At 35.4% G+C, this 72,089-nt stretch overlaps 3 protein-coding genes across 4 annotated transcripts; 1 reads left to right on the top strand and 2 right to left on the bottom strand.

Annotated features, from left to right (window-relative positions):
• The first annotated feature begins 32,290 nt into the window (after positions 1–32,290).
• Positions 32,291–36,831, top strand: LOC145119476 (phosphomevalonate kinase, peroxisomal-like). 2 transcript variants are annotated; one of them, XM_079055137.1, is made up of 11 exons: positions 32,291–32,468; positions 32,832–32,860; positions 32,949–33,099; positions 33,181–33,275; positions 33,388–33,497; positions 33,604–33,656; positions 33,879–34,244; positions 34,968–35,072; positions 35,209–35,436; positions 35,504–35,626; positions 36,408–36,831. In XM_079055137.1, the coding sequence occupies exons 2-11, from the start codon at positions 32,853–32,855 to the stop codon at positions 36,672–36,674; spliced, it is 1,506 nt and encodes a 501-aa protein (XP_078911263.1). In that variant the 5' UTR covers positions 32,291–32,468; positions 32,832–32,852; the 3' UTR covers positions 36,675–36,831. The 2 variants fall into 2 exon arrangements, with proteins under 2 accessions (XP_078911263.1, XP_078911262.1); XM_079055136.1 differs by having other exon boundaries at positions 32,292–32,468; positions 32,827–32,860.
• Positions 36,832–37,083: 252 nt separating this feature from the next.
• Positions 37,084–39,102, bottom strand: LOC145121258 (Tetratricopeptide repeat (TPR)-like superfamily protein). The gene has a single exon (XM_079057039.1). The coding sequence runs from the start codon at positions 39,075–39,077 to the stop codon at positions 37,140–37,142; it is 1,938 nt and encodes a 645-aa protein (XP_078913165.1). The 5' UTR covers positions 39,078–39,102; the 3' UTR covers positions 37,084–37,139.
• Positions 39,103–53,999: 14,897 nt separating this feature from the next.
• Positions 54,000–55,740, bottom strand: LOC145120729 (diphthamide synthesis DPH2 family protein). Its single transcript, XM_079056534.1, has one exon. The coding sequence runs from the start codon at positions 55,587–55,589 to the stop codon at positions 54,228–54,230; it is 1,362 nt and encodes a 453-aa protein (XP_078912660.1). The 5' UTR covers positions 55,590–55,740; the 3' UTR covers positions 54,000–54,227.
• Between the last annotated feature and the right edge of the window lie 16,349 nt (positions 55,741–72,089).

Raw genomic sequence — 72,089 nt, 5'->3', positions numbered from 1 at the left:
TCCGGTCGAAGTGCTGCCCGAGAAAATCCCATTTTCTTCAAATCGCCACACTTTCCGGGTGAGTTCATACCCCTACATTTTCACGTCTTTTTCATGTTTTAGGGGGGGGGGGGGAATACAAGTGAAACACAAGAAAAACTTATGTTAAAATAGGCATCGTTACATATGGTTTCAAATACTTTACCTACATTTTGTTTATAAATGTTAAACAATATTACTACCAACGTACACTATACATGCAAAGTTGGTATTACACCGAGTTTTATCACCAAATGGAACACACTTTCGAAAACTATGATGGGTATAGTTTACAAGTTATTCATGACATTTTTACATAAACACTATAAAAAGGAAATACTTACATTTACAAGAAAGATGGACTTTTCATTCCGTAAATCTATTGATACTAAATTTTGTGAGACATTTGGCATCACCGTACTCTCAAGTACGCATTTCAAGTCCTGTATTATAAACCATAATCTCTTATAGGGAGAGCGTGATACTTGTGTATAGATCTATATGGGATTGACAATCCCACACCTAAACTGTTAGCTACAGTTAGACCGGCAGGTCTGGGGTGACAAACGTCATAACACTTCAACGCCTGAAGAACGTTGTTACAGGCAGTCTGGGTCAATAGCATGGTTATAAAACTCACATGGAGTATCAAAACATTTTGATTTACGAGACTATTAAATGCATCAGTAATTACATTATATGTGTATAAATCCACTTACACCATTTTTAGTATGAAAAATACTTATGCATTCTAGTCTTTGGAACTTTTCAAACTACCACACATACATGGAAAATATTGGATTTTCTAGAAACAAGCTCAGTTATTTTATACAGAAAGACATACAATTCTAGTACAAAAACGCTTATGAACTCACCAACTTAATTGTTGACACTTTTTCAAAACTAGTTGTATTTCTCAGGGATTGAGTAATGCAGGTAAAACATCAGCTTTTGGAGAAGGGACGCTAAGGCGTCAGTTTTCAAACTTATTAAATCATCATATTGTAATTTATTTTTGAGACATGTACCACATGCAACAATGTAACTTTTTAATTATATTTATGATGGTTGTGTTTACTTTCTTTACAAATACAACTGTTATGATACTACGTGAAGTCATCCACCCCCGAATGTTTCCGCCATTCTGGTTTCGGGGTGTGACACTTTTTGTGGTTGTGTATTTTTTGTAGCACTATATTTATAGGCTTGTCAACCTTATCGAATAGATTGGATAACTGAGAGTACAATTGATCCCAAATTGTCCTCCACACGGATATCTGCGACATAAAAAATAGACAATTATTTTTGTAAAAAATATTGGTAATGATATAAATTAGCAACATGATACTTGTTGAATTCATCAAGATTGGATACCAAAGCGAAATACTCGTATTTTACAGGCTGATGAGGCAACCGTCTATTAAAACCCCTCTTTAATAGATATATAAGACATACACGGACTACACCATCGTCCTATATGTCCTTAAGAAGTCCTTCAAACTCATCAATGACATCTTTTAATATCATGATGTCATTCTTATTAACCTTAGGAATTTCACGATATTGGAAGGAAAGACTGGAATCGGAGACACCAAAATATTCTCCGAACTGGAAGTCGATGACAAGACAAAATTATTTCTTCCTGAGAGTCAACTCGTACCCCTCTATCTCAAAAACCATTTCCTCTACTTCAATGGTATGTCACAACTTCTATGTAAAATACATAACGTAGAAGTAAATGATCCCCCTCTACCCCCGCGGGAACATCTAACCATCTACTAGAACAAGTCTTTCAGAACACAGTCTCGCGTGATGGTCTGTCCTTGAGTTTCGAAAGAATATTTGCACCAATTGCGAGTTTGCAAGATAGTTTAATTGATGCATCAAAAATCTTACCATCCTAAAAATAAGACCAAAATAACCAATTTTAAGGTAATCAAGAAGTTTAAATGGTGATCCGAAACCAAATGCGGTGAACATTCCAGAACTTCTGCGTATTCTGGGCATGTTCTCCGCGTTCCGGAATGTTCTTTGCATTCCTAGCATTTCAGACATGTTAGGAATGTCTTTGTGTGTTACGAAATACCAAATTTCGATACATCTAAGCCTAAAATAATAACTAAACTAGTTTTGGGTTGGGTTAGTCCTAACACTAAATTAGCTAAAAAATGAACATATACAACACTGTTTGTAACGTGTTCTTCGTATTCCGGACGTGTTTTTCGTGTTCCGATGTAACTATTTTACACTACTAATCTTATAATTAAACAACTAAAAGTATAGGAATGGAAAATTACCAGTAAAACTACTAAATCATTAGAAATGTGTGTCATATCTTCTTCGATTCTTTACTCTTGAATGTGTAGATATTTCAGAATAAAAATCTGGAATAAATTTTTGTATTTTTTCCTTCGGAACATGTCGGAATGGGCTGAATGGACATTCCAAAACGTATTGAATGGGCCGAGCTGGATCCATATAGTATGAAGTGGACTCTGAAATGGATCCAACCGAAGAAAGGTCATTTTTACAAAAAGAATATGAAACATCCCCAAAAATACAAGCCATCGTTTTTAAAATCATTACTAAAACATAAATAGCATCACCATAGTGTAAAATCATAAACCATGTATCTCAAAATTTCATAAAATCTGTCAACATATTATAATCTCATAGAAAATATCAGAGTAAGCTCCCAGGCTAATAAAACTGTGGTGTGCGCCATGCCATCAACTCGAGCCCTTCCCTTTACTAGCTGAAGTACCTGAAACCAAAACTGAAAACTCTAAGCACGAAGCTTAGTGAGCTCCCCCAAACTACCACATACCATACAAAGCACATATAACAAATAACATAACTCTGTGACTATTCCCAACTTCATTGGGACGAATCCCGGCATCGGACTCCTGTCCGGCATCGGGCTCACCCCGGCATCCGACCGCATCGGGCATCGGGCTCACCCCGGCATCGGGCTTACCCCGGCACATACATAGCATAATCACATAATCTGCATCGGGCTTGCCCCGGCATCGGACCAAAGCCCGGAACAAATAACATATAACACATAACTAGCATACATCGGGCTTGCCCCAAAGTACATAATACATGGCATAATGACTAACATACATCGGGCTTGCCCCGACATCAGGCTTACCCCGGAACACTTAACACATAACATATAACATAATCGCATATACTGCATCAGGCTTGCCCGGCATCGGACCAGAGTCCGGGACACATAACACATAACACATATACATGCATGAATCACAAAGACATCAGGCATAATTAACTACTTCTCGGGACCGCCCCGACATCAGACCGAAGTCCAGAAACATTTAAACTGCATCGGGCTCACCCCGGCATACTCTACTACTTAAAGGGGTCGGCATTGTGGCCGTAGACCCGTTACTACTGGAAGGAAACTCACCTCGTGTGACTGACTGCTGTAACTCTGGGTGAGGAATCTCTGTCTGCTGCTCCGGCGACTCTCCGACTATAAATTTCCATAAAGATACTTAGTCAAAAACTGATAATTACTCTTAGGATAAAATGACCATTTTACCCCTGGCTGAAGTCAACATCCTGCTCAAAGTCAACACCCAGTTGACCTGACTCACCGAGTTGATTCACCAACTCGTCGAGTCCCTATTCTTTCATCTGTTCCCAACCCCGACTCTACTCGTCGAGTCTAGCAAGAACTCGACGAGTTCTCCTTCAAACATAACATCGGGACTATCTTCATCTGGCTCGTCGAGTTCGTCCTTGAACTCGTCGAGTTCATCTTCATCATATGAGTGTGACAAGTCTATGACTCGCCGAGTTGTATGAACAACTCGCCGAGTCCGTCCTCATGGGTTGGGAGATTGCCTTGGACTCTCCGAGTCTATTCATACACTCGCCGAGTCCCAAGATTTCTAGGTCTATAATCACGTGCATCCTTGTTGAGTCCCCTCCTAGACTCAACTAGATCCCTTCGAAGGAAAAGGTTGGTGAACCAATGCTCGACTCGCCGAGTCTCAAGAACGACTCGCCGAGTCCCCTAAAGTCCATTTCCATAAACTCGATTTCTGTTGAGCTCATCTCATCCAAAGGGTAGATCTGTCCTCCTAGAGTCGATATAGAACGTAAAGTTAAGAACTTTACGTCCATGCATGGGTCCCTAAGCTCAAAAGACCTTAAAATGAGGTCTACAAGGTTCATGGGATTACAATGACCCTAAGGTTTGCATCTTTATGCCATGTAACCCTCCCCAAAGCATAGATATGAGATATGAACCACTTGGGACGTCCCAACACCAAGTACCAAGGTTTTTGGGCCAAAACCTTTCTTAATATGGGGACAAATAGATCTAAGAGAAAGAAGATCAAGTTGGAAGCTTGATTACTAGAAAAGATGGCAAATGGGGTGTAGTTCCTGGATCTACTCCTTCCCTCTTGAGTCTTCTGTCTTCCACTTCTTCCACTAGCTTCAAGATACACCAAATAACACTCAAAATAACCAAGAGAGCTCAAGTTCACTTATGGAGGGTTAGGGTTTCGAGGGCAAAGCTTGAAAGTGATGGAGGCTGGGGTGGAAGCCTTATAAGATGTTTAAATAGGGTGCAAACCCTCCATTTTAGGGTTTCACTCAGACAGCTCCTACTCGCTGAGTCAGTCTTCCGACTCTTCGAGTGGGTCACTTAGTCCCCCGACCCGGAGTCGATCCTACTCGACGAGTTGGACCTCCAACTCGCCGAGTCCAAGGGTAAAATATGAAGTTTGGCTCGAATTTAAATGCATACCTGAGACCGGGTATTACAAAATAAAATAAAAATAGATATTTATAAAAAAAATCCACCAAAAAATGGTAATTAATTTCCCTTTTTATAAGACAAAACTACTAGATTGGTCCCTGTGGTATTTTCAAAAAACTGTAGATGAGGTCCAAAAACTTTCCAACTTGCATGGAAGGTCCAAAATCAAGGTTTTTTTCCATGTTTTTTTGTCCATTTTGTCTGTGTCCGTTTACTTGGAGCCGTTAGGTCCATCACGTGCCCTCCAAGTGAGGGCATTTTGGTCTTTTTGCTTCTTATCCTTATTTTTAATAATTTCTTATTTGTTTATATACATACGTATACGCAATATCTTTCTTCTTCTTCACTTTGATTTACAGAGAAGCATCAATAAAGACTCTTTTTTTCATCCCTCTCGTCTCTCATCTCATTCTACTGTAAGAAGCTTTAAAATGGTGCTCTGCTTCTATGGGAATGTTGCTGTTGTGCGAACCTACTGGACCTCACGAAACCCTGGTCGTCATTTCTATGCATGCACTAAAATGGTAATCAAATTCATATTAGGTTATGTTATTTCGCTAATATGCAATAACTCTTCTACTTTATTGTATGCATGTAGGGATCTAGATGTGGATTTTTGGGGTCGGTCGATCCCCCTATGTGTCAAAGACAAAATTGGTATCATACCAGGATTGTTGAGAACAATAAATAGGTATGAGTTTGAAGTGGGTCGACTGAAGATATATGTGCTTGCCTCATGGATATTGTTTCTGTTGTTTGTGGTGTTTTGGAATTAGGAAGTAGAGGTTAAGGATTTTTTGTTGGTAATAACCACCTGAAAATGTTGTCTTTTGGTGTTAGAAGGCATAATCGTGGTTTATCTTTTGGTGTTAGAAGGTGTAATGGTGGTTTACATATGTTGTAATTGTTGTCTTTTTGATAATTGGATATGTAATGGTTTTATGACAAATGGAATTTTAATGGTTTTATCTCGATATAAATATGAAATTGTAATGTTTTTATCTTGACATTAATATGCACAATTGTAATGGTTTTATCTTGACTTGAATATGCAACTGTAATGGTTTTAAGATATGTATATATTAAGTACATTACCATAACAGGTTATAAAAGTATACATATAAAATAAGAGTAGATTAATCAAGAACATACCATAACAGGTTTGTAACACCCGTTTTCTAAAATAGATCAGTGAGGGCTTTGAGGGATCAAAGGAAAGATTTCTGGAAAACATATATTGCCACAACGTGGTGAATGGAGCACCACGACTTGGCATGTTTAATGAAGGAATACGTGTTTGGATGGTCGCTTTGACGTGGCAAGAGGAAGGCCACAACATGGCAACCGATGCAGCCCAAGCCCATGATTGTTAGGGTTTTCTCCATATTTAAGCACCTAATCTCAAGGATTAGGGCATCCTCTTCGGCCTCCAACCCCTCTCCCACAAAACCCTAGGCTCCATGAAGATTACAAGGCTTGTTCTTTAGATTTGAAGCTTACTCCTTGGATTTTGGTGAAGCTTGAGAAGAAGGAAGTTCACAAGGAAGCACGGAAGCCAATAGCAAGATTGGATCCATCATCGTCTTCAGTTTTCTGAACTATTTAGGGTATAAAGTTCTCACCTTGACACTTTTCTTCTAGATTTAAGTTTGATGTAATTTTTGGATAGTTTTGGTTCCCTCCATGAATGCTCTTGGAGTTTGAGGAAACTCCAGAGCTTGTTGTGACTCTCAAATGGACATTAGGTCCTGTTAAGTGAGAAAAGGCCCTAGTTTGGATGTTCTTGGTCCCATGCTCAAGATTTTTCCTTGGAATAGAGTATTTGGACTTAGAGTTGTAGAACTTGCTTTGGGGTGAGGTCCTAATTGATAAAGTTGGAAACTTTATCCATTAAGTTATTGAGATGAAGTAGATACGAAGTTTTGGGCCTTGACGTGTATGGATTAAGTTATAAATGGAATTTTGGGTCAAGTTGCCAGTTCCCACGGCGTGGCCGAGGAGGGCCAACATCGTGGAGAGATCCGAATCCGTGATGGTCCTGGTCATGGCGTGCCCACGACATGGCCAAGGAGGACCCACGTCATTGTGATATCCTGCATGTCGACTATTTTGTTTGTACATGCCCACAACATGGACAAGAGGTCCCCACGTTGTGGTGGTTATTGACTAGGTTAACCGTTGACTTTTATTGACCATTGACCAGTTGTCTATGGGTCAAATTTAAAGGGATTGGGTTATGGATTAGGGATGTATCTGTATTTGATGCCAATCGGCTCGCGAAGGTTATCAGTGTAGGAAGTGAGGGCATTGCTATGTTTGCGGGTCTGCATTTCAGGTGAGTTTCCTCACTATATTATGTATTACAGTGTATATCCTTGTATGTTAGGATATAGGAGTAGGGATATGTTGGTTAGAGTATCAATAGGATGGTGATCCTCTAGTGGAATGCCCTAGGGGCTGTATATAGTCACGTAGGATAGCCTGAGAACGCTTGATCTAGGCTTTCTTACCTGTTCCTTGTTTGATTGTGGCTCTAGAGTGGGATCGCATGTTTAAATGTCTATCTCACCTATGGTTACATATAGTTATGCATTCCTTGGAGATCTTCCAGTAGTGGCGTAGTGTGTTGTATGAGGCCTGGTATGCAATACGGAACTGTTAGACAGGTAGACTAGGGAAGATAGTTGCCTGTGTTTATGTTTTTACTTGATTGCTTGTTTGTTTCATATGAAGACATATTGTGATGGGGTGGGTTGAGGCAGTTATGCTTTGTGCTGTAGGCCAACATATCCGGGCGGGCCAGTGGTGTGTTGTAGGCTAGTGATGGTTCAGCTGTATGCTGAGAGAGAGAGCTGTCCAGGAGAAATGTAGTCCTTACGAAGTGGACCAGCCAGACTATAGGCTCAGGAGCGGTGCATACATGTTGTAGGCCTTGTGAGGCGGGACAGACAGATTGATGGCTCATATGTGCATGCATTATACGTATATTGTGGTGTGTGCTATTTTGGGGGAACACATTAAGCTTTGGCTTGCAGTTGTGGATTAAATGTTTTTCAGGTACTATTGGTGATCGTGGGAAGAAGAAGGCATGACTGTACACACACATCAGCAGCAAAGGAGATTCAATATTATTTATATTACTCTAATTTTTCAAACAATTGTATTTTGGAACAAATGGTTTTTATAACTTAGATCTTGTGAATATGGTATTTTATCTAAATTAAAAATGAAAATTTTTTGTTGTGAATATGGGACGTTGCAAGGTTAATGCCAAAGTGGTGATTAATTGTTCCAAAAAGTACATTAAAGTTAGACATGGCATCAAATACTACCCCTTCAAATCATTAATTCCCACCTTGGCCCTTACAGGTCCTGGAATTTTGTCCCTTGTGCTTAGATTTCCCACATGTCACACTCAAAAACTTTCTACTCAGCTTTTGAATTTCACTTTGATTTTGATTTTGACTGTGAGCTTGGCTCTTACCTTGCTGACTTTGACTCCTTTCATCTTCTGTAATCCTCCTTTTCTTTTTTGGCCTGCCTACTACTTTGTGGTGTGGTGGAGGGAGAAGAGTTGTTGGGCAGACACTTTTTGGCCACATGGCTCTACCTTTGATAGGATCCACCTTGAAATAGTACATCTATTTTCATGTATCTATCCAATACACCTTATGCACATAGGCATATAGTTCTCCTACATTTTCATCATTGTTTGCCATTTCATTGAAGGTTGCAATTGCATGCTTGCATGGAATTCCAGTAAGCTCCCACTTTCTACAACTACAATCCCTTTGCCTTATGTCCATCACGTGTTGATCATCCCATGGGCCTTTAACCTGGTACTTTTGTTTCACATTCCATTTTACTTGATACTGGCTAGCAAGTGTTGTGTTTGATTCCAAAATCTTAGTACCAGTTGGAGTGAGTGGACCTGCACACTTGTTTAACACCTTCATCAAACTAGACACTATCATCATAAGGTATTCTCTGATAAACTCCAAACAACTAATAATGGGTTTGTCTCCCCCATTCACAAGTTTGCTATTAAACACCTCACAAAGGTTATTCAATTACATGTCTGGAATTGCCCTACCTAATAGTAGAGTAAGAAAATAGCAGTTAGTTTTTAACTGTAGTATAATTAAAAGTAACCTATAAATTAAAAACATACCTGAAAAATAACTTCTAACATAATGTTGTGGAAGAACTTTCAATAGCCACTCATATTCCTAGATGTCAAAATTCCCCAGCTCTAGCATTTTAGCTTCAAACTCTGGTATGGTTGTGGTTGTGGTACACTTCCAAAAATACTCCTTGTATTCTCTAGTCTTTCATGTCTTCCTCATGTTCTGGTATTTGTGTCTTATACAAAACCTGTGTTCTACATTAGGAAAGTATTGTTACATGGCTGGTAAAAGACCTTGTGTTCACAAAAACAAATGACTAATTAACATTAGTGTGTAATGGAAACTATGCAAACTTATATGAACATATACTACCTTCTGTCTATTACTGATAAAAGAGAAGTTGGAATTTGAATACAGGTCAAGATCTTATCCAAGACACTCAAAAAATCATTTCCGGCTTGAAGTGGTTTCATTCTCAACAACAACATATGCCAATGGGTAGATTCCGTTGTTGGAATCAATCCCAACTGCAGTTAGTATTTGACCTGGGAAAGGTCCCTTTATAAAGGATCCATTTAATCCTAAAAAATCTTTCAACCTTGCCTTAAATGCTTTCTTTAAAGATCCTAATCCCACATCTATCCTTTTGAATTGCCTGTTTGAGGATGAATACATAGGTTTAAAAACCACATCAATCTTTACAATTGTACCTTCATTGGTCTTTTGCAACTCTAGTACATAGTCTCTCAACACTACATATTGCTTTGTGTAATCTCCTGCAACAATTTTGGTGGTTGCTGCTTTTTCCCTAAATGCTTTGTCTTCTGAAATACTAACCCCATATAGATTTTGCAGTTGGTCTTGTAGAGCACGAACAGACACTCCATGATTTGCTTCAATCTAATACATAATTTGTTTGGAAAGAAATGTTGTTGTACAATATCTGTTTTTTCAAGTTTGGAGGCAGGTGTGTTTGTGATTATATGCCTTTATAAACCAGTTTTCTTCTTCATTTGACCTAGATGCATGAAGTCTCTAAGTGCATTTAAATTTTTCATAGTCTACATCTTTACCCTTTACCTTTTTCCTAGAGGTAGGTCCACCTACCCCACTTTCATTAACAACCACAGTTCCATTGCAAGCAATTGTTAACCTACTCTTCTCGTTTTTTTGTAAATGAGATATTCCTTCTTGTCTCTAAAGCATGCAAATCCACTTTACCTTTCAATTCTTTATTGGCTTTATATTTCCGACCAACATGAAAAAACACCTTGTACGCCTCTGTAACACTCATAAAATTCAGGAAAATTTAAACTTTTTTAACCAAACAAAAACCGTAATTGTTTACATTGTAGTTTTCAAAACCATTTTAAACATCATAGAAATCCCAAAATCATTAAACAAAACATGAGGATGTACACATAATACAAATAAACATACTATTAACCAGTCAGCAAACAGACAGACAGATCTTACAAATCACTAAGCATAGAAACATCCTAAATACCAGGATACCGATCTAACAGATCACCACAACACTATAGCATACATAACAGGATATCAAATCCAAAGGGTCGGCCTTGGTGCCTTCGCCCACAAGTACAATGAGGAAGACTCACCTCACAAGTGGTGCATAACTGATAAGGTCTGACTTCGAATCTCAGCTCCCGACTCAAATGCCTACAACCACCAGGTGACCAATTCCATCAAAAATCCAAAATACCCAAAATGCCCTAAAAAGTCAAACTTGGTCAACCATGGTCAAAGTCAAAGTCAACGGTCAAGGTCAACAGTCCATGTTGACCCAACTCGTCGAGTGCACTAATAAACACGTCGAGTTCCTATAGAAATCAGATGGTCGGGAAAACCCGAACCAACACGCCGAGTTGGTTGGCAAACACGCCGAGTTTTCCCCAGCTTAATACATTCAGTTGTTCCTTCGATTCCAGGAACTCTAAGGCTCAGATCTAAACTCAAATGCTATCTAAAAGGATAAAGTTTCCAACTTTATCCTTTGGGGCTACTCTAAATGTTCAAAAACCCATCCACAAGGCTTGAAGACTCAAGGGCTTAACCATTAAGCACAAAATCCTTGAGATCTGAAAACCAACTTTTCCAGAAGAGATTCTACCCTCAAAATCAAGGGCTTAACCATTAAGCACAAAATCCTAAATACCAAGATACCGATCTAACAGATCATCACAACACTATAGCATACATAAGAGGATATCAAATCCAAAGGGTCGGCCTTGGTGCCTTCGACCCACAAGTACAGTGAGGAAGACTCACCTCATAAGTAGTGCATAACTGATAAGGTCTGACTCCGAATCTCAGCTCCCGACTCAAATGCCTATGATCACCATGTGACCAATTCCATCAAAAACCTGAAATACCCAAAATGCCCTCAAAAGTCAAACTTGGTCAAACATGGTCAAAGTCAAAGTCAACGGTCAAGGTCAACAGTCCATGTTGACCTAACTCATAGAGTGCACCAATAAACACGTCAAGTTCCTATAGAAATCAAATGGTCAAGAAAACCCTAAACAACACGCCGAGTTGGTTGGCAAACACGCCGAGTTTTCCCCAGCTTAATACATTTCCTTCGATTCCAGGGACTCTAAGGCTCAGATTTAAACTCAAATGTTGTCTAAAACGATAAAGATTCCAACTTTATCCTTTGGGTCTAATCCAAATGTTCAAAAACCCATCCACAAGGCTTGAAGACTCAAGGGCTTAACCATTAAGCACAAAATCCTTGAGATTTGAAAACCAACTTTTCCAGAAGAGATTCTAGCCTCAAAATCATCCCAACGTTTGGTGCTTTATAGACATGCATGTCCAATCCATGTATTGAACCTAAAATGGGTCAAAAGGGGGAAAATATGACCTAAACTCCATGAATGGCATCAAAACTTGGCAAAAGACCAGATCCAAACCACTACAAGGTCACCTTGACCTGGAGATTCATAAAGTTGCAAACTTTATGAGATCCATCCATTGCAACATCCAAGAATAAGGAGAAAAAGGGACAAAACTAAAGATCTAGCTACTTGGAGGAATAAAAATCGGATCTTGGACACTTACAAAGGTCCAGAAGAGTGCCAAACTGAAGATGAGAGCTTTGCTTGTTAGATACTTGCCTCCTTCTTCTAACTTCTTCTTCTTTTGCTCCAAAAATACCATATTAGCTCACAAAATGAGATGGAATGATGATTAAGGTTCACAAGGGCTGATATAGGGGTTTGGAGGCTGATAAAAGATCAGCCCTAGGGACTTAAGGAGATTATATAGGGTGTTGTTGGATTAGGTGTCTAAGCTCATAACTATAATTGGTATGTACTTGACCCGAGAGTAGCATGGTCCATTTCGGGTTGCCTTCATCAGGAAAATTTGATAGGATGGATTTTGAGAAAGAGGTTATCTGTGATTTATTAATATATTATAAGTATAATATATTAATTGTGAAATCATATTATTTAATTAGTATTGGTCAAGAATTAATTTGGAATTAATTTAGTGAGCAAAAGAGACTAATTAAATTTGCAGGGACTGGTTATGTAAATCAGTGATATTTATAGTTTGGGCTAATGATCCATGTTGATTAGGATTGGAATAAATCTTTGTGAGAGTCCATGAAGAGTTATTCCATAAGGCTAATGAGTTAATGGATTAAAAGCCCAAGTGAATTAGGGTTTACAAGTTAAAACCCTAGGAATTCCAAACTATAAATTGAACCCTTAAGCTTGAAAAATCGGCCACTAGACTCCAAGGTTAATGCCTAGCCGATTTTGAACTCCTAAACCTCTCTCTCATTATCCTCCACTTGTTCATGGTGTTCGTGACTTGTTTGAGGCATTGCACTTGAGGTGCTAAGCTCTTGAAAGGCGAACAACTACAAGCTACAAATAAAAGGTATTCTTCTAACTAGTTTCATGATTCATGTACCAAATTTGTATGCTAGATAGGTTTCATGCTATGGATAATTTTTGTTGCATGTATAACTAGAGAAAACTTAGATCCAAAGCATTAGGGTTGTATGTGCACCATAGGAGTGTTATAGTACATAAAACCCAACAGTGGTATCAGAGCTATGGGTAGTTTTTTGTTATATAGATGCATTGGTTAATTGTTCAAAGCTGAAAATAGAAAAACTGCCTTCTGCCAGGGTGAACTCGACGAGTCCACTATGGAACTCGAAGAGTTCATTGTTTGACTCAACGAGTTCAGCAGTCTATTTGCAGTTTTTCGGGTTTGTTAGCCTGTTTTGGATTAGGATCATTACCACAAACTATTTTGGTTCATAAAATTTGATTTTGTTGATATGGTAATGATTATCCCCATCCAATAACATGATGATTACCAAATTTTAAGATAATTATTTGATTTTGTGAAAAACTAATTATTTGTAAAATTTGAATCATTTTGCTATAAGAGTTGCTTTAGGTCAAATTTGTAAGAGATAAATCAGAAATTGGGAAACAACAGATGGACAGAGAGAATAGTTATAATAATGTCTCAATCCATATGATATCTTGCAGAATGGAGGAATATATGATCCCTTATCTAATGGAGGCGTCATGGATTTGTTCAGAGTTCGACAACGGCTTTTTGAGAGCTACGATTGCTAGTCGGTTCTTCAAGTCGTATTTGTAGTTATAGTTATTAGACTTATCCAAGTGGAAGATTGTTGTATTAGGTGTCTAAGCCCATAACTATAATTGGTATGTACTTGACCCGAGAGTACCATGGTCCATTTCGGGTTGCCTTCATCAAGACAATTTGATAGGATGGATTTTGAGAAAGAGGTTATCTGTGATTTATTAATATATTATAAGTATAATGTATTAATTGTGAAATCATATTATTTAATTAGTATTGGTCAAGAATTAATTTGGAATTAATTTAGTGATCAAAAGAGACTAATTAAATTTGCAGGGACTGGTTATGTAAATCAGTGATATTTATAGTTTGGGCTAATGATCCATGTTGATTAGGATTGGACTAAATCTTTGTGAGAGTCCATGAAGATTTAGTCCATAAGGCTAATGAGTTAATGGATTAAAAGCCCAAGTGAACTAGGGTTTACAAGTTGAAAGCCTAGGAATTCCAAACTATAAATTGAACCCTTACGCTTGCAAAATCGGCCACTAGACTCCAAGGTTAATGCCTAGCCGATTTTGAGCTCCTAAACCTCTCTCTCATTATCCTCCACGTGTTCATGGTGTTTGTGACTTGTTTGAGGCATTACACCTGAGGTGCTAAGCTCTTGAAAGGCCAACAACCACAAGCTACAAATAAGAGGTATTCTTCTAACTAGTTTCATGATTCATGTACCAAGTTTGTATGCTAGATAGGTTTCATGCTTTGAATAATTTTTGTTGCATGTATAACTAGAGAAAACTTAGATCCAAAGCATTAGGGTTGTATGTGCATCATAGGAGTGTTATAGTACATAAAACCCAAAAGTGGTATCAGAGCCATGGGTAGTTTTCTGTTATATAGATGCATTGGTTAATTGTTCAAAGCTGAAAATGGAAAAACTGCCTTCTGCCAGGGTGAACTCGACGAATCCACTATGGAACTCGACGAGTTCATTGTTTGACTCAACGAGTTCAGCAGTCTGTTTGCAGTTTTTTGGGTTTTTTGGCCTCTTTTGGATTAGGATCATTACCACAAACTGTTTTGGTTCATAAATTTTGATTTTGTTGATATGGTAATGATTATCCCCATCCAATAACATGATGATTACCAAATTTTAAGATAATTACTTGATTTTCTGAAAAACTAATTATTTGTAAAATTTGAATCATTTTGCTATAAGAGTTGCATTAGGTCAAATTTGTAAGAGATAAAAAATATATGATAATTTTATTAGTTTAAAATTTGATCTAAATGTTTTGAAGAGTTACAAAACTTGTCTTTAAGTTTTGGAATTCTAAAAGTTTTTTTTTTTGAAGAGTTACAAACTTGCCATCAAGTTTTGGAACTCAAAAAGTTATTAAGGAGTTACAAAACTTGTCATCAAGTTTGGAATTCAAAGGTTTTAAAAGAGTTACAAAACTTGTCCTCAAGTTTTGGTATTTGAAAAGTCTCAAATTAAGAAACATTTAATTCTAAAACTCTTATAATTGAAAGGTTTCAAAAGATGCAACTCTTAGGTTCATAACTTAAAAAATTAATTAAATAGTTTTTAATTTTGAATTTTATATTTGGCACCTTGATGTTTTGAATAGTTCAAATTACATTTTTATGGATTTCATTAAATTAATTAAATGTTTAATTAAAATAGAAGATTAATAAATCCATAATCACATGGTTTAAGTTTAATTAAATTAAGAGTATAGTTTAATTAATAGATTAAACCACCTAGTATTTTAAATGTATAAAATACACCCTTATACTATATAACATTAAAAGTATAATATATTATATATGTATAAGTTAAAAAAAGTCAGTCGTACCGTTAGTAGGCCTCATTCACGAAGCTGGTCTATAAGGGGTGTTTAAGGAAGCGGTCTGTAAAATGACCGTCATTGGGTATCCATTCTTACCCACCGCACCCTTGACCAGTGGAGGGTCGTTAGCGGAACGGGTTTGATTGGACATTTAAATCCTCATTAAAAGTATAATGAAATATAAAGTACCTAAACCTTTTATAAATTCCCAATCTTAGTTACTTTAGGAAAAATGTGAATTTGATGCTAACCCATGAAATTACACATTGCACCTTATTGGTTAGTTAGTGGAGCGTATGTGGTAAACCGGCACACTAATGAAGGATGGCAATGGGTTTCTCGTAAATTATCATTGATCAATGGAGTGTGTGTGGTTAACCGGCACATTGATTAGGTGGTTAATGATATTGAGAGTACCAAGCTAATTTGCATGGTTATTAACACCTTGCTTGTGATCCTCGGTATCCCAGTCACAAACTTTAAGGGCATAATCGAGATTAAACATGCCATTGAAAAGTTCAATAAATCTCAAAAGAATCTAGTAATTTCAATTCATTTAAAACCTAATATTCAATTTCGTTTTTCATGGTGGAAATTGGTAAATCGTCATTTACCTACCTTCAAATATTTTGCAATTGGATTACGGCATCCCTCTTCCGAATTGTAAAATATTGTGTTGGGTCCTAGCCTTAATATTTCATTTGGGTGTTATATTAAGGACTTAAATCAATTAACTTGAATTTCTCCCTTGTAGATGCCTGGTTCTGACAACTATGGTCTACCTTATCCTTTTGGAAAAGACTTTCCTTATAAAGATGATATTCCACAAGACGATCGAGGTGAAAGATTAATCCATTCTTCGTGTTGTAGTGGAATTTCACTTCCTCCACCTCCTCCAATTATTCTCCCTGACCCACATGTTCGTCGACTTGAAAAGTTTAAGGTCACTCAAGCCCTATTGGCAAGCAAACATGAAGATGGAAAGTTTGTATGTGCTCACGTCTTAGACATGAAGTTGCATATTAACAGGCTGGGAATGTTGGGTGTCATGTTCCCAAGGAAGTTGGTTGTTGACTTGGTTCTTCATTCACTTCCTAAGTCATATAGTGAGTTCGTTAAAGATTACTATATGAAAGACCACAACGTGACCCTTATCGATCTTACCTATGTGCTAATTGCTGCTGAATCAGGTATGATTTGGTGCACTGGTAATGCAAATTTGATTGGAAGATCTACTTCCCAAACTTCCATGGACATTGACAATGGCGACATTGGAAGTCCAGAAAAGCTTTCTCTTCCCAATGGAAAGGGATTGTCCAAGGTCAAACCATTTGACCTAAAGGTAAAGAGAAAGGCTAAGTCTGTGATTGTCCCGTGTACCATTCTAAGATAGTATGTTTGTTTCTATTGCCAAGAGAAGGGGCATTGGTTGCGAAGCTGCCTTATTTACCTGAAGGATCACAAGGATGGTAAAGTCAAAGTGTTTGACTCTGCTTCAGGTAAGTCCATTATCTAACTCTATTAAGTTCCTATTTTAAGATTCTTAATACATGATGTGATAATATTGCATTTTGATGTTTTGTAGGATCGGAAGAAAAGAAAAGAAGCCTAAAGGAAAATCATGTTGAGTCTGATCGCGAAGAGATGGATTTCGATCGCATGATTCGATGATCAGAATTGTTAGCTGCTGCTTAGGAGTTATGATAGATTGCTTAGAAATATGTAGTGACATAGTTTTCATTTGTAATTGCATTGTAAGGACAAGATTTTCCGCAATTTTAATAAATAAAGAAAATTTTGATTTTATTTTATTTTATATTTCCTTGTAATGGCATTTGTGAAAATTGATGTTTGTATCTTTCTATTTTTAGAAATATGGATTTGATTCTTTCGTTTGTGGTAGTGTCTAAATTTACCAAATAAGGAAAGATTCTCATCACCAAGTTTCAATTGGACAGAAACTTGGAATCATTCAACTTGTATTGTATGATGAATGAGAACCTTCGTCTTTGGGAAATTAAGACTAATCCTTATTCACATGAATATGTGAGTCAAGTGAAGGACTAGGGGATCAGGTACATCTTAGTGCATTTGTATGGCTAAGAAGAGGAATCGTGAATTGCTGAAATGGTTAAACCAAGAAGATGAGTCATACTTCGTTCCAAAATCAAGTCTTAGAGTCATACTCCAAGATTGTGCCTTGAGTGACATAATCTTAAGAAGATTTATAACACTCATCAAATGTGGAATAGAAAAGATGTTTTCTTACTCCTGCACATTTGAAATTGGTAAGTTGTGATGTCTTAGATAAGACAAAGATCAACTAAGGCTAATTGTGTGAAGTGTTTGTCTTGATAAGAATCCACACTAACTCTTGAATATTTTTTGTCAAGGAATGGTTCTTGACAAGAGAATCTTATATGTCAAGAAGTCAGTGGGAGCCTTAATGGTCTTGAAAAGATTCAAGAACTAATCAAGAATAAACCTATTGTTTATCACTAGCACACGACTTGAGGTTTGTAACCTATCGTGTTGACATATTCTTGTTTTTGTGCCCATTCCAGTTAAAGGTGACTATGCATGTGAGTTCTATGAGTTCTCAATTGATTGCATAAGGCAAAGCACCTTGATCAGTGAAAGTTCATTGATCAGTAAGGGTGATCTGCTCAACTATTTGGAAGACATTGTAGGCCCTTGTGCTGCCGAGTGGCAAGAAATTAAGATTGAACAAGTTCAGTCCATATGAGTTTGAATCTGTCGTAGACCTTATCTAATTATAATGGTTGGAAATGATAGTTTAACATGGATAGGAATGTTGGATTAGGTGACTAAGCCCATAACTATAATTGGTATGTACTTGACCCGAGAGTAGCATGGTCCATTTGGGTTGCATATCACCAAGACAATTTGATAGGATGGACTTTTGAGAAGAGGTTATTTATGATTTGTTAATATATTATAAGTTCTAATATATTAATATGAAATCATATTATTTAATTAGTATTGATCAAGAATTAGTTTGGAATTAATTTTGTGATCAAAAGAGACGAATTAAATATAAGGGGTTGATTTGGTAAATCATTCATTCTTATGGTGTGGGCCAATGATCCATGATTCCTTAGGATGGGCTAAACCCATGTGACAATCCATGGATGATCCATGGAGGTTTAAACCCATGGATCCTAAGGAATATGGAAAGTCATGCCCATTAGGGTTTACATGGTGTAACCCTAATCATGCCACACTATATAAGAAGTCCCTTTGTATCCAAAATTGCACACTAGTGTTCTTGGAGATCATTGAGCCGATTTGTGTACACCATACTCTCTCAAAAGTCATCCTTTGTCCAAACGTGTGTTGTGATTCCATTTGAGGCATTCACACTATTGGTGCTAAGTTCTTAAAGGCCAAAACTACAAGCTACAACAAAGAGGTAATTCTATAACTCAATTCTATGTTGTTTATATCAATTGTATGCTAGTTTGTAGGCTTAATGCTTTGGAATGAATATTACATGTATAATTAGAGAAAACATAGATCCAAAGCATTTAGGGTTGTATGTGCACCATAGGAGGTTGTAGTATGCTCAAAACCCATCAGTGGTATCAGAGACTAGGGTTGTTTTCCACTATAATTGATGTTTTATTGGTTTTCAAAGCAAAAAAAAATCGATTTTGCTGCATTCTAGACAGTGAACTCGCCGAGTGCACTGGGGGACTCGCTGAGTCCACTCAGAAAAAGTCCAACTCGACGAGTCCAGTTCATGTACTCGCTGAGCTGGTGCTCCAGTGGGCAGTTTTTCGAGTTTTTTGGCCTATTTTGGATTAGAATCATTACCACAAAATGTTTTAGTTCATAAATTTTGATTTTGTTGATATGGTAATGTTTATTCTCATCCAAATAAAAGATAATTGTTAAAGTTTCATGATTTGTATTAGTTTATATGATTAGGCTAATTTCTTGAAATTTGTTTGATATGAATTATCTTAATTTATGAGTTTAATTAGATCATAGACAAATTGTTTGATTTTGTTAGTTACAATTTTTTGATCTAAATGTTTTTGATGAAATCCATAACTTGTCCTCAAGTTATGGAAAGTGAAAAGTCTCATTTTTAAATGTCATCTTAAATGGTTTTAAGTCCTCCCTAACTTGTCCTCAAGTTATGGAATTTCTAGAGTCTTTTCATAAAACCTTTATTAAACTCATAAGTTATGAAAATCCAAGAGTTTTGACAAGTTTCAAAACTTCCTTTAAGCTTCAGGTAAGTCCACTATCTAACTCTATTAAGTTCATAATTGTTTATTCTTAATACATGATGTGACGAGGTTGCATTTTGATGTTTTGTAGGATCATGCAATAGGAAGGAAGCTTAAAGGAAGAGTATGTTGAATCTGGTCGCAAAGATGGATTTCAATCGCATGGTTCGATGATCGGATTTTTGAGTTGCTGCTTAAGAGTTATGATAGATTGCTTAGAAATATATAGTAACATAGTTTTCATTTCTAATTGCATTGTAAGGAAAAGTTTTTCCGCATTTTATAAATAAATAAAATTTTTGTTTTTATTTTATTATATCTCCTTGCAATGGCATTTGTGAAAATTGATGTTTTTATGTTTCTATGTTAGCAACATTGATTTGATTATTTCGTTTGTGGTAATGTCAAATTTTTCCAAATAAGGAACGATTCGCATCACCCAAGTTTCAGTTGGATAGAAACTTGGAATCATGCAACTTGTATTGTATGATGAATGAGAACCTTCATCTTTAGGAAATTAAGACTAATTCCTTGTTCACGTGAACATGTGAGTCAAGTGAAGGACTAGGGGATCGGGTACACTGGGTGTGCGCTGGTCAGGTCCACCACAAAGAACGATAAGACTATTCGTCATGATTTACTAAAGTTTAGTAAATATGGTTATGCTTACAAATTTAAGTATAATTCTGAATCATTAGAAAAGTTCAATGTATGGTAGAACAAATGAGAAGAATCAAATTAGACAGAAAGATAGAAGTTTCTCCAATCTGAAAAGATGGGAGAGTACTTGAGTATCGTGTTTTGTGATCATCTTAATGATTATGAAAACCATGTCACAATTAATCTTCTAATGATATCTTAGTGCATTTGTATGGATAAGAAGAGAAATCGTGAATTGTTGAAATGGTTAAATCTAGAAGATGAGTCATACTTCGTTCCAAAAACAAGTCTTAGAGTCATACTCCAAGCTTTTGCCTTGAGTGACATGGTCTCAAGAAAGGTTTATAACACTCATCAAATGTAGAGTAAGATGTTTTCTACCCTCGTACATTTGAAATTGGTAAGTAGTGATGTTTTGGATAAAACAAAGACCAGCTAAGGCCAATTGTGTGAGGTGTTTGTCTTGATAAGAATCCGCACTAACTCTTGAATATTTGTTTGTCAAGGAATGGTTCTTGACAAGAGAGTCTTATATGTCAAGAGGTCAATGGGAGTCTTAAGGATCTTGACAAGTCTCAAGAACTAATCAAGAGTAAACCTATTGTTAATCACTAGCACACGACTTGAGGTTTGTAACCTATCGTGTTGACATATTCTTGTTTTTGTGCCTATTCTAGTTAAAGTTGACTATGTATGTGAGTTCTATGAGTTCTCAATTGTTTGCATAACAACTTGGAAGCAATGGTAGGCACTTGTGCTGCTAGGTGGCAAGAAATTAAGATTGAACAAGTTCAGTCCATATGGGTTTGGATTTGTCACTAACCATGTCTTGTGATTATGGTTGTGAAAAATTCACATGGATAGGAACACATACACCATAAAATCTAAGTGTCATAAGGTTTCTCTCCAATTCATGAAAATGATTGTGAGGAAACGCTTTCACTAAGTAGATTTTAAGGAGATAGCAATTGTGTTATTTGCATTCTCAAATTCGATTATGATTATGGCATCCCTCTTCATAGTTCGAATTGTGAGAAATGGCAAAAAGGTCTAAACATTTGAGATTTATTGTTGTAAGTTCTAAAATTGTTTAGACACATATGTGAGCTATCTAAGGAAATGTGTATGATTTTGAGAAGCCTAGATAAAGTCTTATCGAAGCATCTCATATCAGAAATCTGAACTTTGGTAATGAAAGTCAATAAGTCCAGCTGATTTCTGAGTACATGTCAAAGCTAGTGGGAGCATAAGTGTTATGTTAGTAAAGATAATAGTTATTATGCTAGTAGGAGCATAATTATTATGGTAAGTGTTGCAAGTTAGCAATGTTAATTATAGAAAACAAAGGTTTCAATTCGCAAGTTGCAGGGTTTGAAAAGTTGTTTTGCTATAATTAAGGGAGAGGAATTTATACTTCATTTCAATTCTAAAAGCTTAGATTGAGTTTTAATCAAATTTAGTCAAGGACATATATGAATGTTGTGTTGAAAAGATTCGACATAAGGAAATTCTATATGGAAATGTTAGTTGCATTCTCAAATTCGATTATGATTACGGCATCCCACTTCATAATTCGAATTGTGAGAACATGGAAAATAGAAATATTATAGCAAAAGATTGATCAAGTATCATGTCATTATGTTAGACATTATGAATCGTGTCCCATATGCTTCGGGTATAGGATCGATTGCATATGCTATAATATTCTCGTGTTCTAATTTTCCAAATGCCTAGGGCATTAAGAGAGAAAAAGGAATAGAACTGGATATGACTAAAGTGGTTAAACAAATCTTAAGGACAATCTAAGTGTTGGGTCAAAAATATGGTTTATACTTTGCTTTTCTAGTTGATTGTAATTTTCTGTAATATTATATGTGTTTACGGTCAGGTTTACGGCCAGGTAGTGTTTACGGCCCAATGGGTGTTTACGACCGTCAACTCCGTTTACGGCCGTAAACCCAGTTTGCGGCCCAGTCGAGTATATATAGGGGTGAGGGGTGTGAGGAATAGATTGATGAACAGAAGAGAGTGTACGGAATAAAAAGAAGAGAGTGTGTGTTAGTGTGTGTGAATCTTGTAAGGGAACTTCATTCTAATCAATACTATACAAGATTCATATTATTCTTCTTCTCCTTCTCTTCTATTTGATCTGACATCATCCGTTTGATTGGGATTCCGCACCATCAAACGGATCTGATTGATACAAAAGCAATTTGGGGACTTACAATTGGTATCAGAGCTTGGATTGTATCACTCATCTTTGTCACATCTGGAGCCGATTTGATCTTATTTTGGAAAGATTCTTGCGTTTTTGGATAGATCTCTGAAAATTAGGGGGGGTTTGTTCTTCGTGTTTTTGATAAAAACGGGTTTTTGATCGAGTTTTGGAGCAAAAAGAGGTGAAAAACGCTGTTTTTCACTTAATCTGCGAAGAGTTTACGGTCTTTGAAGGGTTTACGGTCGGCGGCGGCGGCGTTTACGGCTAGGGTTTCCGGAGTTTACGGTCCGAGGTTTACGGCTCCGGAGCTTGCGGTTCGAGTTTGCGGCCCAATAGTGTTTCCGGCCTCGCAAGCAGCAGCGCCTTAATAAAAATAAGGAACGATTTTGAGGGTGTCGGGGATAGAACCCTCGACCTCTAGTTCAACAAATCCGCGACTTACCAACTCCGCTACCCAATCCTTTGTGTCTTTCCTTCGAAACTTAATTCATAACACGTTATTCTCGGTTCCAATTTCGCCAATTTGACACTTTTAACCCAAAAACTCAATTTCTTTTCTTTTTAAAATCATTTTTCATCCAAAATATTTAAAAAATATATATAAAAAAATAATAATAATAGTTTTTAATTTTTGACTTTCATTTTTTGACTTTTGTTTTCAAAATTTTGACTTTGACTTTCAAGTTTGACCTTTGACTTTCTCGTTTGACTTTTAAATTTTCAAATTTAGCTTTTCGGTTTGACTTTTCATGTTTGACTTTTGAGTTTGACTTTTCAAATTTGACTTTTGAGGTTGACTTTGAGTTTTTAGTCAAAGGGCATATTTAAAAAAAAAACTTTGATCCCAAATCACTCTTAAAGTTAGATATCATTTTTATTTTTGTTAAATTTGTTCATAGTTTTCTTCTAATTTAAATATTAGGGGAGAATAAAAAAAAAATTGAAAACCAATCAAAAATAAATAAAAAAATTTGAAATATTTCTGTTTTATTTCTTTTTCAGAAAATATGAAAAACCCAAAAAAATATTGTGTGCTAAATTTTCTTTTAGTTTTGTTTTGTCTTGAAAAGTGAATTCAGGTGAAGATGAAACTCATGGGAGTTTGTGTTGAAGATTTTTGAGCCAAGGCTTCATCCGTGATCATCGAAGAATTCTCATTCGAAGGAGCAAGAAATGAAGATTATTCTTTCAACATTCAATCTTTCAACCCCAGAAGCAAGGTGAAGCTACACTTGAAGATTATGTGACGGATTGCATTGAAGCCTCCTCAATCAGTCTGCTGCTATCTTGAACCTGCTGAAGTGATCCAGAAGATTTGTTCTCTCTGATATTCTCTCTGAAGATTCTCAAGCTGAAAGCGCTATCTTTCAAGAATCTTATCAAGAAGCCTCCTCACCCAACGTGCGTTCAAAGCCAAATTCTGAAGAAAAGCCCAACTGCTCAAGATGAAGTCATTCATTGAAGATTCATATGTTCATCTTGAAGTCATGAAGATATCGAAGATTAAAGCTGAAGCCAAAGCTCCCAATGAAGATTGATAAGAAAAGCCAGCTACTTTTTAGGGGGAGCTTGTTGGGTCATTTAAGAAAAGAAAAGAAAGCTATAAACCAAGGGGGAGATTGTTGGGTCAAAAATATGGTTTATACTTTGCTTTTCTAGTTGATTGTAATTTTCTGTAATATTATATGTGTTTACGGTCAGGTTTACGGCCAGGTAGTGTTTACGGCCGTAAACAGGTTTACGACCGTAAACCCTGTTTACGGCCCAATGGGTGTTTACGACCGTAAACTCCGTTTACGGCCGTAAACCCAGTTTGCGGCCCAGTCGAGTATATATAGGGGTGAGGGGTGTGAGGAATAGATTGATGAACAGAAGAGAGTGTACGGAATAGAGAGAAGAGAGTGTGTGTTAGTGTGTGTGAATCTTGTAAGGGAACTTCATTCTAATCAATACTATACAAGATTCATATTATTCTTCTTCTCCTTCTCTTCTATTTGATCTGACATCATCCGTTTGATTGGGATTCCGCACCATCAAACGGATCTGATTGATACATTACACTAAGGTTCGCCAAGGATTGGTCGCTTAAGGACAGTTGAAAGTATAGTAATAGATTGACCATATTGACATTATTATAAATAGACAGGAGTCTATTAATAATGAGTTGTCGTATGACAAATATGGAATATTTTCATATTGGGAGTTGAAGAATATATGAGAAAGTTAGAAACTTTTATGCAAGAAGGATGTTCAAAGGAATGTACTTTGAATTTGAGACTTCATTTCCATGAAATTGTCTTGTAACAATCTCCAAAGGAATATTTCTAATATCATTGGTCAAGTCTCTGTGACTTTTGGTACCTAGACATTACAAAAGAATCATTGCATGATAGTTTAGATACTAACACATTCTAATAGTGGCAAGAATTTGGAATTCTTACACTTGCAATAAAGATTTGGAATTGTGAAATGAGCATCATTGAAATGTTTTCAATTGATCTATTTCTCAGAGCAAAGACCATAGAAAACATAGTGTGCATGCTTGGAGCATGGGACAACTATTGTTTTAATTTAAGTATTGAGTTGATAAATCGAAACATTATACAATGAATAATGTGTAATCTATATGGTGATTAAATAAAAGTTGTTTTATTTATATTCATAAGTTATGAGACCATATTGGATTCGATTGTTCTTGTGTTTCACTTTGCATGTGTTGACTTCCCGAATAACTAGGTTATTCAAACCATCCACAGTCGATCTTACTTTGGAAGTAGGTATTGAGGCAAGACTGTCATGAATGGGTCTGTAGTTTGTCTAGGTGTTTTAGACATAGCTGCAGTGTTCATGAGTACTCCTGGAATAAGATTTGAGTATTGGATTCAACCCACGCTCATCTGAATCACTTCATGGATTTTATCACGAGTGATTGTGAGACGATAATATCTTATATTCTTGAAACGGAGACATGTGAGTTGTAGTTGCGATTTGGTTGCACATTGATATATGTAAAAGCACTAGTAACTTGGTGTTATAAAACATATTATTGTGTGTAATTTGATGAGTAAGTACAAGCAAGCATTTGGTTCGAAGTTTATCCGTTCCTTTTACCCCATGTGGATAAAAGTGATATCTATGGGCCCCTCGATGATTTAGTGATGACACCCGAAGTGCTTGGCCAAGCCTGGACAGATTTGATTTGTTCAATTAGTCGGTCGTCATAGATCGGAAATCGGGGAACAACATATGGACAGAGAGAATGATTATAATCCATGTCTTATGTCCATATGATATCTAGAATAGAGGAATATATGATCCCTTATCTAACTGACGCTTCATTGACTAGGTCAGAGTTCGACATCGGCTTTTAAGAGCTACGATTGCTAGTCGGGTTGTGGATTCGTACTTGCAATAATAGTTATTAGATTTATCCAAGTGGGAGACTGTTGGATTAGGTGTCTAAGCCCATAACTATAATTGGTATGTACTTGACCCGAGAGTAGCATGGTCCATTTAGGTTGCATATCACCAGGACAATTTGATAGGATGGACTTTTGAGAAGAGGTTATTTATGATTTGTTAATATATTATAAGTTCTAATATATTAATATGAAATCATATTATTTAATTAGTATTGATCAAGAATTAGTTTGGAATTAATTTTGTGATAAAAAAAGACTAATTAAATATAAGGGGTTGATTTGGTAAATCATTCATTCTTATGGTGTGGGCCAATGATCCATGATTCCTTAGGATGGGCTAAACCCATGTGACAATCCATGAGGTTTAAACCCATGGAGCCTAAGGAATATGGAAAGTCATGCCCATTAGGGTTTACATGGTGTAACCCTAATCATGACACACTATATAAGAAGTCCCTTAGTATCCAAAATTGCACACTAGTGTTCTTAGAGATCATTGAGCCGATTTGTGTACATCATACTCTCTCAAAAGTCATCCTTTGTCCAAAGGTGTTTTGTGATTCAATTTGAGGCATTCACACTATTGGTGCTAATTTCTTAAAGGCCAAAACTACAAGCTACAACAAAGAGGTAATTCTATAACTCAATTCTATGTTGTTTATATCAATTGTATGCTAGTTGTAGGCTTAATGCTTTGGAAAGAATATTGCATGTATAATTAGAGAAAACATAGATCCAACGCATTTAGGGTTGTATGTGCACCATAGGAGGTTGTAGTATACTAAAACCCATCAAGGAACACAAACACCATAAAATCTAAGTGTCATAAGTTTTCTCTCCAACTCATGAAAATGATTGTGAGGAAACACTTTCACTAAGTAGATTTTAAGGAGATAGCAATTGTGATATTTGCATTCTCAAATTCGATTATGATTATGGCATCCCTCTTCATAGTTCGAATTGTGAGAAATGGCAAATAGTTTGGACATTCAGGACTTATTACTGTAAGTTCTAAAATAGTTTAGACACACATGTGAGCTTTCTAATAAAAGGTGTATGAGCTTAAATAAAGGCTTATCGAGTCATCTCGTATCAAAAATCTGAACTTTGGTAAGAAAGTCAATAAAGTATTGATTTCTAGAAGTCCAGCTGATTTAGGATAAATGTCAAAGCTAGTGGGAGCATAAATGTTATGCTAGTAACAAAATAATTGTTATGCTAGTGGGAGCATAATTATTATGGTAAGTGTTGCGAGTTAACAATACTATTTATAGGAAACAAAGTTCTAATTTGCAAAGTTGCAAAGGTTGAAAAGTTGTTTCGCTATAGTAAGGGAGAGGATACTTATGCCTTATTCCGAATCTAAAAGTTTAGATTGAAGTATTAATCAAACTTAGTCATGGATATATATGAATACCATGTTGAAATATTTCAACATTGGAAATTCTATATATGGAAATAGTACAGCAAAAGACTGGTCAAGTATCATGTCTTTATTTAAGACATTATGAATCGTGTCCCATATGCTTCAGATATAGGATCGATTGCATATGCTATAATATTCACATGTTCTGATTTTCCAAATGCCTAGGGCATTAAGAGGGAAAAAGGACTAGAACAGGATATGACTAAAGTGGTTAAACAACTGTCAAGGACAATATAAGGTTCGTTAAGGATTTGTTGCTTAAGAACAGTTAGAAGTATAGTAATGGATGGACCATATTGACATTATTATGAATAGACAAAATTCTTTTAATAATGCATTGTCATATGGCAAATATGGGAATGTTTTCATAATGGGAGTTGGATATTAAGAATCTATGTGTATGTTAGAAACCTTTATGCAAGAAGGATGTTCAAAGAAATGTACTTTGAATGTATCTGTGGAATTGTCTTGTAACAATCTCCAGTGGAATACTTTGTAATTTCAGTGACCAAGTCTCTGTGAATTTGGTGCATTGACATTACAAAAGGATCATTGCATGATAGTTTAGAATCTAACACTTTCTAATAGTGGCAAGAATTTGGTATTCTTACACTAAGTAATAAGGATTTGGAATTGTGAAATGAGCATCATTAAAATGTTTTCATTTGATCTATTTCACAAAGTAAGGACCATATATAAACATAGTGTGCATGCTTGGAGAATGGGATAACTATTGTTTTAATTCAAGTATTAAGTTGATTAATCGAAACATTATACAATGAATAATGTGTAATAAATGCGGTGATTAAATAAAAGGTGTTTTATTTATATTCAAAAGTTTTGAGACCATATTGAATTCGATTATTCTTGTGTTTCACTTTGCATGTTTTGACTTCTCGAATAATAAGATTATTCAAACTATCCACAGTCGATCATACTTTGGAAGTAGGTATTGAGGTAAGACTGTCATGAATCCGACTGTAGATTTTCTAAGGTGTTTAGACATGGCGCAGGTTTACTGCAGTGTTCATGAGTACTCCTGTAATAAGATTTGAGTATTGGATTAAACCCACGCTCACTTAATCACTTCATGGATTTTATCACGAGTGATCATGAGACGATAATATCTTATATTCTTGAAACCTAGACATGTGAGTTGTAGTTTACAAGTCGGATGCATATTGATGATATGAAAACGCACCAGTAACTTGGTGTTATAAAACATATTTTTGTGTGTGATTTGATGAGTAAATAGAGCAAACATATGAGTCAAAGTTTATCCATTCCTTTTACCCTAAAAGGAATAAAAGCGATATCTGTGGGTCCCCTCGATGATTTAGTGATGACAAACCTAAGCGCTTGGCCAAGCCTGGACTGATTTGATTTGTTCAATTAACCAGTCATCATAAATCGGAAATCGGGAAACAACAGATGGACAGAGAGAATGATTATAATTCATGTCTCAATCCATATGATATCTTGTATAATGGAGGAATATATGATCCCTTATCTAATAGATGTGTCATGGATTTGTTCAGAGTTCGACAACGGCTTTTTGAGAGCTACGATTGCTAGTCGGTTCTTTAAGTCGTATTTGTAGTTATAGTTATTAGACTTATCCAAGTGGAAGATTGTTGTATTAGGTCTCTAAGCCCATAACTATAATTGGTATGTACTTGACCCGAGAGTACCATGGTCCATTTCGAGTTGCCTTCATCAGGACAATTTGATAGGATGGATTTTGAGAAAGAGGTTATCTGTGATTTATTAATATATTATAAGTATAATGTATTAATTGTGAAATCATATTATTTAATTAGTATTGGTCAAGAATTAATTTAGTGATCAAAAGAGACTAATTAAATTTGCAAGGACTGGTTATGTAAATCAGTGATATTTATAGTTTGGGCTAATGATCCATGTTGATTAGGATTGGACTAAATCTTTGTGAGAGTCCATGAAGATTTAGTCCATAAGGCTAATGAGTTAATGGATTAAAAGCCCAAGTGAACTAGGGTTTACAAGTTGAAACCCTAGGAATTCCAAACTATAAATTGAACCCTTACGCTTGCAAAATCGGCCACTAGACTCCAAGGTTAATGCCTAGCCGATTTTGAGCTCCTAAACCTCTCTCTCATTATCCTCCACTTGTTCATGGTGTTTGTGACTTGTTTGAGGCATTACACCTGAGGTGCTAAGCTCTTGAAAGGCCAACAACCACAAGCTACAAATAAGAGGTATTCTTCTAACTAGTTTCATGATTCATGTACCAAATTTGTATGCTAGATAGGTTTCATGCTTTGGATAATTTTTGTTGCATGTATAACTAGAGAAAACTTAGATCCAAAGCATTAGGGTTGTATGTGCACCATAGGAGTGTTATAGTACATAAAACCCAACAGGTGCAAAACCCTAAAATTTAGGGTTTCTCATCCAACCGACAACACGCCGAGTTTCCCCTCACCAACTCGCCGTGTTGATCCATAAAAATATACGGCCTAAAAGTCCATCAACACACCATGGTGAGGCCTTCACCATGCCGTGTTCCAATGTAAAATCATGCTTAAAGGAAAAATCTCATACCTGGGAATCAGGATGTTACAACCTCACCAGCATAACGGAATTTTTGTTTCCCCAACTCCTTGATCATTTGCCTTTTTTTCCTTTTATCACCTGATTCATCACTTAGTTAATCCCACTCATCATTATCATATACCTCCACATCCTCTTTTTAATCAAACTCTTCATTTCTTTGACCACCTAAACAATGACATCAAGTAAACTCTACTTCTATGCCAATATTTAGGTTGAAATCCTCCATATCAACTTCAACATCTTCAATTATGTTGTCCTCATCAATCATTAAGTCACTATCTTCATCCTCACTGTTTTGACTCTCAAACTCCATATCATCAGGACCCTCTTGTCTCCACTCATTATTGAAAGCAATACTATCTTAGACTTTAAACCCATGACATGGAATGCTATCTTGGTCTTTAAACACCTCAAGTGGTTGAAAGTTTGTCATTAAGTTATCATCTATGTGGATGTTATTTTGAATTTCATTGGCTACTTGAGGTTCATTATCCATGACAACTCTATACCCTTCATCTGTAAATCCTTCCACACCCTCACCATTGGATTTGTTCATACCAAGTTCTTCATTCAATTCAATCTCTTGGTTTACCTCTTTTTCTGCATCTACTACAACAACTTCAGGATGGATTGACTCAACACCCTTACCTGTATCAACTTCACCACTTGCCAATGTTTGTTCACCATTACCTTCCCAATCCAAGTTAAGTTTTTTACTACAAGATGATCCCCCTTTACTATGTTTCCAACCTTTGGCCTACTAAATTCAAGTGTTGTTGACTTGTATAAGGCTAATGCTAACCCTAAGTCACCCTCATCAACTTCATTCTGGATTGGAGTTACCACTTTATGAGCAACTACATGGGATGGGGTCTAGGAGGTTCCTCATTGTCAATCTCTTATATTATAACCCTTCTAGGACCTTTTGGGGACATAAAATATGTAAGCAAGTTCGTTTTCCCATTCTCTGTGTACACTTTTATGAGTTTGTTATGAGTAACATATTGTAAGAGATTACACACATCATCATCATTACCTAATGCTCGTAGTCCAAAATCAAAACCTTCATTAGGCAAACAAATATGGTAATACATGATTTCAGTACCATCATACCCTAATTCTCTCATCATCAAGTTTAGTTCATGCATAGAAAATTCATCAATGTTGACAACATCAAAGTACCTAACTTGCCCATTAGTGTACCCGATATTTAGAAACTTTGTGAAACTCCCTTCGTGATGAAGTTTAATAGAGAATATGTTGGGGTAACCACCTTCAAAACAGAAAGAGATGATTGTTAGAATTTTTCAAAGTTTGAAACATAAACATCAAATACGGAGCATCTTACCATACACTTCCTGAATGTTAACATTTTCTCCAATATTTATGAGTCCCCACATTTTCAATAGCATGGACGATAATCGAAGCTCGAGCAATGGTTAGGGTTTTGCGTCTCGATTGATGAAGGAGGTGTGAGAGAAGACGAAGGAGTGAAGTACGTCTGGATCATTATTGCTAATCCAGACTTATTAATTCAAATGGCGGCAACGGAGGCTAGGAAGCAAAAAGACCAAAATACCCTCACATGGAGGGCACGTGATGGCCCTAACGGTTCCAAGAAAACGGACACAGACGGAATGGACTAAAAACACGAAAAAAAAAAACTTGATTTTATACCTTCCATACAAGTTGAAAAGTTTTTAGACTCTATCCATAATTTTTTGAATACCATAAAACCAATATTGCATTTTTGTCTTAAAAATGTTTGATATGGTTAGAGAATAGAGATCGAAATGAGGGGCGGATCCAAGGGGATCCCGGGGTAGCCCGGGATACCCCTCAATTTTTTTTCAGTAGTGTATTTTTTGTTTACGTATCCCTCAATTTTTTTTCCCGGTATAGTGTATATATACGTATCCCTTCACTTTTAGAAACAAACAAACAACTGGTCTACTGGTTAAGGCGTTGACTTATTAAAGCAAAGGTCTCAGGTTCGATTCATGCTCCTTACATATCCTTTGTTTATTTTTGTTTTATTTTCCCAACTATTCTATCCCACATCGCCAAACACATGTAAAATCAATCATTTTTGTCTATTATATAAACATGTTATCCTCATGCTTCATTTGATATCTAATTTGAGTCCCACATCGATTCAGGTATCAAAATATACTTCACCTTCCTGTTTATATAACAAGACTTGAGGTTATTTAAGAAATCAATTAAGGTTTCGGTTTAAAACCGAAACCGAACCGGGGATACCCAAGTACCCTGTAAAAAAAAAATTGGGTTACCTTAAAAAAAAATAAAATTGGGGATACCCTTTGATCCTTTCCGCCACTGATCGAAACACGAAGCCCAAACACAGGGTAAACCCATTTGGATCATTCGCCTCCTAAAGACCGCCATAGCAGACTTCTTCCCAAACTTCGAAGCTTCAACAGTGACTACGTACTACTGTCTCATTTCCATACTATCGAACTGCTTTTCTAGGTAAATACTCCATCTCTTCTCTGTGCAATCGCGGATCACTTACTCTCATCAGTAGTAATCACAAAATTTACGAGGTTCGTGATCGCTTTTGAAACTATTTGAAGATCCAGAATAGTTCACACAGCTTCTAAGTTCTAATCACTTCTGGATGGAAAATCGATAAAGATTTTGAACTTATTTAAAAAGAAAAAAAATACCCACTCGCTTGAACTAACTGAAAACAAGTCCTCCATGTCGGTTTTGCATTCGAAAATTACTGGATTCAATAAACACATGAAAATTTCGTATTCCTAATTCTTCCCATTGTAGTGTTCATCTGTGATTTCAATTTATCTGACTAAACTCTCATTTGTAACAGCTCAGATCGAGAACATTCAAGAAGTAATGGCAGTGTAAGTCTTGTATCTCTACTTGAAATTGTTAACTTCAGCAATTGTAATCCGAATCCAGATTGACCAAATTTCCACTTCTTTTTCTCAGAATTGCATCTGCTCCTGGGAAGGTTCTGATCACAGGAGGTTACCTTGTTTTGGAGAGGCCAAATGCTGGGATTGTACTAAGTACAAATGCTCGTTTTTATGCAATTGTAAAGCCACTTTATGATGAACTAACGCCAAACAGTTGCCTTTGGGTGTGTATTTTCCCCTTGAACTCTAAGATCCTACATTCAACTATCACATTACTTCTATAATGATGATTTTTCACCTTTCAGTCATGGACAGATTTGAAGTTAACTTCTCCTCAAATGGGCAGAGAAGCTATCTACAAAATGTCACTAAAGCATTTTACTCTTCAATGCACTTCCAGGCATGTATCTTATCCATCAAATACCTTAATTGGAGTATAATTTAAGCATATATATTAGGAATCTTTGTGGATCAATATGCATCATCAACAAGTTTTGTTATGTATTTCTCAGTGAATCAAGGAACCCTTTTGTGGAATATGCAGTGCAATATGCTGTAGCAGCAGCATATGCAACATTTGATAATGAAAAGAAGGATGCACTTCAAAAACTGCTTCTGAAAGGTAATTTTTGATGCTCTAGTTGTTATTAACTTATTATTTCATATTGAATGGTGTTTTTTTTTTTTTTTTTTGAGTATTTATGTGTAACATGGTATTATCTGTACAGGTTTTGATATTACAATTTTAGGTGGCAATGACTTTTATTCCTATCGCAATGAGGTGCTCTTCCTTTTCTACAATATACAAACCATCCATGATGATGGAATGGAATGCCTCATTCCATTCCATTCCTATTCTTTTGTCATTCCATTACATCCAACCAAAACATAACTACAAATCTGATCAGTTAATATCTTTTAACATTGTATTTGTATTACAAATTGAAGATCTAACATTTTTTTTCTGTAAAAATAAAATGTTGTTTTGTGACTTAATATACAGATTGAAGCACGTGGGCTTCCACTAACCCCGGAATCACTGGCATCTCTACCACCTTTTTCTTCAATTACTTTGAATTCTTCAAGTGGAGAAAATTCTAAGCCTGAAGTTGCAAAAACTGGGTTGGGATCTTCTGCAGCCATGACCACAGCAGTGGTTGCTGCTTTACTTAATTACCTTGGAGTTGTTAATCTTTCATCTTATAGTGGGGCCCAATATCAAGAAAATCTTGATGTGGTGCATATTATAGCCCAAATGGCTCACTGTATTGCTCAAGGAAAAGTTGGGAGTGGATTTGATGTTAGTTCAGCTGTTTATGGAAGTCATCGTTATGTAAGATTTTCACCACAAGTTATCTCTTCTGCTCAGGTTCTCTCTCTCTCTCTCTCTCTCTCTCTCTCTCTCTCTCTCTCTAAGAAAGTGTTTGGGATGATGGAATTGGAGAAGGATTGGAATGTGTTTGGTTTGCATTATGGAATGAAATGGACCATTTTTGGAGGAATGTGATTCCATTCCATGGTAGAATGGAATGGGAATTCTTGGAGGAATGTGATTCCATTCCATTTTGTTAATTTTCATTCGTTAACTAGAAGTAGTGTTTTTTATTCATTCTAGTATGGAATGGGATGAAAAAAGATACAATATAATTATAATCTGTTGTCATTTATGTAATTTATAATGACAAAAAAAATGATGATTTTAGTTGGATTACTATTTTATTTGAAGAAAAACTATGAAATATATTTTTATTTGTGCAATAATGAATGTTATTTACTCATTTATGTAATTTACAATATAACCTGTTCTTGTTTGTGTAATAATGAATGGCACAAAAATTCTCATGACTGTAATTAAGTTACATTTTTTTTTTAAATAACCGAAAATAATATTTATATTTGTGATTTTTTCCATTTAGGTTATATTTATATTTTTCATACCTTCATGGAGTGGAATGAAAATTTGCAGTTTCACCCTTTTTTATTTATGTAAATTTACAATGGCAAAAAATTTTCATGATTATAAATTTATAATTAAATTACAGTTTGTAAATAACAAAATTCATGACAATTTCTTGATCTTTTTGAGTTTCAGAATGTAATCAGAGCCCTACCACTAGAAGAAGTTGTGTCTGATGTCTTAAAGGGAAAATGGGATCATGAAAGGACCAAATTCTCCTTGCCACCATTAATGAATCTGGTAAATAACTTAAGCTATTTCATGATTACATATCTATATATATATATATATATATATATATATATATATATATATATATATTTTTTTTAACTTTTTTAAAAAGTTAAAACAATAAAATTTTAACCATTTTTTACAGTTACTAGGTGAGCCAGGAACTGGAGGATCATCAACTCCATCAATGGTTGGTGCTGTAAAAAAATGGCAGAACTCTGACCCTCAAAACTCATCAAATACATGGAAACAATTGTCAGAAGCAAATACAACACTTGAAGCACAGTTAAATTTGTTAAGCAAATTTGCAGAAGAATATTGGGAAACGTATAAAGGTGTTATTTACAACTGCAGCATGTATCAATCAGAAAAGGTACTTCATATTTCATAAATTTTTGTTTTTTTTTTTTAAATATATTTGAGCTCATAGTGTTTTATAGTGGAGAGAGCAAGCAAGTGAAACGATAAGTCAAGAAATTGTGAAAACATTATTTGGAGCTCGGGATGCCATGCTTAACATCAGGTTTCACATGAGGGAGATGGGGAAGGCTGCAGGAATACCTGTAAATTCTCATTTTTATATTTTAAATATTAAGCAATATTATTTAATAGTATAAAATATAAATATACCATGTTACTTCATGTACTTTTTCATCCGACAACAGAACATAACAGGTTGTACTGCGTTTGACATGCATTGGACCGACGCTGAGATTGATGTCCGTGGGACAAAAATATTGCAATTTTTTTGTCTCATCCTAATAAGTGAAACAAGGAGGGATGTAGACTCGCTCTCGATCTCTCGTTTGTGCAAAAGACGTAAATGCCCTCATTATCCTTATTATCAAAAATAGCCTTGGAAAGCGTGTCCAGTCCAGTCCTGTTTAACAAACGCAGCCTTCGGCTGCATTTCTTAAATGTGAATACGACAGGACAGGGTTGGACAAGCTTTCCAAGGCTATTTTTGATAATGAAGATGATGAGGGCATTTACGTCTTTTGCACGAACGAGAGATCGAGAGCGAGTCTACGTCCCACCTTGTTTCACTTATTAGGATGAGACAAAAAAATTGCAATATATTTGTCCCACTGCCATCAATCTCAGCGTCAGTCCAATGCATGTCAAACGCACTACAACCTGATCTGTCCTAATACGAACACCCTTTTTATTCTTGAATTTTTAATCTCTTGCTTTCCAATTTCGTTAGTACATCTAAGATCGTCAAAGTAGCCTGACTTAGTCGAAGAAAAACTAAGTGGCACACGAGATAGACTAATCGCAAGAGTCATCCCGTCCTGTGCTACACATAACAGATGGGCCTAAAAACTGATTTTGGTTTTCCAGATAGAACCGGAATCACAAACTCAACTTTTGGATGCGACAATGAACATGCCCGGAGTTTTGTTGGCCGGAGTTCCTGGAGCCGGAGGTTTCGATGCGGTATTTGCAGTTATGTTAGGAGATTCCGGTCAAAACCTTTCTAAAGCGTGGAGTTCACACAATGTTTTAGCTTTGCTAGTAAGAGAAGACCCTCGTGGTGTTTCTTTAGAGAATGCTGATCCTCGAACCAATCAAATCACATCCGGTATTTCTTCTATTAGTATCGTGTGATATTGTATTTTTAATTTCATGATTACCATGTTTAGATGGAATACATGATCACATTGTTTTTGGAGTATTATAGGAATAAAGTCGGTGTTTATTGTTGTATTTTTCTTCAAATGTTGTAATACGTAAATTAAATTGATGAGTTATGAACTTTGTAGCATTCTACTTTCGTATTTTCCTATTACAACAATGTACTAAAAATAAACCTAATAATTGCAATGTCATCCAAATACGTAACAACTTTCACAAGTACAATGCTATGATTGGTTAGATTTTTCAAAGTATTATTAAGAAAAAACTTTGAAACTGCAATACAACAATTGAGTATTTTTTTCAAAGTATAATGCTTTAATAAAAAAATATTGAAAATATAACCCTGTAATAGAAAGAAATAAAAATATGAGGCTTACAATACACAAAAATAAAGCAAGGTATGTTGCTATTTCTTGTATTTACCTCTAAATTAGCTTACCAATAATCTTTACAAGAACATACCCCATTTTCAAAACAATGAAACCTATTCCTATCCCTAACAACAATTCTTCTTTCATAGATCAATGAAATCATTTTCGTATAAACATGACAATCCTTACACATTCTCATGTTTCTAACAATCCTAATTGATGAACCTTTTGAAGTATGAATCAACCCAAAAGCAATTGCCAACTTTTGACTATGTCTACTCAATCTTTCGCTCTTTTCATCTTCATCAACATCAAGAAAAACTTCTGATAAATCCGGTAAATACCCTTCAAATCTCAACTGCCATTGCATTTGGTAAAGCATATCACTTACCCCTTCACATTTAGCCCACAATGTATCATTTGAAACAAACTTATAAACCTTTCTTTTTACCTCAACAAAGCTAAAACCATGAGTTTTTACCAATGGATTTACCAATGCCCTTCGAGTCAAACTCACAAGCTCCCATCTTTGACTTTTTGCGTATATATTCGATAACATCGCATACACACCATTCGTTTGTGGATTCAATTCTAGTAGCTTTTTTGCAACCTTTTCTCCCAATTCAAGATCTTTATGAACCCAACAAGCTCCAAGAAGACTATACCAAACCACCTCATTTGCTTCCATTGGCATTTTCTTTATGAATTCGAAAGCTTCTGTCACTTTTCCCATTTTACCCATGGCATCCACTAAACACCCGTAGTGTTCAATTGCCGGCTCTACCTTGTCTTCTTTCATCTTCTCAAAAAGGGTAAAACCGTCTTTTAAAAGTCCCGCGTGACTACACGCTGTCAAGACACTAATGTAAACAACCCCGTCTGGTTCGAATCCCTTTTCACGCATTTCCGAAAATACCCTCAAAGCTTCGATGCCATAACCATGAAACGCCAACCCCGAAATCATGACACTATAAGACCATTCGTTCTTCACCTTCATTCTTTCAAAGATGGACAACCCGGTTTCCAAAGATCCACATTTTAAGTATAAATCTAGTAAAGTAGTCTCGATAATCACATTTAATCCACTTAAGTTTCTTATCAAAAACCCATGTGTAGATCTTCCTAAATCTAAGGCATTTAGATTAATACAAGAAGATAAAACACTAACTAAAACACTCTCTTCACCTCTCCAATCTTTTCGACTACTTAACTCCCTAAACATATCAAGACACTCACCCCACATTTCCTTACTCACGTGGGCCCCAATAATTGCACTCCAAGTAGCCGAACTTTTATCCAAATCATCCATTTGGTTAAAAAGGGTACACGATTTCGTTATTTCGCGACACTTTCCGTACATATTTATCAAACTGTTTTGCACGAAGATATCATCTTGAAGTCCAATCTTGAAAACATGCCCATGAAGTTGCATTCCTTCTTGAAGTCTTTGTAGATAAGAACACCCTTTGAGAAGTGATGGGTATGTGAAGTTGTTTGGATGAATACCCATTTCAAGCATTCGATTATAAAAGATGATAGCTTCATCAAGATTTGTATCTTTAATGTGGCCTCTTATCATGGTGTTGAATTGAAACGAATTTGGGAAGTCGATTTGGTGGAAGATTGAGCATGCATAGTCCATGCTGCCGAAGTGAGAAAGGGCAGAAATGGAAATAAGATTGGATGCGCAGAAAGAGCTTGAAAGTAAGCCGAGTTTGAGGATTAGAGAATGAGATTGCTTTAAGTCTTCCATGCTCTTGCATTTTTTGAGAAGATAGATGCATTCTTGTTCTCTTGAAGTGAAATCGATCGGTTTTTGGTGATGGTGATGTTCTTGTGGGTGTGGTAAGAATAAATTTTGGTGGATTGATGTCCCAACCATTAATGGGTGTTGTGTGTGTATGTATGTGTGTTTTTGTGTAGTGTGGGTAGAGAAAGAGAGATTTGCTAGTTGTTGATGGGTATTTTCTAGTTTTTCTTGGAGGGAGAGAATCTGATCCATAAGTTATAGAGAGAAAGTTTGAGCCAAAGAAAGTATGCAGGGGGCATTATCATGTAGATAATGGATATCGGATAGGATAATGCTTTTGAAGTGGGGTCTACATGGATAGAGCTCCATTTTGATGTTTGTATAAATGTTATAAAGTTATTTTGGTGATAGTGTGATAGATCGAGAGAGTCTATATCTTAAGCGGAATGAAAAACTATAATTTTTGTACAATGGACATCAATCTTAGTCGTAGTTAATAAAAGCTCAACACAATATAAGGTTGTCTTTTGTTAAGCAATGTCCTTTGAATTAGGTTCAAAATGAAAAATAAATGAGAAATTAAATATTCTCTTGTATTTTGTTCCTATTCATATTCCTACTTTTATAGAATATTGACTTGTGGACACTATTAATTCTCTCTCTTAACCACATCTTTTAGTTTTGACATTTGTCTTGATCAAATGTGTAGGAAGGTAGGTAAAAACAAAAAGTAAAAGACTAAGAAGATATTTAATTTCTCAGAATAAGTTTATCATATGAAGGTAATGTGAGAATGAATTTGGGCATGATTAAGGAAATGAGTAGTTGTGATTAGATGATGTATTTATTTATTAAAGAATTAATTTAATCCGGATTAGCCTAATAAAACTACACAAACATATTAGCCATATTTCATACGATTTATATGGAAATCGCTCTATTGTTATAACCCACACACCGTTATTCATGGTCATTATGTTACTAAGAAACATAAGTTAATTTTAAAAGTGCGCGTTCTGATTATGTTACTAAGAAACATCGACAACAAAATGGCTTATGTAATGAGACTATATTTCATGTGGTATCATTGGGCAATCGAGTCATTGAAACAATGGTCAGGAAACAATATCGGACATTGAACTTCTATTTCAAGATTGTCTTTAACACCTTCATAAGATTGTCTTTAACACCTTCAGACATAAAATTTCCATTCAAATTCAAAAGAATACAATTTCCCCTGGATGTTTATTTTGCTATGACTATAAATAAGAGTCATGGTCAATCATTGTCGAAGGTTGGCTTGTTTTTGCGAGAATCAGTATACGTTGCTTCATCCAGAGCAGAAAATGATTGAAATCGTTGATTTTAGATAATGATGATATGATCAATAAAACTTCCAATGTAACATAAAAAGAAGTGTTTTAAAATTTATATTAAACTATTATGTTTATTTTACTTTCACATTATTTCTTGTTTTATTACAATCAAACTTATGCTACATTTTTTTTATATTTTATTTTGTTTATTTTTTGTCTATATAATATTTTATTTTTTGCCTATATATTCATATCTAATAAAAAGAATCATTTTTATGCTACATGACATTTCCTCACTTTATAATTTTACAAAGTGAAGTACCAGTTTTACCCTTCTACTCCTTTAAACTAAAGTCGAATTATTTTTGATTTTGTTCCTGATTTTCTACGATTTCTTCAATTTGCTTTACTGGAGAATCACTATAACAGTCTCGCTAAATCAGCTATTGATTACCGAGATTTATGTTTGATTGGCTAAAAAGGGCTAGATATACACTCTAAGAATAGAAACAATTGTCTTTCATGTGTCGAGGCTGATTTTGGGTTCAATAAGCAATAACTACTATTGGAGGATTTGATGTTGATTCTTCTACTAACAAGGTAACATCATTTATCTTTGTTTGTAAGTTACAACTATTTCATAACACATGCCTAATTGTTGGATGATTTGACAAAATGAAAACTTTGATGTGTATGTTATCACAAAATGCTATCTTTTCCTGGTGTTTCTTTTTAACCTAGAATACCATGGTAGTTTAGGTTGGCAATTAATTTTGGACATGGGTAAAAGTGGTCAAAAGTGATGCTATAATAAGATATTAACTTATTTATAACATTGTAGTTCCAATTTGTCTTAATAGGACAAAGTATTTTTGACAATTTACTTATAGATTAATTACCTTATCCTTTTCCTATTTGAAGAACCACGAGTGGTGGAAAAAGAAGTGATAAAAGAGAAGTAAGTTGATTGTGGTTGTTGTTGCAGTATTGGGAGACTGTGAGGACAAAGGCAAACTCGCCTTTACATGCGAAAGTTATCACAACCTTCACTAAGAAATAGCAATCAAAATATGAGCGATTGTTTTGTAAATATGACAATTCTTATGTTCATTTATAGTATTGTACTATCCGAAAGTCATAATCATGACATATTTGGACAGTTTCTGAAAAAATGACATTTTTAATTTCACTTATAGCATTGTATTATTTAAAAGTAACAATTATGACATAATTGGCTAGGTTTTGAAAAATTGATTGTTTTTAAGTTCATTTATAGCACTGTACTATTTAAAAGTCATAATTTTGATATATTTGGTCAATTCTTGAAAATTTATTAAAGTCATAATTTTGAGATATTTGGTCAAATTCTTTTTAATTAGTAAATTTACTTATTTAAGTATTTTACTTTGAAAGTACATTGTTATAATGCAAGAAATGTTATTTATGTGTTGGTCATTTCAATCAATCGGGTAAAACATAAAAAAGTGTGTTTTGGTCGTTTTTAACTTGGCATTATACGTTCTTTTGACCATTTAAGTCTATTTTGGTCAAAATGACATTTTTACTCATTTTTCTCATTTCAATTAAGTAAAATATAAAAAATTAGTACTTTTGTTATTTTAACTTTGCATTACATGAACAAAAAACGTATTTGGTCCGTTTTGGTCATTTTGACCATAAGTCTATTTTTATCATTTTGGTAAAAATACAATTTTGCTCATTTCAATCGGGTATAAAAAAATTAGTATTCGAGTCATTTATAAACTTTTCATTACAGATACAAAAGAACACATTTGAACCTTTTTGGTCATTCATTTAAGTTTAGTTTTGTCATTTGGTCAAAATGGCAAATTTGGTCATTTTTCTCATTTCAATCAAGTAAAACAGGGAAAAAAAATAGTATTTTGGTCATTTAAATTGGCATTACAAGTATATAAAACACATTTGGACCGTTTTGGTCATTTAACAATTTAAATCTATTTTTTTCATTTTTATCATTACAATCAGGTAAAATAGAAGAAAAAAAAATCTTGTATTTTGGTCATTTTAATGTAACAACCCAAAAATCCAAGGAAATGTTTTTATTTTTAAACATTAATTCATATAACATTCTGTTCCCAAAATTACATCAATGTGAAAAATAGTATTTAAACATCATAGTAAAATCATGACTAATCAAATGCGGAATAAACTCTGGGGGGATGTTGTGCAGTCACGTTGGGCCCTTCCCTTTCGAACTGGAAGTACCTGAAACCATAAACATGATATCATAAGCATAAAACTTAGTGAGTTTCCCAAAATACCACATACCATACATATCATTGGGCCTAACCCGCACATTTGGCCCAACCCATAATAATGGGCCTAGCCCTTCCTAACCAATGGGCCCAACCTAGCATACCAATTGGGCCTAGCTCGTCATACAATGGGCCCAACCCAACATATGATGGGCCCATCCTTCTCATCAGTTGGGCCCAACCCTACATGCATGTCATTGGGCCCAGCCCATCATACAATGCAAGAGTCACAAAGACAGCTAGCATCCTATATAACATATCCTAGTAGGCCGGTATTGGTGTCTTCGACCCACAGGTATAGTGAGGAGACTCACCTCTATCCGAGATAACCGAAACACACACACGCTGCTGCAACCTGGATCCTTACACCGAACATATCCAAAAATCATTCGTAATCAATAATTAAGGCAATCACCCATAATCCAAGGCCCAGTTCTTATTTTATCATACCAAGGGGTAAAAGACTATTTTACCCTTCCTATACTTGGCCCAACAAAGAAAGGCCCAAACCCAAAACGACCCAAAGCCCAAAATGGCCCAAGAGCCATTCTCGTGAGTATGCCCCATGTACCACCCAAGTACGCCCGGTGTACGACGCTGAAGCCCGATCTCAAATCCAAACTTCTTAACGCCTTTAGACTTTAAGCCCAACACTCGGATATGATTCAAAAGGGATGTCTTAAGTCATAAAGTTCCTGACTTTATGACTTTGCATGGCTTAATGGTGTCCAAACCAAAGCCCTAGATTTATAACTTCACCAAAAGGCCACAAACTTTAGCATGAGAAAGTTATACCCATCAAGATTCAATTTTTATGACGTAATGACCTCAACAAATACCAGAAATAGGGCTCAAAGGTTCTGGAGTAACTTCTACTCACAAAAACCAAACCAAGGGACCAAAACATACCAAACATATTCCCAAATCTAGATCTAAGCTAATAAGTCATAAAGTTTGAAGCTTTATACCTCTAGGAGCTTGCAAAGGGGAAAAGAGTTATGGATCTTCAAGCTCCAAGCTAGCCAACACTCCTCCAATGAGTTCTTCTTCTTCCAAAAGCACCAAAAACATACCAAAAACACTCAAAGGCTCAATAATCTTTCAAATGGGGCTAGGGTTTCGAATTCAGGGTTAGAGAGGATGGAGGCTGAAGGTAAGAATGGTTTGGAATGAATTAAGGTCTTTAAATAGGGCCCAAGACCGAAATATTAGGGTTTTCATCTGCCTTACGTACCCCCAGCGTACTCCTGGTACGCTCAGCGTACCAGGAAGGAACATTGCGATCAACTTAAGCTAGTACGCCCAACGTACATGCCACGTACGCCTAACATACTAGGCTAAGCACAATCCCATCCAAATTCCGAAAGCCATAATTTATCGTCCTAATTCTGATTTCGACGTTCTTTATATGCTCGAAAAGTTGATGAAAAACTCTACAATTCCATCCAATCTTCTTCGACTTAAAACTTTTCGAACTTGAACCCTTAAATCAATAAAAGGACCAAAGCATCTCTTTTACCATTATACCATTGGGCTCCAAAGCATAAACCGAGAGCTTGGCTCGCACAACCTATATAATTCACTTCCAAATGGGCCTAGAACCCAAATCCTTTGAAGTCCAGGACCCTAACTTGATCCATTAATATTCATAATTCGCGAAATTGGAAGCTTCTCGAAACCGTATGTTACATTTAAGATGACATATCAAAAAAAAAAACACAATATTACTTATGGACCAAAGATAAAAATATTCTTTTTATTATTATCGATTCAAATTCAAAATACATTCCTTACATTCTCGAACAATTTCATATATTAAGTATAGATACTTATAAACATACATTCATTATTATATACAAAGAACTATTTGCAAATTTATAATTAAAGACTATGTTTTTCTTATTATCTAACTTATTTTAATTTTTCAACCGTAAATTAAAGGGTTACACACAAAATGTCTAACTACATCTTAAAAATGACTACTTGCAAAAATACGATTAATTTTACGCTTTTAAAATTATAATATTGTTTTCTTTTGTGACCCATGTACACGGTTATTAAACCCAATAATATTGGTCTAATTTTGATATATAGTCATCTTGTAATTGAATCTAGGGTTCAGTTGACAACGGCTACATGGTTCGTTTTTTAAAATAAAATCGAAACCAATGTCAAGAATGAATATGAGACCATGGTTTGTTTTATTTTTAACATTATATATATATATATATATATATATATATATATATATATATATATATATATATATATATATATATATATATATTGTTTTGTTTATTTCCATTCACTTGTTAATGTCGTAGAATCCGTATGGTATCTCCAAACTTAGTTACAAGCAAGGTTCCAAATGGCATTTCTAGGACGAATGATTGAAAGAGTCCTATCACTCGCTCCCTCCCTCCAATCTATTCTTTCCTTCCTCTCTTTTTCTCTCAAGGCCTAAAATTCTGGCAAAGTGGTTATCACAATTGATTCATGATTCGCTCAACGACATTGGTGTGATATTTCATCAATAGGAAAGAGTTGAGAACAGAAAATGGCCATGGCAATGGCGATGATGTTAGTGCAAGATCCAAGATGATATGCATGTATATATGAATTCATGAATAATCAACAATACTGATCTTGGAAAATACATATCTATTGATCATGCGTTCAAAGCCATGCCTTTACATTCAACCCAAGAACTTAATGAGCAGTTGCATGCTTTGATCCTCATCTTGGCCCCGTTAAAGAAATCTTGTCCTACCCCCTTCATTCCTATGACAATCCTTCTAACCTTATGTCGTGGAGATCCCAAGGTAGAAGTGTATTTTATCTTGCATCGATGAACGTACCATTGACTTCTTCTTTTCTTGGGCTTAGGTTCTCTTCATATGTTTCTTCTGTTTCGGATGTATATATCTCAATGGGTTTTACATCTTTAAGATTTTGATATCTCCTCAATCTCTCCATGTTTCGTTGATTCTTACCTTGTTCTAGTTCGAAACATATTATAAGACGTAGATATGATATACCTTGGGGATCCTATACAGTGCTCGAGGGGCTTGGTATTTGTTAAAGCAGTGTCGCGTTTCAAGCAACGAAATGAAGCGTGTTGGTTTCACATAAAAGGAATCTCCTTCAAGTTTGAAGGTCGAATCTGCATGTCTGGAGTTCTACATCAACAGGGAGGAAGAATCAAGGTAGGCGACATTCAATAGGTCCTGTATATGGGCCGGTTTTTATTTTTTACATGTGGTTGTGGGTCCCATTTATGTAAAGAAGATGGGACCCACAAAATAAAGATTGGAAGAAGAAATGTATTCTAAATGTATATTACACTCGATCCACCATATGATGATGATGATTATCCAGAAGGGATTAACTCCAATCATACCCACCTTACGATTCCTTGTTCCTGTTCTAACAAATAGTAGTCGAGCCTAGATGATGCTACGGGATTTAATGTTTATCAACTGTTCTCTCATGATTTATTTGAACTTGATTGATTAATTAATGTAAGAAAAAAAGTATATAATGATGTGCATTTATATTGTCTACGTTATTTGGTGTTACCAAGGTCAACCCTAATGTAGACCATTTACTCTGTAATATTTTGGTTTTACATAGGATTTTATATAAGAAGGCTTACATCATAATAAGAAAAATTATGTGTTGAGTCTGCATCTTACATTATTGGACGATGAAATACAATCTTGTCATATTAAATATGTTGTTTTGTACCAAATCAAACGAACATTGATAATCCTAATTTTAGTTTATTCTTTTAATCTCCAAGAAATGATTGAAATTGAATCCAATGACCTAGTTTGAAGCTAGAAAAAATAGAATTTGTTACGAAGAAAACGGTAAACCTATATAGATTTTTAGAAAAATAAATGACTAAACTTGCTTGAAAAACAATAAGTGATCTGAATGGGGTTGGCTAAAAAGACATCCTAATTTTCTATTTAGACACCCTATTTGATTTTTAAGGTTTTTTTTATTGTTTAAGTTTGCATAGTTTTTTGAAAAATGAAAAAGTAAATTATAAATAGTTTATTATAGATTGACTTTTAATAAAAGTGTTCATAAGATGTCTAAAGGGTGTCAATTTAGCAACTCCCGACCTGAATATTAGGCCATTAAATGAGGGATACAAATAAAGAATAACATCAATTAAGGCCATCCACAATTGTCTTAAAATTGACCTTGTCTTCACCCACACCCGCTTTAGAATTTAGTGGATTATCAAGCAAGTTGCTAAAATATATGCTGCTACAATCAAAGATGTGTCTAATAATCAAGTGAGGTTGTGAAAACACAAATAGAAGGCAATATTGATTATAAAAAATATTTATGATGGCAAATAACATAACCGTGAAAATACTTGGCCAAGAGAAAAAAAAAAAAAACCATTGCCAGATCTTGGAGCCTTGTTAACTCCAAAAACCACTTATGGCGTTGACCGGCAAAAAAAAAAAATTACCAAAGATTAAAAGTTAAAAGTAGTTTTTGGTTTAAATATGTGGGTTCGGGTCGGTTTTGTTCGGTTTTCAAACCATCGGGTCGATTCGGTTTCACTGGGTCGGTTTTTACCGAACCCAAACCGAATTTTTTGATTTTGAAAAATCTAAACCTGAAATCGATGGTTTTTGTTCAATTTCAGTTTTATCGATTTTTGTTGGCTTTTCATTTTCGGTTTCGGTTTTGCTCAGCCCTAATAGAAAGCAATGCTTTAAGTTTGTGTAATTTGTTTGCTGAGATTTTTGAAATGGTAGGAGAAAAAGAATGTGGTTCAAATTGTTATTGACAATGGGCATGAGGCAAGGCCTCATGTTTGCAGCGGGGGATTAGTCGGTGCGCAAAAGCTGGCCCGAAAACCCTCGTTAGGGAAGTTCCATTTCCAAAAAAAGTTATGTGAAAGATATACTTCTATTACTTGGTTTCCATGTGCAACATATTGTCTTAATCTTGTATTAAAGGGTGTTTTAGAATTTGAATATGTGAAATTTTTGGTCACTCTTGCATCTAGGGTTACTATTTTTATTTGTAATCATAAGTGGCATTTGAATTGGTTATGAAATAGACCTGGATGGACGGACAAAAGTCATTCGTCTAGGTGCTACCCCTTCTGGTTTCGCGTCATTGCATTGAAAAGTTTGTAAGACCATAAAGCCGATTCTGCTTCTACAAATCAATAAAGTTTCTTTCATTTACTCTATCATTTTCTGAATGGGTCCTCCTATTCGCACGATTAAATTCGTGTATAAGTCATTATTAGAGTATTGATTTGATTACTGCATAAACAGTCTCATCATTTTTGTCACTTCACATGATTTCAATTGTTTTTATGTCTTTTCTAATTTAATCCCTTTCACTTAGATATAAATTACAAAACACACCCTTTTTGTTCTTTCGAATTCCAATAATTTCATTATTATCTATTTCAAATATATAGATGAAAACTTAATCTTAATAATTATAAGGTTTGCAATTTCATTATTATTATATAGGCTAGTATTGGTTTATTTTCTTAAAAGTATATATAGATCTGAAAAAACTATACGATTAGTCTTATAAATATTTTCAAAATAATATCAATTAAAATGTTAAGGCTCTATATTTGATTTTTAGTATTACTATGTATTCTAACCATTTTCAGTAAATTTATTTTTCATCAAAATATAATATATTTTATTATTTTCAAAATTCATATTATTAATGACCGACCAATTTATAACTTTTCTAACCCATTGCTAACAACATTTATTTAAGTAAAATTAAGTAAATTAATCATAATTTAATGTGTATTAAAAAACCTAAAAAATAACAAAAGAACCGCTATTAACTCATTCTAGCAACATCTATTCAATTTAATAAATTAAAAATGGCAACTGACATATATCATTTCAATTATCGTGTCAAATTGTGTGTCAATCAATCTAATGTAATATTACAATTTAATACCTCCAGTTTACATTGTAGTTTTAGAAAAGACCTTAGATTTTTTTAATTTATATCTTAAACCTTTGAAACTTTATTAATTTTGAAAACTAACAAATAGAAACATATTATTTAATCATAAAAGTTGTATAATTAAAATGATCTCATGAATACATTTACAAGAAGAGTAATAATGAATATTATTAAATATTAATAAAAAATTAATTTGTTAAATAAGAAATATAAACTATGAAACATTAACAAAAATAGAAGGGATAAAAATGAAAATTTGGTTTCAATTTCTTTCTTTATATAGACAATTGATATTTCTTATTTGTTAAACTAAAGCGACTTGCAATATCATTTTGAAAAAAACTTTCATTAAAAGCAAACATACAATATTTGTTATAAATATAGATTTTATTAAATGACAATTTGGGAAGAATGGATGGGTGACACATATTATGAGGTATTTGTACTTAACATTTCTTATTTTTTATTGTATTTTTGTTAAATGTATGTTTTTCTCTATGTTATGTTTAGAGAGACGATATTTATCCAATGGAGACAAATGAAGTAGATGAAATAATAGCTTGAATGTATGTAACTATTTTTTCGAAGACAGATCGTCATTCGAAACGGATATCCATCCAATGTACACAAATGAAGCAGAAGAACTGATTTATGAACTATTATTATCGTCAAATGTTGATAAGGGTTCTATTATAATGTATTAGTAAGTTGTCAATTATTTTTAAGCCATACAACTGTTATACCCCCGGCCGAGGCGGCGGAATATAAAGTTTGATTTGAAATTCAAATATAAATGTAAGGATATTTAATGAAAATAATATATTTTATTATTTTCAAAATTCATATTGATCGACCAATTTATAACTTTATTAAAATAATATGTGTGCCGATAAAATGTATTAATATGTGTGCCGATAAAATAATCATTTTATCGATAAAATGTAATATTACAATTTTATACCTTCGGTTTACATTGTAGTTTTAGAAAAGACCCTAGATTTTATCAATTTAAATCTTAAACCCTTAAAACTTTATTAATTTTGAAAACTAACAAATAGAAACATATTACTTATTCATAAAAGTTGTTTAATTAAAATGATCTCATGAATACATTTACAAGAAGAGTAATAATGAATATTATTAAATATTAATAGAAAAAAATTAATTTGTTAAATAAGAAATATAAACTATGAAACATTAACAAAAATAGAAGGGATAAAAATGAAAATTTGGTTACAATTTCTTTCTATATATAGAGGATTGGTATTTCTTATATGGTAAACTGAAAGCGACTTGCTGAAAGTAACTTTCCTTAAAAGCAAACATATGATATTTGTTATAAATATAGATTTTATTAAATGACAAGTTGGGAAGAATGGATGGGTGACACATATTATGAGGTATTTGTACTTAACCTTTCTTATTATTATTATTATTATTATTATTATTATTATTATTATATATGTTTTTCTCTTTGTTATGTTTAGAAAGATGATATTCATCCAATGAGCCGTCATTATATTTAGAATGTCATCCTTATCCACGACGGCTAACTGAATATGAATGTCGAATAGTGGAATATTTGTTGAAAAAAAATGTCAAACCAAAAGATATATTATCTGCACTAAAAAACCTAAATCCGAAAAATGTATCTACTCTCAAAACTATCTACAATGCAGACGAAAAACTTCGACGTAGGGAGAGAGAATGTAAAACTCAAATGCAAGGTGTTATGAAATTTCTAGATCAAAATGGATATGTTTATTATAGTCGTGCAAATGTTTTGACAAATAAGTTAGAAGATTTATTCTTTGCTCATCCAAGATCATTAGAAATATGGCGTGCATTTCCATATGTCTTGTTAATGGATGCAACATATAAGACAAACAAGTACGTGATGCCTCTATTGGAGATTGTTGGTGTAACTCCAACAAATATGACATTTTCCATTGCATTTGTGTACATGCATGAAGAAAAACAGTCCAACTATGTTTGGGCTTTAGACTGTCTAAAATCGGTAATGGAAGGATGTATGTTGCCGCGTGTTATTGTGACTGATAGAGAAATGGCTCTCATGAACGCATACACTATTATATTTCCAGATGCTAAAGGATTACTTTGCAGATGGCATATAAATAACAATATCATGAAGAAATGCAAATCATGTTGGGATGTTCTTTATACGTCATGGACGAGGTTGGTTAACTCTGAAACAAAGGAAGCATACAACAAGAATTTGGCACAAGTTGAAAAAATTACGAACAATTATCCAGGTATTTTTAAATATACATTATAATATGTTATAATTCATTACATCAACTGAAATTTTTTATGTATTTCAGATGCATTTTCTTATCTAAACAAAACATGGTTGACACCACACAAAGAAAAGTCTGTGTCTGCATGGACCGATAAGTTTCTTAACTTTGGCAACCACACAACTAATAGAGCTGAAAGTCAACATGCCAAGTTAAAAAGATATGTCGAAACATCACGATCAGATATCGCCAAATCATTGAAGCGTATTGCTGATGTTGTTGAGTCACAATACACAGGTATAAAAGCGAGTCTTGCGCATAACAAAATTTTGATTGTACATCGGTACTACGAAATACCACATCTAAAATCATTGTGTCGTTTCGTTTCAATTTATGCACTTGATATCATTTTCAAAGAATATGAGCGGTCCAAAGAATTTGGATTTGTTTATGAAAATTGTGGATGTCAAGTACGTACAAGTTATGGGCTGCCATGTGCGCATGAACAAGCTATATTTGTTAAAAAAGGTAATTGTGTACCGCTTCATTCAGTAGATAAGTTTTGGAAGAAACTTGATTTATTAGAATGCAAATCGTTAGAAGATGACAATTTGGGTTGTGCAGTTGAGGTAAATATGTTTAATGCTCATTACGAAAAACAATCAAGACCTGTTAAGTTAAGTTTAGCAAGGAAGTTACTAAACTTAATCACGCCGTCAACAACTTCAGTTTCTGAACCTGCTACTCACAAAAATACTCGTGGGCGCCCCTCCTTAAAGAAGAAACTTTTCAAGAAAACCCATATCGATTTAAACCAGGACCCACCAACTCAAGATCCACCACCTCAAGATCAACCGACTCAAGCGCCACCAACTCAATATCCGTCTCGACGTAGCATTTCTACTTATACGCCTGATTATATGCAGTCTAATTTGTTTGATCTAAACCAGGAACCGGATAGGCATAGTACGTACTCGTTCCGAGAACCTCCAATGTTCAACTCAACTTTTAATCAGGAACAATCGATGCACAGCTCGTACTTCAACCAAGAACAAGTAATGTATAATTCAGATCCACTTATGAATGAAATTCCGTATGAATTTCATCCATATGTCACAAACATACAAAACGTGAGGGGAGATGGAAATTGTGGATTTTGTGCAATAGTTGCGTGTCTCGGTTATAGTGAAGATAATTGGCGTTAAATCCGCTTAGATTTACAGAATGAGTTGTTAGCACACCCAGCTGAGTACGCACAGATTTTTTATTACGATTTAAACACCATACATCACTCATTGAATTTCAATGGATCACATTTCGCACCAAAAGATCGTTGGTTGATTATGCCGGTCACTAGCTTTCTCATTGCTAACAAGTATAATGTAATAGTTATTTTTCTAAGCAAAGATAGTCCATCAACATGTTTTCCACTATGGCTTGGTCCCCAAGACATCTCAACTCATAGAGTTGTTGTTATTGCTCTTGTTAGAGGTGATCATTATGTGAAGGTTGATTTACATGGAACATATCCAATGCCTACTATTTTACCACTTTGGCGTCACAACAGATCATCACGGTCTGCTGGATGGGAAACTGTTTATGCTGCTCGCCTGAATTCCTACATTTCTCCATTTGCAACACACAGTAATTGTAACAATTCTACAGTTATAATATCTGATAATTAATAAAATCAAATTTATATTTTGTTGTTTATAATTATTAAGATCTCTATAAATTAAAAAAAAATTGTTTTTTTTAATTTAGCAAACTTATATATGTGCGATTTTGATGTTTCTAAAAAAAAAATTAAATATTTTGAAGTACAATCTAGAAACTAATCACAGTCTACAATATATATATATATATATATATATATATATATATATATATATATAAAAGTTTTAAAAAGTGTAAGGTTTGATTTGAAAATAAATACAAGTATAAGGTATTGAATTGAAAACTTACATCTTCTTTAATTTTTAACAAGAGCCGATGCAAATTCAATTTAATATTATTAAAAATAGTCAAATTTGTTAAGTGATGTATATCAAATCAATCGTGTCTTCGTGCTTGAGTGATTTTGGATTCCGAGATGATTGATTTGAATTTGGTCAGTGTACTCCATCACCACTACACCTCCATTGCTATGGCAGCTTATGATAATGAAATAGACCAAAAATGTGAGTGGATTACAAGACATGGATTTGTATTCCATAATATGTCGATTGTTATCCTCTTTCTCTAAGTTTCAGATCGATTTTCTATCGATAGGTATTGGGTGTGTACAATTTTTAATTTGTTGATGGCTTTCTGGTTTAGGTTATAAATTTGATGATGGTTCTGAAAATATCGAACCTATTCACTAACCAGAGAAACATCAGGTTTGAAGCCTATAGTATTTTTACCTATTTATTATGTTTTCAATTTGGTGTAGTTGAGCCCTAACTGGTTCGATTTTGTGTTTCAGTTCGTGATTTGATTCCATGTTTCAAAATTTTGGATCTTTGACACCAAGATTTCTCCAATTTTTCTATCAAATTCTATCGCAATGCCCATGTAAAAAATAAATACAAAGAAAATAATTATTATATACCAACCATATAATTTTCTCTTCTCCAAAACTATATTTTCCCCCGACATTCTCCCGACTTTTCTAGTTCTTTGACTTCATTGAAACGTGAAGAATTAAGATTTTAGCTTATGTTGCTTTACTTAAAAATTACATGGCATTTAAATTTATCTATTAAGAAGCACAATAAGAAAATAACTTATAAAAACAATTTTGGTGGTATAATAATAGGAATATTACTTATCATACATATTTGATTTGTATTATATGGATAGTAATATTAGGAATATCATAAATAGTATAAGTTCGTACAATAAAAAATAACATAACAATAAAGTTTATAACTCTATTTATAACATATTTATCCTTATCTTCTTCTCATTCTGAACAATGAAAAAGATAGCATTGCTATCAAATTAGAGCTTTTTAAGCTTTTTGACAATATACTTTTATATATTTGTATTTTTCATCCGGTGAAATGGTACTTTGAAGTTATTAATTTTGTTATTTTCATTACGATTTACAAAATATTACAAACATACAAAACTATTTTGATACAAATCTTAAAGCGAGAAGTACAAGTAATCAATGCATGTCTCAAAATCACTGATTTGGTTTGATCTTAATGCGTTAGTATTCAACTATTATTCATCTTAAAAACTATATTTTGTTTTGCTATTATTAGATTGACATATAGAACAGGGGGTTCAATAAAGCTCTTGTCATTCCCCAAATTCTATCTAACATCAATATTCAAAAACTTGCAAGCAACTCCAGATCAAAAAACAAGAACATTCGGTAAATATGGAACAAATATCAAAAGACTACACTGAATCAAAGATATAGAAACAATTAACAAAGGACCCACCTCAAAAAATTGCAGATAGTTGAAGATTCAAGAATCTCTTCTGTGTATTAAGCTTCTTCAGCTTTTACTGTTCATTTATGTGAATGAATTCAAGAAACTCTGATAACTTATATCATTTCAAAACACTATTTCTTCTTAAAGGCCGAGTTGGCTTCTTCTGGTAACAAGAGTTCCACTCTCCTCCATCCTGAGCATAATAATCCATCGGATAATCACTGCCATTGTTGTTCCCACAACAAGCTTCATTCTTTTCACAGCAATTTGAGTTAGAACTATCTATAACAACAGCTTTTCTCTCCCACCAACCAGGGTAATCACCAAGTGCAATCTCAGCTTCAAATGAGGTCAACAATGGCTTCACAAACGCATCCCCCCAATCAATTGACAACCTAGGGCATGCAATCTGGATCCAAGCATCAACTGAATCACCAAACAAAGAAATTCTAGCGGGAGATAGCTCTGACATCAATACAATCGTCCATGAAAAACCCTTTTCTCTCATCTTCTTCTCTAACCTATCGAGTATTCTAGGGTTCCCTTGTCTTCCTAAAGTACCCAACACAATCCCCCAGTTTTTGGCCTCTCGAGCTTTTAATATTGCGTTCATTCTGCACTCTTTCATCCCCTTGTGATCGTACTCTTCTAAGAACAAGGATCCGATGTAAGGATCGTAGCGAAAAGCCTTGATTTTAGGGTTTGCGATCATGAATGCTTCTAAATGAAACCTCCCATCAGCTACAAACACCAGAACTACGTCACTTTCGTTTTTGAATTGACTCATTGGAATAGTCGGAGCAGTGCAACCGAGAACTTCACCGGCTGATAGCGGCTTCGATTGAGGAATCAAAACCTTAAACCCTGCGTTTTCCAATTCAAGTTTAGCAGATCGAATCGCGGTTGCAAACTGAATCGTACCGGCGAGGATAAGCTGCTTCGTAGCGATTGACGGATCAAAATTTAGCTTCACGGTGTTGATTAGCCGCTCAACGTCGATTTTGATATCGACGAAGACGTAGAGGCAGGGGATGACGGTGTTATCTACAGGAACAAGGCAGCTATGGCCGTAATGGATGAGTAGATCGGCGTCGAGAGCTGCCGCGGAAAGGTCGTCGACGCAGCAAGCACCGTAAGTAACGTCACCGAGGACGAAGCACCGTTCGACGTCGGCGAAGGCGGTGATGATGTCGGAGATGACTAAGGAGTACATGAGGAGACCTTCAGGGAACTGAAGAGCGACGCGTTTAGCACCGGTGGAGCGGATACGCCAGACGGATTTGTGGATTTCGAAGCTGTAGTTGGAGGGGAGGAGAGCTATGGCGGCGTTGAGAGCCGGGTCGTTGATGATGGAGTCAGGGATTTGGTTCTTTATGAAACGCTTTGGTTGACGCGGAGGTGGCTTTCGGACTTCTTCATGATTGGTGGTGGTGGTGGTGGTGGTAGAAGGTTGCGGCAGAAGTTGGAGGTCGGCTTCCATCTCCGGTGAAACAATAGGCGCCTGTATGTGGTGGTTGTTGGAGGTTTAAGGGGCAACAAACTCTTTTTCCGTTTGGTCTAAATTAGGTTTTAATGCTACACGTTCTATGGTAGGCAAATTGTTACACACAAAAAAGCCACGAGTTTTTACTTTTAGGGTAGGAATTCAAGTATAACTTAACCAACAATTTGATATATATTTTAAAAGGGTTGTTGATGTCAACATAGTTTTACGGTATGCTTTTAAATGACCATTCAAATTTTTATTTATTTATTTACTTTTTTTTTTTGATCCGTTGGACCATTAAACTTGAATTTTCCCCGTCAAAAATATCATTTTTTTTTTAATTATCAGGTTTCCCGGTTATATTGATGATGTGTACTTTGACTTTGATAGTCAAAGGTTTCCATAGCTACTTGAACCAAACATTGCATAGAAATTTGAGGACGTGTACATGAAAATGAAAAATGATTGTTTATTTCAACACCAAAATGACTAACCTTGGAATAACAAAACGATTCTTTATTCGAGAAATGGATCGAAGCATCAAATACATGTTGAAGCTATTTGAAGAAGAATAAGAGTCATTCGCCAAAAAAGCTTAAATCTATTGCCAAAAGAGACCAAACTCACGTCGAAGACTTCTACATAATGTTCACCGGACCTACACCGAAGCCAAAACAGAGTTGAGGAGGAGTCGCCCACCGGACCTACGATCGCAAAACCCAGACAACTTCGATGTGTTTTCCAAACCCCCTTCCGCTATCACGTCTCCTGATTATGATTATACAGATTATCTCATCGCTTATCAGAGATTCCAATCTTTTATTATTTTGAAAACAAAGGATATGACACTTCAACATTAGATTGCGAGTCATATTCAAATGGAACTTGAATAGAATCAATCAAACTCTAAAATCGCATATTATGCTGAAGAATTACATATCGACAAGGAAAAGATCAGCTCGTTAAAAGAAGAGATTGATAAATTGAGGACCAAACTCCAAAAATATGAATCGATGGAGCCCCTTTCGGATGAAATTCAGATTTTGGGTCTATTTTTCTCTCTCTAACATGGCGATGGAAGGGGAAGAGGCTCAAATTGATCAGCTTCCGATGAACCCGCTTGCTTATATATTCGTTTTCATCACTTGCTTCAAAGATTTGGCTCTGTATGTTTCATGAATTAAGATCCTATTGTATTTGTAACACCTATTTCTGGTTTATTTATGCTTTTGGTCCAATTAAAGGCATAAAATCATGGATTTTAGGGTGATCACGACAAGGGGAAGGAGGCCTCATGATGTGACCATCAAGGCAAAAACGCGCATCCATTCTTGTATGCCACGACATGATAAGCAAGTAGTCATGACGTGGCGTCCACCTGAGGGTTAACCCTAATTTTCCATGATTTACGCCCTATTTAAGGGAAGTGAGGGGCTTAGGTTTGCACACTCTCAGCCTCCATCACATCCTTCTCTGCCCTAAACAAACCTAGCCTTCATTATTGATCTTGAGAACTCTTTTGGTCGTTTTTAGCTCCTCATTGAAGAAGAAGGTTCCTTTGGTGCATTGTTTCATCAAGCCTCCTTCTCACCATCTTGTGTTGTTTGTGGACCTTTGTAAGTCTTCAAGTTCTTTCCTTTCTCATTTAAGCATGCTAGATCTAGGTTTTACTCACTTTTCTCCATGAATAGGTTGAGTTGAATGCATGGAATCCATAAAGTTGGCAACTTTATGGATCTTTGAGGTCCTTTGATAAGCATAAGTCTCAGATCTGAAGTTTGGTGGTGGATTGGACTCCATGCATGAATTTTGATCTCATTTTCCCTTTATTTTGAACTAGTTGGTGTTCAAGACATGCTATATATATATATATATATATATATATATATATATATATATATATATATATATATATAGAGAGAGAGAGAGAGAGAGAGAGAGAAAGAGAGAGAGAGGAAGGATCATTTGAGAACTCATAGTTTCCCGAGAACCTGAGAACTAAAAGTGGAGCGTTGGATCAAAAAAATGGATGGTTAAGATGCATTGTGGCATTTTTGTAAATAAGTGGAAAAATAAAGTGAGGGGGCATCAAAATTAAATGGATTTAGGGGCATTTTAGGGTTATAGAAATTGACTCATACACATACGTCTCTAGATCACCATTCCTTATCAGATTGATCTCTCTCTCTCCCTCCCTCTCTCTCTCTCTCTCTCCCACGTCTCCACCGTATCTCTTCTCCTCGTCTCCATCATCCCTCAATCGGTCCACCTCTACGTACGTCGACAATGAACATCGGCTTCCAATCAACAATCTTTCATATCCAGATCATCGGTGAAGAATTTACAAACCTATAGATCGACATTGTTCGTGTTCACCTTCGATTGCGATATTTGAAGCCCTAAATCGCCCGATTCATGATTATCGATTCATCGAGATCGATCAACAATGATCTATCAAGTTTTTGTAAGCATCGATTTTTCATCATTGATCAGCTCCTGGTATCAGAAAGTCAAGCATAGACCATGGAAATTCATTTAGGTCCAGCTAGTGTTTGTTTATAGCTGATGGATAGTGTGCTTTCTTAATATGGAAAGCAAGATCCAGATGTCAATGGCTAGTGTGCAATTGACAAATCATGAGTTTAATCCGTCTCTGAGCTTCTCTCACTTATCAACGCTCACGTATTCAGCTATTATTATGCTATAATTTGTTGCTTATCTCGTTGATTATTTGTAACATCCCATTTAAAATAAAATAATTAAATAATAAATCAGGAACCTCGGGAAGTAATTATTATGACTATTTTATATTATTAGAAGCTCAAATTAAATAATAATTAGCTGGGAGTAGGTTTCAGGAAGCCAAATGATAAGATTTGAATCTCCAGGGGGTTAACGTGTAATTTCAGGATTTATTTTGCAAAGCATTTTGAAGACAGGGGTTGTTTGGTAAAAGTTGGGTTAAATTGAAAAGATTTGAAGGCTTAGGGGCTGATTGGTGAATTCAGGGACTTAATTGTGAAGGATTTTCGGAGGAAGGGTGTAAAGGGTAAAATATGGATCTACTTTGAAGAAAGGGGACAATGAGGGACTAAGAGTGTCATTATGGACTCAACTTTGGAGGTAGCAGGTATATAGAGTTCTGAAACCCTAACCCTAGTGAAGGTATCAGCCGACACCCCACTCTCTTTTCCCCTCTGGCCGTCATTATCTCATCCTCTCTATCCCCCTCCGTCGAGTCTGTTCCCGCTGCCGTTACCTACCAACACCAAGTCGTAAATCACCGTTGGAGCTCCTGCTGCCAGCGACGAGGACCACCGAGAAGCGAGTGCTTATGTTTCCGCCGGTTGCTCGCTCGTTGACTGCTCTCCCTTCGCCACCGCTATCTCCTCCACTGTTACATCGCCGCCAGACGACCATCTCGCGTCCAACCTCGCTGCCGGATGCTGTCAACGGGACCAAACGACGCCTTTTTTGTCGTTGCTGTTGTTCCGGTGAGAGTCGCCCACTCTTCTTCCTCTATTTCGTTGTGGTCCGCCTCATGTCGTCGTTGATGCAGTCGGGGAAGATTTATGTTGCTTGCGTGGGATCCCGACTTCTCTCCACCCTCACAGTTTCAGCGTCGCCTTTAAGCACCACTGCTGCCGTCAACGTCGTTGCTGTGGTCGCCTTCGTCTCGCCGCCGCCGACAGCCGCTTGCTGCCGTGGTTCCGTCGCCACCAGCCACCGTGAGGTGGCTGTGTGTGTGTATGTGTGTGTATTGCTAAGTATTTAGGTGTGTATATGTGGGTTGTGTAATTTTGGAATCAATAGTGGGCCACCACCACCACCGTGAGGTGGTGGCTGCCACCTCCGACCACCGCCTGCCGCCACAGTGCGGTTGTGTGTGTGTAATTAGTGTATGTGTGTGTGTTAGTTTTATGTGAGTGTGTGTGTTATTTGAGATTTCATTATTGTAATTGTAATTTTATCGGAATAGTGAAAAGAAGAACCCAAATCACCACCGTAGAGTGGTGGTTGCCGCCTCCTGCCGCCACCGGCCGCCGTGTCGGGTGGTGGTGTGCTTTGATTGCGTTTGGACGTTTGGACAAGGGGATACTAAACCCTAATGGGCCAAAAGAAACCCTAGTGGGCCCAAAAGAGACCCCAATGGACCCAATAAAACCCTAATGGGCTTGATGATATTCTAGTGGGTCTAATAGGCCCAATAAAGACCTAATTGACCTAAAAGCCCAACAAATTGATAAATGGGCTAGTAATTGGGTTGGAAACCCTAAGAGCATAAAACCCTAATTGTGGGAATTGTTTGGGACGCACACGAGAATTAATTATTAAACTTAAAATAATAATTAATAATCATTGGCCAACTAACTTAGCAATAATGGACTTAATGGATTAAGTCCTTAATGGATTAAGTCCTTAAGGGGTTAAGTAAGAAACACTTAACCCTAATCATCATTTCATGTGAAAGCCCCAATCTCACTCGGGCCTTGAATTGGGCCTTCCTATTGGGCTTTGGCGATTGGACTACTGATGGGCCATCCAAGAACTAGTTAATGGACCAAAGTAATTAGATGGGCTTTAGGATAAGGCCCATGTGAGGACTTGGGCCCAATTTGGAAAATTGGGCCATAATTGGGCCTTTATGATTATGTGATAATGGGCCATGGGAATTGGATTGGTATAATTGGATGGGCCTTAAGGAAAGACCATGTAGAGGTCTAGGCCCAATTTGGAAAATTGGGCCATACGTTGGGATTTGATCCATTATTTTACTTTTGGGATTTTGTAGTGTGAGTTGGACTTTGGGCTTGGAACCCAATTATTAATTGGGTATTGTTTAATGTTGGCAGTTCGGGAATCTGTCAACCAGCAGCTGGAGTTGTATCTGCGGGACTTCAGCAGTGCCAGGTGAGTTATCCTCATAATACTAAGGGGTCTAAGGCACCAAGGCCGGCCCATTAGATATGTTATCCTAGCAGTGTTAGATGTTGAGTGTGAGTTAATGTTGCATGATAATGGTTATGCCAGTTAGGTAGACCTGTAGGACTACCTGTGATGTTATATGATTATTGCATGCTCAATGGTTATGATATGTGTTTGTTATATGGGATGGGTTGAGGTTGCACTGCTTCATGCGGTAGCAAACAAACCCTAGGAGCATTCCAGTTACGGGCTAAGGGAGACTCGTACTGTGGGCTCGGGAGCATTCCAGTTACGGGCTAAGGGAGACTTGTACTGTGGGCTCATGGGTATTACCGTCTGTAGGGCTGTGGACCCGTTATGTGCTGTTCTGTTCAGTTTGTTATGATATGTTATTGCTGACATGGTTATGTGGACTGTATGTGTATCGGTATTTTGGGGGTAACTCACTAAGCTTTCGGGCTTACAGTTTCAGTTTATTGTTTCAGGTGCATCAGGGGATCGTGGCAAGGCAAAGGCGTGATCGTACAGCTCCTCACTTTTTATGACTATGTTTCTGGGATACTCTGATATTATACATTTTGAAAACAATTTTGTATGACTAATGGGTTTTGAATTGTTTAAAAAGTTTTAAATTGGCTTGAATTTTACGGTTGTTACATTATTTTGCTAGAATTTGTTGTTTATCTTGGTGTTTATTATGCTACAATACGTTTCCTATCTTTGTGTTCTTGAGTTTTCTCCTGGTTTTCATGATTTGTATGTTATCTTTCTAAGTTAACAACTGATTTTCTGATCATACACCAACTGTTTGATTAAATTCCGCAATGAACTTAACCAATTTTTTGTGTTATATTATTGTTAAAATCATCAGAATATTTAGCAAACAGACACCATTGATGTTTAATGAATTTAATTTTCTAAATATTGGAATAATTGCTTACTCTGAACAAGTAGTTCTCGGGGGTTAGTGACAATTTTTGTCCCTTCCCAAACACCATTTTAACAGAAGGAAAGCTCTTCACGAGCTGTGAAACGTCACTGGAATAACATTATAACAGATTAACACTCAACTTTACGTCTTATTTATTTACTTGAATACGATATAATTACCGAAATACCTTCCAGCACTAGAAAAGCAAATGTCATCATATCTTGAAAATAAGTTATGAGCTCAAGTTATATTAGTTTATATTCTTGAACATAGAAAAAAAAAGATAATGATCAATTTGCGTTTGCTCTGTTAATGACTTAATTCAAGGTGCAAATTGTTTACCAAATTTGATATTCTGGAACACCTATAAGAAGTTCATGTACTTTTAACCAATAAATTATAATTTATTTTAACAATTTCCTGTTACTGATGTACTCCTTCAAATTTCTTTTTGTACTCTTCAACTATGCATTGTTTGATATGGATGGGAATCAAAATCCTCAAGAATTAGTCTCACAGGTTGGAAAAACATTCGAGACCATATTGGAAGAGGCAAGTTCTTCTATCACAACTGTTATCATTAATCAAATTTATTTATAAATATTTAAACCTTTTGTTTTCTTTCCTTATTGGTCTCTTGACATGCTGCTTTATGTATTGCAGACTAATAAAGTAAGGGAGGAGTTCCCTGAAGACATGTCTATAGAGCAGGCAATATCAATCGTGTTTGAAAGAAACCCAAATCTAAGGTATAACCATCCCCCTAAATTCATAACACACTTCAATAACATAATGTTAAAGATATTAAAATCCATCTCTGATATGCCCTTAAGGTTGGGTCAATATTGCACTTCCATATAGTATTATGTGACAACCCAAAATTTCTATCTTGTACATTCATTCAATTCAATCAAACTCAGACTCATTTTGCTATCTTTTAGCATTGTTTAGAGTCAATTAGAGCGTTTTAAGCCTAGTACCACCAAGGATCGGGTGTTAGGAAGTATCTTCTTGAGTCCATTGTGCACCAAGCAAGCCATAAACTTCATCATGTGGAGTTTATGGCCACACCATATGAGTTTACGGCCGTAAACTCAAGGTGGCCGTAAACTCATGCCTTAAACATGATATTCCATCCTTATTCTTCATTATTCACCATTTCAACCTCAAGAACTTGATTTCTCTCTCACGTATCATAAGGATCTTCATTTTATTCTTCAAAAATGTAAGTATTTCATCCTTTGTTTTGTTGATACATCTCATTATCTAGTATCACCCTTTGATTTCATCCATTAACTTCATCTTTTGGGTTTGATCTTAAAGATCACCAAGAACACCAAGAACACACACTAGTGTTTTGGGCCGAAATCAACTCTTTTAGCTTCAATATCGTAAGTACCTCTTCCCTATACTTGTTATCTAGTAGAAACCCTTTATTTGCACCTTGAAAACAACCATTTCACTAGAACAATAGGAGTTTACGGCCAGGAGCATCTCCCTTGGCGGTAAACCCTTGTTAAAGGTGCATTTGTTGGCCATAAACTCCCTAAAGCTAAGCATTGAACCTAGGATACATCCTTGATGCTTGAAAAGGACTTTAAATCACTCTTTGGCACAAAACTTCATGAGATTACGGTCGTAAACTCATAGGGGCGTAACCCTATGGCCGTAAACTCAAGGGCCGTAAACACCTTGGCCATAAACACCATAGTGTGGCCGTAAACCCCTTAGATGCAACCCTTTGTACTTCTAACACTTCAATCTAAGTGTTTCCTAAGTCCTAGGGTGTTTTCCTTACATGATTAGTTGTATAAACACTAATTATATACATATATGTGTCATTATATGCTTATTAGGATCCGTTGTGCTCAAGCCTTCACTTGACACTTAGCATCCTACAATCGATCTTACATCCGTATCACTCACTACAGGTGAGTTCATACCCCTTAACTTATCTTTTAAATGATTTTAAATGCTTTTATGGGGGGAATACAAGTAGAACTATTATAGTTATTATATCAATCACATGTGATTAATAACTATCAAACAAATGGATTTTGTTGCATTTCAAACTGTGTTATCAATCAAACTACTTCAAATCGTTTTATAAACTCTTTTACATGTTAAATACTTGCTATTAAACTCTTTTAAACTCATACTTTGTCAAATCATATCTATATGGATAGAGTTATATAAGTAGGATTGAAAGGACTTAGGACTGATAACTCGCCTTATTTCCTGTTCCTTGTTTGGTTGTGGACTTAGGGTATCGGTTGTTTGTCCGAAGGTCGGTTGAATCTTAGTTATATATTATGTATATGTATATATATATAAAAGTTATTCAACCAGTTCAATACCTTTGGGTAGCAAAGGTATACAAACATGTTCATTTCATACAAACAACATTACTAGTAAACTATAATAGGTATAGTTTAGGAAGTCACTAATATTATTTCTAGAATAATGAAACATACAAGAGTCAGTTCATACATGAGTCAGTTCAAACATACTATGAAGAGAAACAGATAGAGCATACTATAACGAGAGACAATACTCACTATAAAGAGAAACAGTACATACTATAACGAGAAACAATACATACTACACACTATACACTATAGAACATAGTACATACTAGACAGAGAGAACATACACTACACTAGAACATGCTATACAAATACAAGAATACTATAACATTAATGTGAGATACTACTTCATGGTTCGGCAATATACTGTTGTGTCACGTTTTGTACCCAGAGTCTCCTGGATGGAGAGCGTGAATTTGTGTATAGATCTATACGGGACTAACCCTCCTACACCTTGCTGCTAGCTACAGTGGGACTTGCAGGTCTACGGGTGACGAATGTCATATCATTTCGACGTCTCGAACGTCGTGTTATACCAGTCAATCAAGTATGGTTACAATCATATCACATTTTACCTTAATTAAACTAACAAGTTTAAGGGTAGTTAGTACATTGGTAGTTATCTAGATAAAACTACAGTACAACTTTATTTTTCCCATTTCATTCACTTTGTGATCTTCTCACATAAACGGTAATGAAAACTATATTTTTGGTAATGATAGTCATACTCTGGGAAAATGCACACTTTTACAAAAGAACAAACATAGAGAACAGTTGGGTCTTGGTAGAAGACTGCTTTAGTAGAAAATATAGGATTTTCTAGGAAGTTTACAAACATTTCATCAAATACTTACAAACTTTTACATCAAACATTTACAAGTACATTCTTCAAACTTATACAAGCAATGACACTAAAATACTTATGAACTCACCAGCTTTAATGTTGATCTACGCTTTCAAAATAACTTGTATTCTCAGGTTACCAGTAGACAGGTACCGATGACCAGGTTTTGAGAAGACGGAGCTTTCAAGACTCGTCTTTATTTTGATTATTCATTTTTGGTGTCTTATAAACTTCAGAACACACTTGTATTAAAATTATACTATTAATACAATGGATGATGGTGTTGCTTGTTTACTATTATGCATTGTTGTGATACTGTACATGACGTCCTCCGCCCCCGAACGTTTCCGCTGTTCTGGTTTGGGGGTGTGACATATTGGTTGTATACATAGTCAATAATAAGAGTTTTTCTTTGTAATGATTAATGGAAAGTTGATGATTGAATTTATGATATATGCATTGAAATTTGTTTATTAGCCATTAAAGAAAAAGGGGGATGCAACTAATGAGTAGAGCCATAGCCCCACTCCTGGAAACACTTTAGCTACTACCACTTCTCTATAAACCCTGTTTCTGGGAAAGCATCAAAACCACAAAAAAAATCCTAGAATTGGAAAGTGCAATAGGGCAGGATCCAATGCTGGTGAGCTTCACAAAAAAAAATCTTTATTTCGACTCAAATTAAATATTGTGATCAATTTTTGTTGCAAACTGAATTATGCAGATTCTCCATCTTGACATAATCTTACCCCCATTGGACCCAGTCGATATGATAGCTCTTTAGGTAACACATAAATAATTTATCATCTGTTTGAGCCTCGGCAACTTTCCATACCTTCAAAACATTATTATAATTATTGAATAAATTCCAATTAAAAATTAAAATATATGAATCTAAAATATTGAAACCTACCTGTGTGAGTTCAGTGTTAGGGAGAGGTTCCCCTTCAGAATCACAAGGCTGATAGCTCATGGATTCGTTCCATTTTCTTGTCATTAATATTTTAGGCTATTCATCTGAATTGTATACATATCCATCCACTTCATAACGTCCAACACTTCACACAAATAAAAAAAACTAAAAAGTAAAAAAAAATTGAAGTTTAGTTTGTGTGTTTAGATAAGACGCACCCAAACCAACCACAAGGTTGAAAATAGAGGACAACTTTATCTCCTGAGGTCAAATTGGTCAAAACCATTTCCCCTGTGGAATCAATCTATGTTCTTCCAAATATTAAATTGTTGACTTTTGTGGGAGGGGGTACTAATTCTAGGATTACTCTATCTTTCTTTAGCTTCAAACGAGTTCTGCATTTATGTTAGGGGTGGCAAATCGGGTCATCGTGTCGTGTTTTGTCTGACACGACACGACACGACAAGGTTTTATGTAACACGAACACGACACGATACGATGTCATGTTTTTTTTAACCAACACGAAAACGAACTGATTAAAAACGACAAACACGACACGACACGACAAAGATAACATAATAAAAAATTAGTTTATTTAATTAGTATTTGATCAAACATAACACGAAAAACACGACAAACACGAAAATCACGACAAATAAATATTAAATCGTGTCAATTTCGTGTAGAATTTTAAACACGAACACGACACGACACGACATCATGTTTTTAACACTTAACACGAACACGACACGAACACGAATTCGAATTTCAGTTTCGTCCCAATTTCGTTTCGTGTCGTGTATTTTTGTCGTATCGTGTCAACAATTGTCACCCCCTAATCTATGTATATATATTAAATCCCATGCACCAAATGAATAGTAGTTTTTTTAATATTGACGCTTTTGACCCTAAAATTTGATAATATTGACACTTTTGACCCAAAACTTTTTTTAAATATGCTTAACCAACCTAAAGTATATGTCTTAAAGCACCATTTGAATGTATGTGTGATGTGTCACAAATATCATTCAGATTTTTCCATTCAGGTTCCTATCAAGCTGTAGTTGTGAGAGCTTTCTACAATTGCAGATTTCATGGATTTCAGGTAATTCTCACATAATATCAAAAAGTTTATATAGAAAAATGATGATGAATAAAGAGATTTACATGTGAATCACTTGTGATTCACATGTGAATCACTTGTGACACATGTGAATCATTTGTGATTTACATGTGAATCACATGTAAATCATGTTAATTATTTATATTTTCTAACCATATAGTTTATTTTAATTGCTTCTATATTGAGCTTTATAAATCACTTGTGATTTACATTTGAATCACTTGTGATTTACATTTGAATTACTTGTGATTCACATGTGAATCACTTGTGATTCACATGTGAATCACTTGTGATTCACATGTGAATCACTTGTGATTCACATGTGAATCACTTGTGATACATGTGAATCATTTGTGATTTACATGTGAATCACATGTAATTCACATGTGAATCACTTGACAATTGTTACTCCAACACATGCTACATGCATATTCATAAAAACAATATTTTATATTGATAAAGTGATTATAAACTACTGGATACAAACCGACTATGTTTTAATATTTTACATAACTACCCAGGATATTGTAATTTTATACAAACATAAACCGAAATACAAAAGTAATAGTAAAAACTATTATACATCTTCCGACAGTATATAACCATACTGGTTACTTATCTCCTGCAATTTGTTAAACATTGAGAGGGTAAGCGGTGACGCTTAGTGAGTTCAACAATAGATACAATATAACGTTATGCCATATATATATATATATATATATATATATATATATATATATATATATATATATATATACACTTCAATATGGCAGAAGCAAAGAGGAACAAGGAACAACAAAGGCATATGTGAATCATGAGACAAACTTTCCATATTAATCAATGATTTGATACAAAGATATACGATCAATAAAGCTTCGGCCCAAATGGCACAGAAGACATACACTTTCTGATTTAAACATTTCGGTAGATTTCAGGCTTATAGCCCTGTCTAACCTTCTGCCAATACCATAGAATAGAAATCATTCTCTTACGGAGACATGTTCTACATGGCCAGAGCCTACATACCAGTACCAATATGAATCTAATTCCTTTCACTGATCACATGGTCAAAAGTATTTCTTTGCTATTAAAATAGCGAATAAAATAACACGGGAAAATAACCCAGAATAATAACACTGAAAAGCACATAGTACATATAACACCTAACATACAATTGTTCCTATATATTAAACTCACCGTGAAATAACCGACGATTAAATGATAATTTGGGCAGCACTACGGCTCTAAATCTGACTTTTTGTGACGAAACCGGGAATTTTAGATGAAAATCGGCCTTACACGGGCAGAGTTTCGGCTTGTAAATATAATTTTATCGGGAACTTTGGAGCGTCGGGGATTGCTTCAGGTGTCGGGAATGATACTGGGGCTACTGGGGGTTAAAAGTGGGCAAAAAGGGGTTTTAGAGTGAAAGGAAATGAGAAAATGTAACATAGTTCCGGAGACCCTCGGTCTCTATTTATAGGGGACCAAAGCTGCTGACTACGATGAGCGTAAGTCCTCTGTACGCTGGGCGTACTGCGAGGCGGCCATCTACGCGGGGCGTACATGCGAGGCGTGTCCTCTGATCGGAACCCGGGTCTCGGACGTGGCAATCTTACCCGATAAGTGGCATCCGAGCGAAGACCGGCGACGTGGCTGATCTGAGGCCCTGAAAGTGCGAAGTACGATGGGCGTACGAAGCTAAGTATGCTGGGCGTACTCTTCGGATAAGGCTTCGAATTTTCATTTATTCTTATTAAAAACTTCGAAAATTCATATCTTTTGCGTACGAGCTCCATTTTTGATGTTCTTTATATCCACGCGTAGGTAAGATTATGCTCTACAATTTTCGTTTAGACTCTGTCGATTAATTTCGACTTTATTTTTAATATTATATTTTTAACGGGCCGGGACATAAAAAGTCCGTTAAAAATTCATAACTTCTTCATCGGACGTCCGTTTTCTTCTGTCTTTTTACCGTTGAACTACAATCGGCGAGATCTTCGATTCTCGTTTAGGTTGTGTCGGTTAAAAATCAATCGATCTAAAATTCGAGTTTTTAGCTGTCTACTGCTATCCCGAAACTTAGAAAAATCATAACTTCCTCATACGAAGTCAGATTTGGGCGTTCTTTTTATCAAAATTCCCGGTTTAACAAATACTACGACTTTCGTTTAGATCACCAAGGCTAAAAAGTAGTTTATCAAAAACTCACTTTTTACGTCATTCGGTGACGTGCCGGTTTTGTCGCGGATCTTCGATTGGTCATAACTTCTTCGTTATAACTCGGATTTTGATGAGGTTTTCGCCTAAATGTTTCTAACGAGATTCTTTACAACTTTCAATAATAAAATTTTACTTATTTCAAATTTTATATTTTCGTTAATTTCCAATATTTGACTTTTGATTGGAATCTCATAAGACTTCCAATATTTTCCGAGCGATTCTAAACATAGTTTTACTTCATTTCTAGTAAAAACTATCCGTTAGAACTCAATGCTCATAATTATATAATATTCCATAATATTATTCACTTTTAAAATTACATAACACGATAACCGAACGTGTATGTTACAAATATCTCCTCCTTTTGAGGATTTCATCCCCGAAATCATAACGATATAAATGACTGGGAATATTTTGCTCTTATCTCATTCTTATTTTCCTAATTTATAATTTGGGCCTCGATGGTGTTTCCACTTGACGCACACCAAATCCGAGACATATGCACAAAGCATATCTTCTACTGTTTGGATTGTTCTCTCCGTCTGACCATCTCCTTCTTCAATTCTCTGACTGAAATTTCGTCACTACACGAGACATGGTTCTCTGAACCAATCACCTCACTTCGCAGATCTGTTTTACTCGGACTCGATTCTTTACTACCATGAAGGTCTGAACGAAAATCATCTTCTTTGTCATCACCGAAACGAAGGCAATGACATACTCGAACAAAAACGGAATCAATTTCTAGCTTCTTGCTAACCTTGTGACTTTCCCTGATCCAAGTGTGAGTCCTGTGCTTCCGGTAGTATAGGCCTCTACTACCATTCACACCTACTCATACTCGTTCCAAGAATTGTCTCGCAGTCCCCAAGTCACCATATCAAGAATTTTTACAAAGGAACTTATCACACATGAATGTGTTCAAACAAGTACATACGACAATTTCTCCTAGACTCAACTGGGGATTTTGCGTTTCTATCAAACATATCTTGGATTTCCTAAATTCATCTTCTAGAATTCTTTTATCCATAAGCTCGATCTAGCATATCCTAATATTTTTCCTAAGTCAAAAGGAATTTCACTTCCAGACCAAGGTCGGCAACAGACCTTAAACTTTCTCAAGTAATAGAAATATAAGTAAGCAACCTAAGGCATGCCATATCCATTTATCATTTAGCACATATTAGAATATAAGGCATATCTCCTCTAATATTCTAGTGCTTGTGGTCATTTAGGTATTCAACCTAAAATATACTAGGCACATATCGTACCATCATCCCTTAGCAATCCATGTTTAAGTCTAGAAATTCTCAAAATTCCTAGTTCACTTAAACTAATTCTATAAAATTTTTGAAGTAACTTAATATTTTAAAATACTAGGCTTTATCACTACCCAATACCTCACTTAAATCTTTCCTATGGTTTGTATCCATATATTTACAAATGGATCCGTTCATATATTGAACGTTAGACAGTTTAAGTCTAAATATCAATCCGTGATATTTAGTTCGCTTAAACTAGTGCTCTGATACCATGTTTGAAAAACCCTAACTTTCATACTTGACAATTGTTACTCCGAAACATGCTAAATGCATATTCATAAAAACAATATTTTATATTGATAAAGTGATTACAAACTATTGTATACAAACCGACTATGTTTTAATATTTTACATAACTACCCAGGATATTGTAATTTTATACAAACATAAACCGAAATACAAAAGTAATAGTAAAAACTATTCTACATCTTCCGACAGTATATAACCATACCGGTTACTTATCTCCTGCAATTTGTTAAACATTGAGAGGGTAAGCGGTGACGCTTAGTGAGTTCAACAATAGATACAATATAACGTTATGCCATATATATATATATATATATATATATATATATATATATATATATATATATATATATATATATATATATACTTCAATATGGCAGAAGCAAAGAGGAACAAGGAACAACAAAGGCATATGTGAATCATGAGACAAACTTTCCATATCAATCAATGATTTGATACAAAGATATATGATCAATAAAGCTTCGGCCCAAATGGCACAGAACACATACACTTTCTGATTTAAACATTTCGGTAGATTTCAGGCTTATAGCCCTGTCTAACCTTCTGCAAATACCATAGAATAGAAATCATTCTCTTACGGAGACATGTTCTACATGGCCAGAGCCTACATACCAGTACCAATATGAATCTAAGTCCTTTCACTGATCACATGGTCAAAGGTATTTCTTTGCTATTAAAATAGCGAATAAAATAACACGGGAAAATAACCCGGAATAATAACACTGAAAAACACATAGCACATATAACACATAACATACAATTGTTCCTATATATTAAACTCACCGTGAAATAACCGACGATTAAATGATAATTTGGGCAGCACTACGACTCTAAATCTGACTTTTTGTGGCGAAACCGGGAATTTTAGATGAAAACCGGTCTTACACGGGCAGAGTTTCGGCTTGTAAATATAATTTTATCGGGAACTTCGGAGCGTCGAGGCTTGCTTCGGGTGTCGGGAATGATATTGGGGCTCCTGGGGGTTAAAAGTGGGCAAAAAGGGGTTTTAGAGTGAAAGGAAATGAGAAAATGTAACATAGTTTCGGAGACCATCGGCCTCTATTTATAGGGGACCAAAGCTGCTGACTACGCTGAGCGTAAGTCCTCTGTACGTTGGGCGTACTGCGAGGCGGCCATATACGCGGGGCGTAGCCTTCGTACGCGGGGAGTACATGCGAGGCCTGTCCTCTGATCGGAACCCGGGTCTCGGACGTGGCAATCTTACCCGATACGTGGCATCCGAGCGAAGACCGGCGACGTGGCAGATCCGAGGCCCTGCAAGTGCGAAGTACGTTGGGCGTACGAAGCTAAGTATGTTGGGCGTACCCTTCGGATAAGGCTTCGAATTTTCATTTATTCTTATTAAAAACTTCTAAAATTCATATCTTTTGCGTACGAGCTCCGTTTTTACGTTCTTTATATCCACGCGTAGGTAAGATTATGCTCTACAATTTTCGTTTAGACTCCGTCGACTAATTTTGACTTCATTTTTAATATTATATTTTTAACGGGCCAAGACAGAAAAAGTTCGTTAAAAATTCATAACTTCTTAATCTGACGTCCGTTTTCTTCTGTC

Source organism: Lactuca virosa, chromosome 6, assembly GCF_052849685.1.
Source record: "Lactuca virosa cultivar CGN04683 chromosome 6, Lactuca_virosa_CGN04683_v6, whole genome shotgun sequence".
Lineage (NCBI taxonomy): Eukaryota > Viridiplantae > Streptophyta > Magnoliopsida > Asterales > Asteraceae > Lactuca > Lactuca virosa.
This window is presented reverse-complemented; position numbering and strand designations above follow the sequence as displayed.

Bases quoted from the DNA above. Each gene is read 5' to 3' on its own strand.
- LOC145121258 (XM_079057039.1), bottom strand. From the start codon at position 39,077: ATGGATCAGATTCTCTCCCTCCAAGAAAAACTAGAAAATACCCATCAA.
- LOC145120729 (XM_079056534.1), bottom strand. From the start codon at position 55,589: ATGGAAGCCGACCTCCAACTTCTGCCGCAACCTTCTACCACCACCACC.
- LOC145119476 (XM_079055137.1), top strand. The intron at 33,657-33,878 runs GTGCTCTTCCTT...CTTAATATACAG, and splicing joins TTTATTCCTATCGCAATGAG to ATTGAAGCACGTGGGCTTCC. The intron at 35,627-36,407 runs GTAAATTCTCAT...TTGGTTTTCCAG, and splicing joins GGAAGGCTGCAGGAATACCT to ATAGAACCGGAATCACAAAC.